This window comes from Nicotiana sylvestris, chromosome 10 (assembly GCF_000393655.2).
Source record: "Nicotiana sylvestris chromosome 10, ASM39365v2, whole genome shotgun sequence".
In the NCBI taxonomy this organism is placed as follows: domain Eukaryota; kingdom Viridiplantae; phylum Streptophyta; class Magnoliopsida; order Solanales; family Solanaceae; genus Nicotiana; species Nicotiana sylvestris.
Window position 1 is genome coordinate 131329821 of NC_091066.1, and position 72089 is coordinate 131401909.

The 72089-nt window shown below is 36.2% G+C and overlaps 4 protein-coding genes across 7 annotated transcripts in view; 2 read left to right on the forward strand and 2 right to left on the reverse strand.

Moving 5' to 3' along the window:
• Nucleotides 1–4872: 4872 nt before the first annotated feature.
• LOC138879961 (uncharacterized) lies at nt 4873–5880 on the reverse strand. The gene is made up of 3 exons (XM_070159611.1): nt 5818–5880; nt 5619–5741; nt 4873–5502 (listed from the first exon to the last, which is right to left on the reverse strand). The coding sequence occupies exons 1-3, from the start codon at nt 5878–5880 to the stop codon at nt 4873–4875; spliced, it is 816 nt and encodes a 271-aa protein (XP_070015712.1).
• An 8220-nt stretch (nt 5881–14100) lies between these two features.
• On the forward strand, nt 14101–17507 carry LOC104226330 (uncharacterized). 2 transcript variants are annotated; one of them, XM_009778300.2, is made up of 7 exons: nt 14101–14371; nt 14471–14551; nt 14680–14856; nt 15508–15678; nt 15913–16125; nt 16207–16295; nt 16603–17507. In XM_009778300.2, the coding sequence occupies exons 1-7, from the start codon at nt 14284–14286 to the stop codon at nt 17251–17253; spliced, it is 1470 nt and encodes a 489-aa protein (XP_009776602.1). In that variant the 5' UTR covers nt 14101–14283; the 3' UTR covers nt 17254–17507. The 2 variants fall into 2 exon arrangements, with proteins under 2 accessions (XP_009776602.1, XP_009776601.1); XM_009778299.2 differs by having other exon boundaries at nt 14106–14371; nt 16597–17507.
• Nucleotides 17508–19477: 1970 nt separating this feature from the next.
• LOC104226329 (uncharacterized) lies at nt 19478–26143 on the reverse strand. 3 transcript variants are annotated; one of them, XM_009778297.2, is made up of 6 exons: nt 25936–26143; nt 25672–25842; nt 24955–25122; nt 20615–20812; nt 20286–20352; nt 19478–20179 (listed from the first exon to the last, which is right to left on the reverse strand). In XM_009778297.2, exons 1-6 carry the CDS (start codon nt 26063–26065, stop codon nt 19675–19677), a joined length of 1239 nt encoding a protein of 412 aa, XP_009776599.1. In that variant the 5' UTR covers nt 26066–26143; the 3' UTR covers nt 19478–19674. The 3 variants fall into 3 exon arrangements, with proteins under 3 accessions (XP_009776599.1, XP_009776600.1, XP_009776598.1); XM_009778298.2 differs by having other exon boundaries at nt 20255–20352; XM_009778296.2 differs by having other exon boundaries at nt 19478–20175; nt 20255–20352; nt 25936–26142.
• Nucleotides 26144–53516: 27373 nt separating this feature from the next.
• Nucleotides 53517–72089, forward strand: part of LOC104226328 (AP-1 complex subunit gamma-2-like) — a 20081-nt gene continuing 1508 nt past the window's right edge. The window contains exons 1-16 of the mRNA XM_009778294.2: nt 53517–53848; nt 60092–60394; nt 60660–60801; nt 61220–61393; nt 61616–61795; nt 62752–62906; nt 63566–63656; nt 63953–64116; nt 64407–64461; nt 65982–66104; nt 66195–66290; nt 67101–67228; nt 67827–67931; nt 68026–68285; nt 71466–71714; nt 71794–71975. Of these exons, the coding sequence (XP_009776596.1) occupies nt 53817–53848; nt 60092–60394; nt 60660–60801; nt 61220–61393; nt 61616–61795; nt 62752–62906; nt 63566–63656; nt 63953–64116; nt 64407–64461; nt 65982–66104; nt 66195–66290; nt 67101–67228; nt 67827–67931; nt 68026–68285; nt 71466–71714; nt 71794–71975 (2439 nt within the window). The 5' untranslated portion in view covers nt 53517–53816. The remainder of the gene's footprint in view (nt 53849–60091; nt 60395–60659; nt 60802–61219; nt 61394–61615; nt 61796–62751; nt 62907–63565; nt 63657–63952; nt 64117–64406; nt 64462–65981; nt 66105–66194; nt 66291–67100; nt 67229–67826; nt 67932–68025; nt 68286–71465; nt 71715–71793; nt 71976–72089) is intronic.

Here is a 72089-nt window from a genome sequence, read left to right on the forward strand (position 1 = left end):
TCTTCTGGTCATCACATTGGAATCACCAACTTATTTCTCAAAAATGAGGATATGACATTTTGGCTTATACTTTTTTATTGTTTCAACGCATGTCTCCTCTTGTCTTTCCCTTCACCTGATTGTAGACTATGCTATCCTGTCATATTTTGATTTACCATTATCACCCATTTATCACATCTTACTCATACTACTTCATTTAATCTCTTCTTATTTTTCGGCTAATATTTCCGTCTATCACTTTATTCTGAAAACTTCAACAAAATATTCTTTCACTTTTAGATCCCTTTGCTTCATCTCACCGGCTCTTCGGGACGCCTAACTTTTTCTTCTCTCTTTTTTTTAACTAAGGGAGGGAGTCATACTAAGGTAAATATTTATCCCTTTAAGGATTCGACTGTCTATCTTCTGAATTTTCTGAACATTCTATTATACATATCTGGTTGTACTATTCTAGAGTGCACCATTTGGGTGTCTCACAAGGAGATCTATTACAATGTTTGCACTATCCTTCAGAAATGTTAGCTAATGATAACAATCCATCCACCATTTTGGGTTACTCTAACCCCATATGGATCCTGATATCCCATTTTTCTCTTAAGTTATATCTATTAGGTCCCTTAGGGCATCATTGAGATGGGTGTGGCTAATTGTATATATATATGTTACTGCTGAAAGTAACTTAGAATGCTTATATTTCTCTGCTTGAATTATAAATATTGTTAATCTTCTTTAACTGGGTACCTCGTACCCTTCTTCACCTTGCTTCTTTAATTGCTAAAACTTGTGTCTACCGTCCAATTCTCTTATTCCTTTTTACCATATGAGTGGATGATATTCTTGCCTTGGAGATCCTTATCAAAAATCTTATACATCTTAGTACACACATGATCAGCTAAATACCTCACATTTAGTCATCATAAACATTATGCAAAATCGATTTCCTTTAACTCAACTCTTACACAACCACATTCAATCTCTTACCAATTGTCTTTCTAGATATAGGTATCAATGTATTACGAATAAAATAGAATTTAGGAGTTCGAATTCTTACAACTGAGCTCTACCATACGATCTAGAGTAAGAAGAAAGAGTGACAATCCTAAATGTCCTATAGCCTCTTTCTTATAAGGGTGGTGCACAATACACCCATAAACAAGACTCTACTAGACACGACCTGTAGACTCCCTATGATAGAAGTGCTCTGATACCACTTTTATCACGACCCAAATCGAAGGGACGCGATGGGCACCCGGTGCCCTACCCAACCGAGTACCAACATAACGTATCTTTCTTAGTGTACCATCATAGGTAAATGGGCTGGAATGGCTGTCATGATATAACCAAAATAAAGCATAAGAGAATACTCGACATAGGATGACCCAACATGTAATGCAAACTTATACATGTGACATACGAGCCTATAAGACCAAAATAATTACTCGTACACTGAACATAGGCTGACAAGGCCATATAATCTTTTATATACATGAAATCTGTCTACAAGCCTCTAAGAGTACATAAACATCATAAAAGTTAGGACGGGCCCCGCCATACCAATCAATACATATCCAACTCATACCGATCAAATAGGCAACTCTGGAGCAAGTGGAGTGCACCAACACTTCCGCTGAGCTGATAGCCTACTAGGAGGACTATCAACCTGTCTATCGGGACCTGCGGGCATGAAACACAGTGTCCCCAGGCAAAAGAGGTGTCAGTACGAATAAAGTACTGAGTATGTAAGGTAGGAAAGCATAAATAACAATAGTAATGTAAAGTGAGATAGAGAATATAGAACATGTAGTATTTGATTGCCTCTGAGGGCTACTGACATGAAATGCATTATACATATATATACATAAACTTTTAAAAACATACGCCTCTATGGGCATCATCATCATCATATCATACTCGACCTCAAAGAGGACTCGATAAAAACATACCCGTCCATCATAAGACTCGGTAGAATAGTACCCAACCATGTGGAGCACGGTAAACCCAACTGATCAGTGGTTGCACAATAGGTGTCGTACCCGACCGACTATAGCACGACTTGGTAGACTAAAATAGATATTATATATAATGCATGCTAGACTCATAGAATCACGTTCTAAACCTTTAGGAGTGACTTAAAGATCGTTGCACCTTAGATTAACATTATGGACATCCATACCCTCAATATAAACCTCAGTAGGATTCAAGAATCATACATACTTCCTTAAATTAACTTTATAAGGGAGGAAAAACATGGACAACCTTAGTTTCTAGGAGTAGATCCTTTATGAATTAGCGCTTCGTTTATGTTCATTTCACTTTAGATCATGCCAAAAGAAAGTAGTAAGTGCTTTAACATACCTTAACCACATTGAGTCCTTAATATCTTCCAAGAAACTCTTCAAACAAGTCAACTCAATCTATCATAGCATACATAGATTCAAAATCAGTGTCTGTAACTTAAGCTAGTAGCTCGTTTATGTAAATTTGGGCAGCATCTCCCCTGTAACAAGGGCCTCCTCCAATACCATATACCAACAACAACAGCCAGGGAAGTCCAACAACTTATAAACATAAATAACAAGACACTATATAACAACAACAAGTCACAACTACTTCACGACGAGCGACAAGCTCCAATTGAAATCCGTATAACCCATATCACCCTTTATAGACATCTTACATTAACTTAACAATATAATTAACATGGTAATGAATTAATTCATCAATTATTCCGTCCTTATACCATACATTTATAACAAAGTAAACAATCCACAACTTCGACTATCTTCAATTAGCAACTTTATTCACTAGTTCATGTCTAGTCCAGCCATTTAACTTAATCAACATCAAGATAACCTTAAGCACCTGCAAGAACACAATGCACATACCTCCTACAGTAGCTTCAAGTCTAAATGCAAGTTGCATATATCTTACAACATCCCTTAATGGCAACACACCACCATAAAAGTGACTTAAGCTAATCAAAATATTGTCTTGTAGTTTATCATTCTAAATACCTAACCAACATACAAGTAAGCTTAAGCATAATTAGTAGGCTGTTATACTCACCTTATCCAGTAGCATCAACTTGAAATTTCAGCAAAACACATCCCATAACTATCCTCAATGACAACACAACCTCAAAGAGGTGTTATTCTTCACTAGAACTAATGTTTGATGGAAAAATATGGTGTAATCTATTTGCAAGACTTGAAATAACCTAGGTTTGATATGAAAACAATGGGAGAGTATTCAATAGAACAGAAACCACTTAAAACAACCTTTCACACGAGCTGGAACCACCCAAAAATCAGCAACAACAAGAAGAACAAGAAACTTACTAGCGCCACGGGATTCCCAACACTTGATTTGTGTTGTTTGCCCTTTGTTTGGATGTTGGATCATGCGAGAACCTTGAGAGAGTGTTTCTAGGGTTCTAAGGTCTGAATGTACTGAAAATAATTACTTAAAACGGGGTTGAGGCATCTTATATACATCCATATGTCTTAAAACCGTCTATGTGGGCCCCATAGAGAGATGTTTGGTGCAGTCTCGCAAAAACGTGAATATCTCTCTACTCCGATATCGTATAGACAAACGGTTTAATGGGTTGGAAACTAGACTCATAGATCTTCAATTTGGTAGGTATATAATCCAATAATTCCAAGCATATTAGGAGAAAAGCTCAGTTACATTTGACCTAATATTAAGCACATTATGAATGTAACTTGTGATGAACTTTGCCAACTTTTGTTCCACAATTTGCTTGCCTTCAAAAAGTAGCAAATGACTATCATACGACTAAAATAACTCATAGCATAACCTCCTTATCATATTAAGAACCATATTCTCACCCTAAATTACATGTTAAAACATTCCAAGTTTGTCGACATTCGACGAAACTTATCTTTTTCAATTCGTTTAGCTTCTAAGCCTTCCAACCCTCTTGGAACTTTTTGTTCATGATCTTAATTATTTGTAGCCTCCAAGGTAACATGATTAACTTACTTTATGTACTTTCAAAGATGATCTCATTTATGAGCTCACATCCATTGTCTTATAAGGTACTCTTACATACGAAAACATGAGGAGTAACAATATAAAGGGCTTCCACAAATTCAGCCCTTGAATAATTTAAAGGGATTCGATAAATTCAGCCCTCGAATAATTTAAAAGGCTTCAATAAATTCAGCCCTTGAATAATTTAAAGGCTTCGATAAATATCAACCTTCGAAAAAACTCAAGAGGTATTCGATTATTATTACACAAACAGTTACTAATAAGGTTCCGATACGCCGAACTCCCAAAAAACTCAACGGGTACAAAAAACCCATGCTAAGGCATAAAAAATTTTCACTAAGTCTTTTAGCCAAAAAGAGGGAAAAATTATAGCCATTTTAGAGGCCGAATCGGCCCAATTTAAAGAGCTTAAGGGCCGATGTATAAGAGCCTAAGGGACCACTTAAAGAGCCTAAGGGCCAATATATAAGAGCCTAAGCGCCAACTTAAAAAGGCCTAAGGGCCAAAACATATAGAGGTCGAGATCCCTTTCTCACTCAACTCAGACTCAAGAACTCTGACGTCCCAAGCTCACATCAAATAGATTTAAATTTAGCTCGAGGATTAACAAAACCCTAATAGGTATTATATTGATCAAATAAAAACCTAAGGGTTTATTACATTCTGAGTCCGAACCGACACTCGAGCTGATTATTCGAATTATCGAAATCTTTCACAAATGAGAACAAAAAAAAATTCAACACAAGTCGAGGATAGAACAAAAATATACTTTATATTCATAAGGGAAGTTTTACAAATCATATTTACAACGCCCACAAGGGGCCCTTGCACAAAAAAGAAAAAAGAGAACCTAATCTATTTTCGGGGCCACATCCCCGGGAGCGACGTCCTCAGGAACTGCGCCTTTGGCAGTTTATCTTTAGAAAGTCCCCCTTCCTCGGAGGCACCTTCTTCTCCTTCCCCGTCCCTGGAACCACTCACAGCGTCCTCATCATCGGAAGAGACGTGAAACCTGGCATCATTTTCCCGCGCCTTTGCTTCGGCTATCTCTTCAACAAGGTTGAACCCTCGGGCATGGATTTCTTCGAGAGTCTCCCTCCGGGCCTGGCACTTGGCCAAATCATTGCTCCATTTTTCCCGGTCGGAGGCCTCTCTCAGCTCAGCTTGAACGGCTGCAACATCCCTTAAGTATACAATAATGGATTTATCAGCCGCAACCTTCATCTTCTCAGTTGTAGCCTTGGCATGTACAACTTCGTCCCGAGATCTAGCAAGCTCTGCCTCTAACTCCTCAATTTTCCTGGCCTGAGCCAGGACTTTTTCTTTAAGGCCCTGGAGTTGGCTCTCAGTCGAGGTATGTTGGGCTGTGATAGCTTTCTTATCAGTAGCAAGCTGATCCATATTCTTTTTCCATTTATGGTAGTCAGCCCTAACTTGATCAACCTCGCCTCGAAGCTGCCCGATCATTTCCAACTTCTGCTGAAGCTGAGACATCGAAGTATAAGACTCCAAAGTAAGGCCAAGAAGTCCATATCTATTAAAATCATAGTTACCTACTCATCTAGCTCGGTCTCGTTTTCCCGAGCTTTGGCCAATTTAACCCGAAGGTCCTTAAGCTCTTCCAACTTTTGGTCACAGATGAGCCTCATGGCCTTCTCTTCACCTGAAACCTTCCTAAGCTCAGCCTCACATTGTCTCAGCTCGGCTCTAAACTTGACGATGGCCTATGCATGAAATGAAGATATGTCAGAAAAGGAAAAGAAAGAAAGAAAAATTGCAACACTGAAAGTTAGTATTTACCCGAGAAAGGAGATGTTGAGCCTCTTCAAAGAGGGTGGATGCATCGTTACGGGGCGGTATCATCGACCCTAGCAAAGCAACTCTGAAAGGGATCTTTGTCGAGGACTTTGCTCGGATCGGGCATGCGCAGAGCGTTAGCTTATTCGATTGCCTCCCCGGAATAAGTTGGCAAAGAAAGGGAGTGACCTGTTGTCATGGCCCCGAGCTCTTCACTCGGGGCATTCTCATTAGCTTCGAGGGCTTTTGCGCTCACCCCCTCTGGTATATTTGTTGAAGGCAGAGGAATTATCTCAACCTCCGGGGACGCGGGGGGCCTTGCCGGAGTCTTTCATTGGATTTCCCTCACCGCGGGATGAGGTCTCTAGTTCTGAGGGCTTGGAGGTCTCGATTGGTTTCCTGGTTTGAGGTACTAGAGCGGACTCTTCACCATCATTCCCTTCGTCATCCAGAGAATCGTGGTCCAGATCTACATTCACATGAGCAAATATCTTCTGCGGCCTTTGAGCTGGGGCTTTCTTATCTTGAGGTCGAGCTTCGAAACCCTCTTTCTTTTGTTGTCTTTCCCGGCTTTCGAGACCGGGGACTCGGTCTCTTCCCCGGACAGGGCTGGCCTCATTTCAGAAATATCTCCTATGCCTGCAAATAAGCCTGAGTTAGGTGGCATCACTAATAGGAGAAAATATATCGAAATCCGGAAGGAGAACATACCATGATGTTTGGCCTCTCATTTACCCATCAACAAGTCACGCCATTTGCACTCATCATACGAGGAGGTCGCGGCCAACTTCTTGACCCAGTCCTCGAGGTCAGGGATTGCATGCGGCATCCAAGCATCAACTGCATGAAAGGGTGAAGGCATCACACAATGCGAGAATAAAACATAAGGGAACACCGAAAAATGAATTTTTTGCTTACGTTGGAAGTTCCATCTCTCAGGAAACGACATTCTTTCCTCGGGGATGATGTATGAGGTCTTCACTCGGATGAATCGACTCATCCAGCCTCGGTCTTTGGTCTCATCATTATTGGCGAAGAAGGCTTTCTTGGATCGACATTGGAGCTTGATCAGTCCATGAAAAAGTTGAGGCCGATACAATCTGATAAGGTGATGAAAGGTAAACTCCAGTCCCTCGGCCTTGCTAGAAAAATAGTGCAGCATAATAACGATGCGCCAAAAGGAAGGGTGGATCTGCCCTAGGGTGACCTCGTACCTTTTACAAAAATCAATCACTACCGGATCGAGGGGACCCAGTGTGAAGGGGTAAGTGTAAACACTTAAAAAACCCTCCACATGAGTTGTGATGCTCTCCTCGGGAGCCGAGATCTATATAGTAACCTCGTCCCCCCACCCGCACTCCTTCCTTAGAACCTCGAGATGTTTCTCCTTTATCAAACAGATGTACCTCGATGCATGTTCACATTGGCTAGATATTGCAGGTGGGTTTTCGACATCGAAGTCCTTCTTTAAAATGCAGGTGGTTGGAACAATCTAATGGAGGGCCGGCGCTTTATCTCCGGCTGATTGGGAAGTAGAAGAAGACGATGCATTTTCCTTTTGAGGGACTGTTTTAGAAGTTTTCGCCATGATTTTGGGTTACGAAAGACGGCGAGGCCGGGTTGTTTCTGGTATTAAGAAGAGGGTAGTAGCAGAAAATAAAAGGGAACAAATTAAGAGAGAAAGAGGTATGGAGGAGGTTCAGAGATGTTTGAAAATTAAAGTAAAGCTTTCTCAAAGGTAGGAACTTATATCTATAGATGGGCTGCTATGGTTTAACAATGCTAGTGGCCGACCAACACTGTTGTGCATTTAATGTTTTGGGAAAGCGAACCAACGGGACATTTCAGTCACTTCGAGCGCCTACGTCACTAGAGTGGCATCATCGTTATAGACTCCAGAGGACCGAGGCTCAAGTTGTTTCTTATCATTTTATTCTAAGAAACGTGGGGATCATCTGTATACGACCAAAATCATATGCTTCCGATTTATAGGCTCGAGGGTCCGTCCTAGGCCCGAGTCCGGGCGAGGTCGAGTTCGAAACCGGCGGACCAGACTTGGGCTTGAAGACGGAGTGCAGTTCTCAGAGATAGGAGTTCGAGGAATACCAGGGCCAAGTGTGCTCGGCCCCGAAATAGTACCGTTGTGGATTTGTACCAGAATGAGCTGGATTCTTGCCACGCCCCTAAAGTCATGGCGTAAATCCCGGAATAGGGTTGTACGATTCTGTACTAGGCGGTTAGACAGTTGTACCAAGAATATTCCTTATTGTAAAAAGAAATATTCCTTATTTAGGGTTCCCCTATTATATAAAGAAGACCCCAATCATTTGTAATATCATCTAATCATTGAGCAAAGAATATACTCTCTACTTTTTGGCCTACTGTTCATCAGAATTGTCCTTATCTCTACTTTTCTTATTTTACTTTTCTTACTGTTCTAACACCACCTCAAGGTCACTAAGCTTGAGGTCACTGCTGTTGAAATAACATTGATTTGATTCACTTGTCTCTTTCATCTCTACTTCATATTTCTTGATTATTAATTGGTATTGAACTAAATCACATATTTTTAAAACCACAAATCACGTTTAATTGTTACTCGTATTTTCGAGGTAAACACTTTGTTAGCGACGGATTTTGAGGAATCGCTTACAAGTTCAAAGAGCTGAAGTTTTTAATGAAGCCAAAATATATTTGAAAAAGGTTGCAATATTTAGTGCAAAAATCTAATAATTAAAAAAGAAAAAATGAAATAAAATAATTAGTTTATTAGCTAAAGTTAGTAGACTTTTCTAAAGATTAGGATAAATAATTGGTATGACATCAGAATATCAGATGAAGAAGATGTGTACAAAAGAAATAACGCAAATAGATTTGAAAACGATGTGAATGGACATTGGCACACTAACCATTATACACTGGCAATTGGCCTAAGGGATTGTTTGGCGGGGAAACAAGCTATCCCAAAATTAATTATTCCGAGTTTGCTATTTCAATATCCCTTAGGGATAAAAGTAACATTATAATTACGGAATTAGTTATACCGCGATTTTATCCCAACTAAACATGAATAAACTCATTTCAAAAATTAATTATCTCATATTTCTCATCAAACGAGCCCTAGAGGTTGTCCTCCAACAAAAAAAACTATCACAATTTAAATAGTAGTATCACTAATTCCATATGCTATCTAATTTTACCTATCATATACCAAAAAAAAAAAAAAAGACCAATGCTTATTTAGTCTCATATCTTGATTGTCTTGTGTCACGCAAATATGATCAACATTTTGAGTGTTTGTTTCAACGGGAATTCTTTCGATGGAAACTCCATATTTGCTTAATATAAGTCTTATTTAATATTTATTGATAATTATTTTACACCCGACAATGTTCGACTCGAAGCTAGAAGCAAGTACGCCTTGGCGCATTTTTAACTTTTGTTTGCAGCCACACATTTGAATAATAAGATAGGATTTTCATGACGAATTTACATTTCGTCCTCTATAAATTATGTTCAAGAAGATTCACAACAAAATGTTTAATTAATTTTCTTATGTTATAGTGTAATAAGTAACAAGTAGTTATGCGGCCCAGTGGCGAATCCACCTTTCAATGTGGATGTGGCATGACACCCATTAAGTTGGCAAAATTTTTATATACACATGCTAAAAGTTTCTTAAATAAGGTTAAATATTTAATTTCGGTCACATGTAGTCTCAAACTAGACAAAAATGTCATGACTGAAAAGGCATTTTGCAAGCTTTTCTTGTATATACGGCTCATGTTCGAAGGTAAATATTTACTTACACAACACCAATTTAATAAATACATAACACTTGTATTTACAATTAACACTAAATCATAGTTAATATATATTTTCACATTAATTTATTATTTAACCATGATAAATTATTACGATTTGGTATGACACCGGGTGTAGTAAATAAAAGTATTGCTCTTAGTCTCAAATATGTGGGTTTTCCTTTTTTCAAAATTGAAAAACTAGAGTCTCGATGAAGATTTTGGGTTGAGATCAAATTCAATTTTTATAATTTCTTTATTTATCATATCGTAAATTTGTACGCTTTTTTATGGTTGTATTCAGTTTAGACCATTTTGCTTTTAAATTGTAATAAAAATTTCGCGCGCATAGCATAGAGAAACATGAAAATTATGGTTTAATTTTTGGAACTTTTAGTTTATCTAATTTTATATTTACTTGTGGGGTGTAATTTATTTATTGAAGATGTTTTTTCTTCTCTTCTTATTCTGTATTGGTGTAATCCCTTATCAAAGATGTTATTCTTCTTGTGCATTTTTTTAATAGAGAGGGTGTAATTCTCTAAATAAAATAAATTATTATTAATTTTACATAGTAAAAATTTATTTAATATATAAAAAAGGATATCATCCCCCTCGTGAAAATATGGTTTTTACTTCTATTTTTAATAATAGAGATGTGATTCCTTGTTGAAAATGTTGATTTTTTTTTTCCTTGATATAAAAGAAGTAATTTTCATATTTGCACATCAAAAACCAATTAAATTGACCTTAATAAATTCGGAAGAGACCGAACAGAACCAGATATACTTTTTTTAAACAAATTTTATAGTCAAAGTAAGGAGTCCATTTTCAGAACTTTACTGAACTAATGAAAATTATTTATAAAAGTTACTTTACTTTGTTTTGTAACTGAAAAGTTATTATACTTTGCACGTTTTAACTCAAAAGTCACTCAACACTTTTATTTTTTGTATTTTTTCAACTCAGCCATTTAAAGAATAAAGAATACCGATTTAAACTCTGACTCAATCTGTTCCATGCCACTATATTTGATATGCTATAAAAGTGTTGAGTGACTTTTTAGTTATAATATGCATGATAACTTTTCGGCTACAAAATAAAATAAAGTAACTTTTATAAACGATTTCCGTCGGTTTAGTGACTTTCGTTCGATGTACATTAAAAAAAATATGGCATCCGTCACCTTTAGTTCCTGGATCTGCCTCTCATATAAATTTTTCTATTTCACTTGGGAACACAATTGATTATGTACGACTATAGTAGTTGAATCTGCATGTGCCTACATAAGAGGAGTCCGGGACAAATATAGGCAAAGGCCAGTATCAAATTGAATAACAAAGGAAAATAGCACTACACAAGTTCTTCCACATTCCTTCTAAAAATACCATTCTCAATTATATTACAACATTGACAAAAAAGAGAAAATAATAATAATATAGCCTTAGCAAGTTGTATGCCAGTTCTAGAATAACTACTTTTATAGATACAATCAATGTTTAGATTGACAAAATTGGACCACGCATTTCCCAATAGCCCCACGAATCTTGCCCTTATCGTCAATAGCTAGCTATATAGTTGTGTAACAATTGAAAAATAAAACAAATTTTGAATTTGATGAAATTGTCGAATAAGATGTTAGCCCTTTTATCACAGGTTAATGTATAATTACGAATAATTCAAATGGCTATAAATTGTTCAAACATTTCATAAGCTGCATTAGCCAAATTATTTACCGGAATTAAACCTATATTCTTATGTGCATTGTCCCAAATTAACAATTTTTTTCTTTTTTATGTTTATGACATTCAATGACCACTAAATTGGCATATTCCTTTGCCTCTCTCTAAGCATATTTAATAGTGGTCTATTCTGAGTAAACTTAGAAAGTTTGATTCATTTAATAATCTTCAACTACATATCTAAACCAAAAATGCCTGACGTAGTCATAATATTTTATTTAAGAGTGTGGTTTAATTTGACGGTGTCCCGATACCATACATTTGGACGATTAAGGATATTTACGAGGGAACGAGACCCGAGTGAGGACCACGGAAGGAGAGCCGGATCATTTCCCAATGGAGATGGGGTTACATCAGGGATCAGCTTTTAGCCCGTTTTTATTTGCTTTAGCATTAGATGTGCTAACGCGTAACATACAAGGGGAGGTGTCATGGTGTATGCTATTTGCTAATGACATAGTTCTGATTGATGAGACGCGAGGCGAAGTTAATGCTAAGTTGGGAGTTTGGAGACAAACGCTGGAGTCTAAAGGTTTCAAGTTGAGTAGGTCAAAAACTGAGTACTTGGAGTGCAAGTTCAATGAGGGGATGCATGAATAAGAAGTGGAAGTGAGGATTGGTACTCATGTCAGCCCTAAAAGAGATAGTTTCAAGTATCTTGGGTCAATTATTCAAGGCAAGGGGGAGATTGACGAGGATGTTACTCATCGTATTGGAGCGGGGTGGATGAGATTGAGGCTCGCCTTGGGAGTATTGTGTGATAAGAATGTGCCACATGGACTTAAGAGCAAGTTCTATAGAGTGGTGGTTAGACCGACTATGTTGTATGGAACTGAGTGTTGGCCCGTCAAGAAATCTCATGTCCAAAAGATAAAAATAGTTGAAATGAAGAGGTTAAGATGGTTGTGGGCATACTAGGAAAGACAAGATTAGGAATAAAGTTATTAAGGAGAAGGTAGGAGTGATATCTGTGGAGGACAAGTTTCAAATTTTAGCAGAGACAAAAAATACTAAGCGATTTCTTCTCATTTATCAAAGTTTAATGGATAAAGTATTTGTATCGGTGGAACTTAGTAAATACCTCTCAGAATTAATTGATGTATGCACAAACTCTCATGCACGTCATGTATATCAACTAAATTCAAGCAACAAGAAAAAATCATCTTAGTGATTAAACTGACGTAATTCAAATTGCATAGTTAAGCATTTACAACAATAACAACAACAACAGTAAAAATTTAGTGAATTTTCATAAGTGGGGGTTAAGAAGGATAAAATGTACGCAATTTTATCCGGAAGGCTAGAGAGGTTGTTTTTAATAGACCTTCAATTAAAGAAAAGATGAAAGAAGCAATGATAACAAGTTAGTAACAACACAAAATATTTAAAAAAATCAAGCCAAGATAGCAATTGAACGATAGGTAGTAATAACAACTTAAGAATAACACGATATCATGCTAACACTAATGTTATCGAATCAAGCAAAGACAAAGGAAAATGTTCCACTATCTTATTAAGCACAAGGGCGGCTCGATGAATTTTGTGCCCTAAAGCCAAACATTACGAGGAATCTTAACTTTTTTTTCTTTTAAATTATTATTTTATATTTGAAGTTTATTTTTCTATTTCTTTTAGATGCAAAGTTATGAAAAAATTATAATCAATTTCTTCCATAAAGTCTTTCTCAATTGACAATGTAGTTAATTCATTTAACCTAACTTGAGACATTGTTGATCTTAGTTATGATTTTATCAATTTTAATTTTGAAAAACTTCCTTCCGCTGAAGTAACGGTAACATGAGTTATTGATATTATTCTATAAGCAATATAGGCATTTGAAAAAAATTAAATCTTTTTATTTGATCGAATATATCAATTAAACTGTTATCCTATACTCTTTTTCTTAACACTTTTAATTTAGAAAATAAATCTAAACCATCAATATCAGATTGATTATTATGCTTTAAGGAACATTCAAGATAGGCAATATTTTTCTAAATTTTCATCATCTCTCGATCTCAGTTTTTTTGACGCTAAATAGAAAACTAAAAATATTTTCATATGCTTCGAATTGTTAAAATATATTTTGAAGTGAAAAAATAGCCTTGTCTACTATGTATAAAAAGTAATCAACTCTGAAAGACCCTTCGAGAGATTTTGAGATTTTATTATCAACATTCTCATCAAATTGTTTCTTCCTATATATCACACGTTTCTTACGAAATTTGGGTTCGATATTTATTTCAAATACAATTTCCTTGGCAAAAATCATAACAGTCGCAAATCCTTCCTCTATATTTGTTAAGAAAAAAATCAAAATTTTTCACTTCACATAACTTTTTTTAGCTTATATATAATTTATTTGGTGTAACAAAAAATAAGTTCCCACGAATATGACGCCTAAAATAATTACTTTACGTGTTTTAGGAAAAGGCCGCCCGTGATTAAGCATTTACCAATCCTTATTAATTATTTGAATTAAAAAAAATCAATTGCCTAACCTTGGTATTTGTAGTAAAAAAAGGATATATGATGAAAGATTAGGAACACAAAGATTGTACAAATGTGATCATAGATAGATTCATCAAATATGATTCTCTCTTTGCTCCTCCTTTCTTCCAATGGTCATTTGTGGAGCCCACCCCTTTCTTTTTTGCTTTTGCCCCCCCCCCCCCCCAACCTCCGCCCCCACCCCTGTCTCTCTCATCTTTTTATTTTCATTCACAGCTTTCCCCTCACTCACACTCTCTCAAAAACCCCAACACTTTTTCTGCTAAAAGATCAAAAAAACCCACAAAGCCACTTCTTTTCCAACACCCTTTTATTCACTCAGCTCATTTCTTGAGCTAGGGTTTCTTTACTCTGGCTTGACAATGCAATAGTTTCACTCCCACCATTTTCTTGCATTTTTTTCACTACCAAAAATGGTTAAAAAAAATTCAGCTTTGATTCTCACACTTCTGCTTCTTTCTACTGTTTTCTGTTCAGTTTCGGCTACTTCTTCACCTTCAAGTAAGTGTATATACACATTCTTGAATTTTACTGCATGTGTTTCTAGAAGCTTCTGCCATTCTTGATCTGTATTTCTTACTTGCTGTTTTGTGTAAGCAGAAATCGTGAATGTGTTTGTTTCAAATGCTGTTACAAAGCTGATGAAATGGGTTTGGTCAATCAAATCCAGTACTAAAACTGGTATGTATAATGGATCTCTGTGATGTTATGCCTTTTTATTTTACAACCCCATTTTGATTTTTCTTTTTAATTTTAAATTTTTGGAGGTAAAAAATTTCATTTCTGGTGAGTAATGGTGTTTTTTGCAGTGATATCTGGGCGTCCAATGATGAAATTTGAGAGTGGGTACAATGTGGAGACAGTGTTTGATGGAAGCAAACTTGGGATTGAGCCTTATTCTGTAGAGATTATGTCTAGTGGAGAGCTCCTCATTTTGGATTCTGCTAATAGTAATCTTTACAAGATTTCTTCCTCTTTGTCTCAGTGTAAGTTCTTTCTTCTTTTTTTATTTTGGGTGTTTTTAAATATTCTAGGTGATTAGTGGCATCAATCTTGAGTTCTTTTTCTTTTTTTTTGTGTGCAACTTTGGTCTTAGTTTTTTGTTGCTTGTATAAATTTTTGTATGCCTATGTTGTCTGTGCCCGCGTGCATACATGACTATTTCACCGGTTACCTGCTACCTCCTACTCACCTAGGGTATACGTAGACTAGGTTTTCTCATTTGGGGAGTGTCAGAATTTTAACAAGGTTTGACATGAGTGTAAAAGAATCGTGATCTGAGCTAGACATTGTACTGAGTTTTAGCTCAGAGTTTGCACATTTTGGCTACATGTGCCTGGTGCATTGTGTTGTGTTCTTGTTAATAACACTACTCCTTGTGGCTTTCACTTTGTGAGTAGTCCACTGACTGTTTCTCCAGAGTACCTTATCTTTGCTTTTCATGTTGACTTGAAGATGCTTTGCTCTTACCATTTGATTCTTCATGTTTGCTGCAAATTCTTTTGCTCTGTTATATGTGCCGACATTTTTCTAGCAAATAATCTTTTGGTATTTTCTTTCTAATAGTTTTTTCTTGAAGCTTCTTTGTGGTACTTCTTTATTGTGGAAATTTTAGTCTAACTGGGGAGAATTGACAGATACCAGACCTAGGTTGGTGGCTGGATCAGCTGATGGATACTCTGGACATATTGATGGAAAATTACGGGACGCAAGGATGAATCATCCGAAGGGTCTTACTGTTGACGACAGAGGGAATATCTATATAGCAGATACTGATAACATGGCAATTAGGAAGATAAGTGATGCAGGTGAGTTACTAAACTTTGACACTGAAAATGATAGAGTAGCATTGCCCGGTTTGTTTGTGTTCATCGTACATGTCTTTCAAAGTCTCCAAATTTCTGGTCCCCTAACTTTTGATAAAATAGGGTGATTTCTGAAATCTCCCTTTGGTATCTTAGTTTTAAGAGTCAAATGTGGGGACTAATGTCTGCAAAGTTAGAATGCTCTTCAAATTTATGCTATGAAATTTCCTTGTCCAGGGATTACAACAATTGCCGGTGGTAAATGGAGCCGTGGAGGCGGGCATGTTGATGGACCAAGTGAAGATGCAAAATTCTCTAATGATTTTGATGTGGTCTATATGGGAAGCAGTTGTTCCCTGCTTGTCATAGACAGAGGAAATAAAGCAATTAGGGAGATTCAACTCCATTTTGAAGACTGTGCTTATCAGTATGGTAGTGGTTTTCCGCTAGGTTAGTAACCTTGCGTTGTTCTACTTTGTTCAAATCTATTGCAGTTGAACATGTTATGGAAGAAACGCGAATTTGCTACAGGAATAGCTGTACTTTTAGCAGCTGGCTTCTTTGGTTACATGCTAGCGTTGCTGCAGCGAAGGCTTAGTACCATTGTATCTCCTGAAGAAGTGAGTATCAAGTTCCTTACTCTTAGTCACATTACTTTGTAAGCATTGCAACGGGGACTTAGATTATCAAGGATATAGAGACCCTTCTTTTGCTTATAGGCTTGCCTATTTCTATGTTGCTTGGTTACAATCACTGAACTGAACAAGTTTTAGAGAAGAGTTCTAAGATATTCGTGTAACTATTGTTAATTAGTAAGTTAAAACTCTATTGTGCAGACAACTTCTAATTAAATGGTGTCTTGTGTCATAGACATCCCATACGCGATCTCATTTACTTTCTATCTCTTCTGTCTTCTTGAAGGATCAGAACACATCCATTTTCACCAATCAATATCAGAAGCCAGCTAAGTCATCATTTAGGCCTCCCCTAATTCCAACTGAAGGCGATGAGGAGAAGCTAGACGAAAGCATGTTTGGATCTCTAGGGAAGCTAATTATGCGTACGGGAGCATCAGTTTCTGATGTTTTAGGAAATGTATTTCCTGTGCTGAAACGTACACCATTGAACCATCATCAATATCAACAGCAGCAGCAGTATCAGCAACACACATGGCCAGTACAGGACAGCTTTGTAATACCAAAAGAAGATGAGCCCCCATCCATTGAAACCAGAACACCTACCCCACGAAAGACGTATGCATTCATGTCCAAAGATTCTGAAAAAATGCAACAGCTGAAGCAAAGCCGTGCTTTTTATGGTGGATGGAGTGCTGATGTTCAACTACAGCAACAGCAAACTCAGAAGCAGCTACATCATCATCGATATCATTCATCCGGACCTCAAACATTCTACGAGCAAAGCTCAGAGAACACAAAGGAAGTAGTTTTCGGAGCAGTTCAAGAACAAGGGCAGTGCAACACAGTGATAATAAAGCCTTTGGACCATGCAAATCCTGTTTATGATCGACAAAATATTCGTTCTCGGTTCAACTCTGCTGGATATTCTCAAGGCTATTAATCAAGCTACATACAGAAACTTCAGGAGTTCTTAAAATTGCTTCTTGATGGCTTAGAAATGAGAAATATATCATGCACTAACAGCCATCAAAGTACAAAAATTTTGGAGAAAGGAAGCCCCGTGTTAGAATAGCTTATAATGTTTATCTAGTAGTCTAAATTGCTGTAGTGAATGCTGTATAAGTGAGTTGAAAATTATTACTAGTACAAAAAAAATGTTCTATATATATCATGATCTGATCAATTCCCTAGGAATTCCATTGCTTCTATTGCTTTTTGAGTACCAACCTGGATATTAATGTGAAGACACGATCTATTTCCATTGCTTGTCCTTTGCACATACCCTGAACACTAAAGGGGTCCAAGTAAAAGAAAAGACAAAATGGTAAAAAACAAGAAAGCCAGCCAAAAAAGAAGTTTTCTCCTTACTATTTGTTCCACCATAGGTAGCTAGAAAAAATGAAAGCACAAGTTGTATTACTTAAACAACACCTGGTAGAACAATGAGGTATGGGCTGAGTAAGGAGTAAGGACATGAATATATACTATATAGGAAATATGCACTTGAAGCCATTAATGTTCATTGATTTTTATATTGCTCCTTTGTTAATGCAAGAATGTTTGTAGATCTTCCAAATAGTACAATATTATTGGAGTTTTTTTATTTGTTTCTTTTAATAATTAACTGTACTGATGTTACAGTGAGAGAACCCACTCACATGGGCACGTGATCAACGGTAAACTACAGTTAAAATTGGAGTAAGACAAATGAACTAAGCATTCTTTTCAACAGATCTATTATAATGCTCACAAAGTAAAAATAATTACAAAAAAAAACTCTTCATTTTTTTAGAAACTTAAAAATAATGAGTACCTTATCAAGCTTTTCTAGAACTTCTTCTGAAAACTTGAAATCCAAATTAAACATTTAAAAAAAAATGGAAGCCTAATTATTTGGTCTTTTTTTTCCTGTAAAAATAGCACGGGCTAGCCAGTTTTCGGACTGGTCATTCAAAAATAGCCAGCGTTTTCAAAGTCATTAAAAAATAGCCACTATTTTGCTGCAACACGGAAAGTTCCAGCATAATATATTGGAGATCGGTGCACATGTGTATGAACTTCCAGCATATTACGCTGGAACTCCAACAAGCGGAAAGTTCAAGTATAATACATCTCCTTTATATTATGCTGGACCGGTATATTATACTGGAATTCCAGAATATTATACTGGAGTATTTTTTCGGATTTTGAACAGTATTTTCGTTCAGATTTATCTTTACATGAAAAGTGGCTAAATTTCGATTATTTTGAAATTGTGACTATTTTTGAATGACCACTTGTAAATCTAGATATTTTTGAATTTCTCCTTTTTTTTCTCTCTATTTTAGTGGATTCCATTTTCCACACCCCACAAAGCCCAAGAATAAAAAAGATTACAACTTAATTTGAGAACTTGACATTGGATCACCCAAACCATTATCATTTGATTTAGTGCCATGGTTTATAAATCCCATACAACTTCCCACCCTGTCCCTTGCACCCCAATGGATAAAAGAAAAGGAGAGAAAAGTTTTCCCCAACATCACCCTTCAAAGATATTTTCTTTCTTTTTTTTGGACCATCCCTTTGAAGATATCTTAACAGATGGGAGGTCCTATATTTATCACTCTTGTTGCCATATCAGGTTATTTAGTTGGACCGTCCATTGGCTCTATTATACAAGATAGCAAGATTTCAACTGGTTCCAGACAATTGTACATCCCCAGCTATCCTGCTCACCTTAGAAAAGTCCATCAATAAGTCTTGTACTATCTATTTTCACTTTTACTTGTCCACTATAATAAAAATATATTTTCACTTTTACTTGTCCACTATACTAAATTAAGAGAAAGACAATTTTTTTTTTATGTTTTACCCTTATCATTAACTACTCATTCCTCAAATCATTTGTCAAGACTTTTGAAAATGCTATCATAATTGTAAGTAAAATTATAAAACATATATTTCATTTATTATTTTATAAGGGGCGTGAAAAGTTGGATAACATTGGAGCGACAAAAAATACGCTAGGGGTTCCATCACATTGCACATGGACGTGAGTGAGCATGAGCTAGGGTACCCACATCATGGACGGATGTGAGAAAAGTATAATCAACCCCAACTTATTTGGAATTGAGACGATACTATATTTGCACTTATATAGACTAAAGGGTCAAAATCAGATGGAAACAAAAACAAATAGTTTTTTCATACAAGACATCACTTCATTGAAACAAGAAAACACAGACTAGAAATATTAACTCAAAAGGGCCTTGAGTCATTTGCTTGTCCACTATGTACATGAAAGTGGTAGCAGATAGACCGACGAACTTTCAGAACAGTTGCAAAAGTTAATAGTAATACATACTACTACTAGACTTCACTAAGTTACGTTCTTTTTTCGGTTAACTAAGCTCGAAATGCTCGATGAAACTTCACGCCCTGAAGAAGCAATCCCCTGTTCTGCAAACCCTTTTAGATTAGCTAGTATCATGCTATCTACAACAGAAACATCGGTACTTTTGCTCACTGCATCATCTTGATTAGTAGTCAGCTCGGAGTTAACCAAACTTCCATCAAAAGTTATCAAATCCTCCAAAATGTTAGCTGCCACCGGTGATTTTGCTGATTCTTTGCTTTCAGAGTCGTCAAAACTTAAGAGAGGAGCCAGTTGTTTACGAGAAGTCTGGCATACTACTACTTTAGGACTAAACATTAGGCACAGATGGGAGAAAGTAAGTAACACGAGCTTCCTTAAAAGTGAATAGATCTTTGAGTCAACAACTACGCTTCTGATGCCGAAGCAGAACATCAGAACTTGTCTCTCCAGACTGATTAGGAAGTGCTTCCATGTCATGTTGCGCCGAAGACGACTGCCATGTTCCTGTCTAGAAAGTTCCATTAGAGAATATGTGAGCATTTGTCATCACCGGAACTCAAAACCGACCACTATTGATACTTACATTAGGGATAACATAAGGACGGATGACCAACCCGAGAATCAAGCAGACCAAGCAGGGAAGCCCCACGGTTAAGAACCATGTAGAAACTGCTCTTAGAGCTGAGAAAACGTTAAAAAATGTTAAACTATATTATTTCGAGTAAAAGGAAAGACTAGTATTCAGAAATACAAAGTGAAAAACATCCAAAATATGAGACTTCAAAAGGTTTATGGAGACTTAAATTCCATAGTCATGTTGTTTACTAACCAATCCACAAGCCATTAAACTGCAGAATCTGATGAGCAATTCCAACCTCAAAATCACAAAAAGGGAACAAATGCAAAAGGAGACGAGCAATGTATGCTTGGATTAATGTATTACCAGAATGAGAATCTCTTGAACAATCCTCGGCCTTAAGCTGTATTTGCCGCACTAACATAGTGCCACGGTCAGAGATCATTAAAGTGCATCTCTCAGGAACAAAAGAAAGTTCAAAATCAGCTGAGAATGACGCATTTAATCCAGGTCCATCAGCACGGCCTGGCTTTAGTGAATAACCCCCTGCTATTGTAGTAACACCTGGTATCATCAATGATTAAGGAGTTGTATTCAGAATCAAATGTGATAATATTAATAATTAAAAAAATATATTACTGATTACTGAAACAGCTTAAACTAGCCACCATGTAATATCACCACCATTTGACAGTTACAAACTCCCCGAGGAAAACTCTCTGTACTAAACTCCCCCTTAATAGAAAAAGGTTGTTGAAGAAGAGAAACACCAGGGAGTCACAAAAAGTTGCTAAATAGAACCCTTAAAAGCATGCTTCATAAACCATATTGTACAGCATATTTTCAACCAACATGAGAAGCATAAATTGGGGTTGATTACACATTACACCACTGGCAGCTAACATGGATTTAAATTATAGTCAATTATTGTCCCCATGCCCTTCTTCTTTGTCCAAACAGTTACATTTACCCAGCGTCCAGTGGCTGTCCTGGGGATCATCATCTCTTGACGGTTGAAATCAGCAATTCTAGGTGTATGCCTAGAAAGCTATGTTAGAGGGCGAAAAGCTGGTTCCAAGTAGTCTTAAAGTCAGAAAGTCTCCATTTCCTCTTACTCATCCATGAAGTTTGCTGTTCTCTTTTCAAAGTAGTGCTATTCTTGACCTTCAACAAACATGAACCAACGCCATCTGACAGCCACATCACTTTCTAAATACATACAAAAAATGTTCTAATGCTTTTTTATCAACATCCTCTTTTTCCATAAGCCTAAAATTTGGGCTCCCCTTAAGTCTCTCAACCTTATCGTGCCACTTGTGACCCAAAATACAAAGATCCTGTTTAGCATGACATATAATGTTTCCTAGCAGAAATGCTAAGTGCTCTGGTGTTGGCTTTATAAACAAGCGGTTACATGTTTGGATATAAGTGTTGAAACTGAAACTAAGTTGTTGATGTGTTTGGTAAAAGCATTATTTTCTATTAAATAACTTAAACATCCTTAAATTTGTTAACACTATAAAAAGAGCTATTACTACAGGATTTTAATTATACATACAAAATAATTTACGTTTCAATGCACTTTCAGTCATGAGATAATTTTAATACAGATAAGTTATTTATTTGAAGTGGTTGAATTAGAAAGATATTTGTTATTAAATTTCAGTAACATTTGATATTGCTATCGACTTATCTAAGTAGCTACGTTGTCCCATGCAAAGAAATAGCAAGGGAGTCATTTTTTAAGCCAACGTAGCAACCCAAATTGCAAACAAGATATTATTTAAGGAATTAGATAGTTTGCCCTTTTTGTGTATTACTATGAATATAAACAATTGAGTTATCTAGTACATATTATTTAGTTTTAAAATATATAATTCAAATACTATTTCAGAGAGCATGTGAGATTGATGATTAGCTGCAGCTATTAAAGCATGCATGTCTAATTCACTTACATGTTTGCTTATGCATGTAATGACCATTCTTGGAAACTGTTCAGATACCTTAAAACATTTGATATCAAATTTGTTTACATAAAAAAGGTGCACCTTAATAGAGTTACCTGATATATGTTGCTGGTGGGAGATATTAGGTATCTCATTGCAGAAGTCTTCATTTCTTTGTTAAATTTTGTACCAAGTCAAAGGTGCCGCATAAATTGGAACAGAGGGAATACCAAATTGATTTGAATACAAAGACCGAAAAAACATTCATATAATTACAAGCATCACAAATTTCATTAGGAATCATATCACGAAAAGTCATCGAATAGTTAACACTTTGTTCTTCCACATTTATGGAGTTGGCTCTTAAGATTTACCAATATCACGAACATATCTCTCAATCTTAGCGGCTCGGAATATATCATCTACATTGCATTACTTCCTAATATAATTGTGAATGGCCATCATAGCAAGAACGATATCTTAAAGTGCCAATGTAATAGTAATGCATATGTCGCAAGATAGACCGTCTTGCTTTCCTAATCCCAAATGTCAGCTCTACAATATTTCTACAAGAAGAATGCAAACAATTAATTTTTTCTTCACGTCCTCTTGGTACTCACAATTGTTGTGTGGCACCGATAGAATTTTACTAGGTTGTATCTCACATTATCTCCTTTATATGGAGACATATATCACGTCATGCGCGAATATCTTGCATCAATTTAATAGTACTTGTTTCCTAATTGATGTAAAAAGGTGAGCTCTAGTCTACGAAGGGCCTTACCAAATATACAAAAATCATGAGTTGCTCCTTCCCACCCAACCCATGCAAAATATAAAGCACATAGTTAAGTCTACAACAATAAGAATATTTTGAGTTGGATACCCTCTACGTCCAATATATGCTATCTCTTAACCTTATAGTTATCTAGCTTTCACATGTTCACCATCAAGTTCTCTTATGCAATCTTATAAACATATATAAATTTAACTTAAGTTTGTAGCAGTGAATGACAAAATTATCAAAATATAATAAAGTATGATTATCATAATCGTTACTTATTTTAAAGAAAGTGAGATGTCGTCGGTTACATGGCTTGAGATCTCTTGCACCATCATTGATATTTACGTGTGTTCTAATAATATCTCTTGCAAACTTACGAACTACCCTTAAAAAACTATGAAAATGTCTATATTGAGGTTTGATGTTATCTTATTCTAAACTTGTCACCCCTTTCTCAACTGCTTAAAAAGAGTCCATTCGGCTTTCATGTAATCCAAATGGATTCTTTTTAAGCAAACGGTGAAAAAGTGACAAGTTTACGATGTGATGATATCAACACTCAGAAGATACAATCCATAAACATTGTCATAGTGTTGTAAAGGTCGTTAGTAAGCTTGCAAGAGATATTATTAGACCACAAAAATTATAATGATGTGTAGGAGATCACAAGTTGTGTAACTTACAATATCTCCATTTCTCTAAAGTAATATCTTTTAAATAATTATAATTTATTATATTTTTTTTCAATTTTCACACTGCTACAAACTTAAGCAAAATTTATTACATTTGAGCACTTGATGGCACACATGTGAAAGCTAGATAATCGTAAGGTCGAGTGATGCCATATATAGGACGTAAGGGATGTCTAACTGAAAAATTCATATTGTTGTAGACTTTAATATGTGTTTTATATTTGCATGGACTGGGTAAAGAGCAGCTCATGATAGTCATATATGTGGTGAAGCCCTTCGTAGACCAGAGCTCAACTTTTCACATCCATTGAAAATAAATATTATCTAGTAGATACAGGATAATATCCACACAAGAGCAGGTATATGACTCCCATACAAAGAAGATAAGATATCACCTAGCACAATTTTATCACGGTACCACACAACAATTGTGACTACCAATAGAACAAAAAATAAGTATTTGCATTCTTGTAGAAATAGTTTGAAGCAGACATTTGGGTTCGGAGAGCAAGGTGGTCTATCTTGCAAATGATGTATTACTATCACATTAACACTCACGGGATATCGTACATTTGTACTTGCTACATGACGATTCACAATTATACTAGAAAAAATATGATATGGATAATGCATTCCGAGTAACTAAGAGTGAAAGATATGTTCGTAATGCTAGTACACCTTTAAGAACTAAGAATATAAATGTGGAAAATTTGGAAGAACAAGGTAATAACTATTGGATGGCTTTTCCCGATATTGCTAATAAGATTTGCAATGCTTGATGTTTGTAATTATATGAATATTTTTCGCTCTTTGTATTCAAATCAATTTGGAAATATATTTGAGGTGCACTTTTACATAAACAAATTTGATATTCTAATATCTTAAGGTGTTTGAATAGTCTCCCTAGAATGATCATTATCACCCCATTAGCATTGAATGCACAAGCAAATATGAAAGTGCACTAGACACTCATTTATAAAATCAGCTCCAGCATTTAAAAAGTATTTTCCGAAACTTGGTGCTTAAAAGCTACATAAATTCGCCAAATGGGATCTAAATGTGGCCGAAGTTATTGTTATGCATCACTAAACATCAGTCTAATGAATCCACCCTCAACCTCCATCACTATCATAGTCGTCCAACTTTTTACCCTAACCAAACACCAGATATGAATCTCTAGTATAACATTCTTTCAATAAAAACACTTTAAGCCAGATCAAACACGATCAGTAAGACTAGACAAAATACCCAAAATAAGAAATTATTGCAAGTATATCTAGATACCTGACTTGCTAATCTTTCTAATTGCATGCTTGTTCCAAATATCAGCAACATAAATATTCCCTTTTGAATCAACAGCAAAGCTTTTGGGTTTGTTGAACTTAGCCTTATCCAGAGAACCATCCACATAGCCAGCAGTCTCACTACCAGTTAACTTCGAAATAGAAAATTCTGCAAAATACCCAAAAAATTCTCAAGAAAATGAAATAACACAATTCTGCAATAATCCCACTCCGTAAAAATTAACCCTTCCCCCAAATAGAAAAAACAAAGTTACAATCTTTATCACGTATGAATGAGTCTTTGTTAAATGAAGTATACCAAAAAACTGTCCCAATGAAACGAACTAGCCGCAAAAATTGTTCCAATAAACTGAACTAACCCAACTTAGCAGCAATCCCACTTCATAAAAATCAACTCTTTCTCCAAATAGTTTAATAAAAATCTAATCTTTATCACAATTTACTATTTTTGGTACATGAAACATACCCATAAATTATCCAATAAACTGAACTAACTCAATACTGCAACAACCCCCACTTCATAAAAATAAAACCTTTCTCCAAATAGTTCAATTAAAATCCAATCTTTATCACATTTACCATTTATGGTTTATGAAACATACCCATAAATAATCCCAAGAAACTCAACAAAGCCACTTCAGAAAAATTAACCCTTTTCACCAAATAGGGGGGGGGGGTTAATCTTTATAAAATTTACCAGAGTTTTTGTTGAAAGATAAGGTGTAAAAAGTACTGGCAGCAGAATCAAGAATGATGAAATTGCCAGCACCCATTACAGAAATTATGGAGTGAGGGTTAATTTTGATCTTGTGGCCATCAATCAGTGTCTTAACTGAGTAACCATCCTCAAAGATCACTTGAGCATGAACTGTAAAAATAAAAAAGAAGTCAAAATTTAGCTTTTTTAGTTTTTATTTTTAGTCTGAAGTGTAAAGAGTAAAAAAAGGAAACAAAATTTTACCTGGGGTAAGAATTATATTGAAGAAGAAGAAGATGCAGAGGATTGAAACCAGTGAACCCATGAGATTACAGAGGATGAGGCAATGGATCTTTTCTTTCTTTTTTGGCTTAAGGGCTAAGGTAAATGTCATCTAGGTATAGGTTCAACAGAGGAATCCAAGGGAAAATTATTATAGTGTCAGACTAGTAAAAGTTATTCTTTGTCCCTTGAAGTAACGTTGTTGAAATATTTAACCCTATGATCTAGTATTTCGTTTGACACTTGAGGACCCCTTTGGATTTGGTTTAGGAGTTGATTTTGCAGTCAATTATGAGCCCGTTAGGATTAGCGGATTGGGCTTGAAGTGCTGAAAAATATTTTTAAGTGCTGAGATTAATCTTTTAAATAAATATTTATGTGTTTGAATAGTATTGCTAAAACTGATAATAAACAGTTGATGTGTTTGGTAAAAAAATGCTGATAAGTTATTCTTTTATTAAAAAGGCTAAAATACCCTTTAAAACTTTACAAAAGATTATAAATTAAAAAATTTCTTTGCAACGAAAATGGAATGAAGAGAAAGTTAGAAAATTTATTTTGGAAAAAGTATTTAGTGAATTACAAAATATTATTAAGGATAAACTAGTAAATATCTTAGTCAAACTAAAAGTGTTTGTAAGCTGAAAAGCTATAAAGCGGGGGTGACCAACTTATGACTTATGGCTGGTTTTAGCTTATAAGCACTTTGAGCATTTATCAAACTCGTAGTTAAGCCAAAAGATGCTCATAAGCTTGTTTTACTGGCTTATAAGCTTAGCCAAACACCCTCTATGTCTGTCCATAAGCAACTTATTACAAAAATTAGTTAATTCATAAAATATTGCTAATATTAGCCAAATGATACCAATATTAGCTAATTAGTTATTTGTAGTAAAAAAAAGGGGTTAATTTTTAGTTTTCTTTTGAGTGGGTATTGTTGGAATAGATTGGGTACAACTTAAAGCTTTTGAATCTTAATTTTGGGATGATTTGGTGGAGTTTTGAGGTAGTTTGAATTGAAAAATTGAAGTAGAAGATGAACATGGGAAAAAATTATATGTGTATTACATTGTGTACCACATATGTATCATATGTTTATCAAATATGTATCACATGCATATCCATGTATACTTGTGTGTGAGATACATGCATGATACAAGATTGATGCACATGTCGCACAAGAAATTTTTAAACTCAATTTTTAACTACGAAGTTTGATACCAAACCAGTCCAAATCACCTCCATTCTTGCTCAAACTTTGTATATTGCATTCAATTAATTCCAACCATAACCATTGGAAAAATCTTTTCTCATCGAATCTTTTTAATATATCATTGGTAATGAATTTTGATTTTAAACTAGTCTAACTCACCTTCAAACTTCGTCAAATTTTGTATATTGCCTCATTTATGTGTTTTCAATCAACCACAACAATATCCCCTGTATTTTTTGAATGTTGTATATCATTGGTAATTTTTTTTGGTTATTTTTGATAACATGACTAAGATGACAAGTTGTTAGTAAATTACATCTTTTTTGGTACATTCCCATAAGATTTCCTTGATATATGATGTTCATCGGGTGTTAAAAAAATATAAAATTCTTTTTCACGAAATTAATAACTTTGGAAAATAAGAAATTGTTCTCCCAAACAACATTAGCACAAACAAAACTTATAAGTTAATTTGTCTCAAGAATAACGGTCGTAGCAATGTATTAGTGATTAAGCATAATGATGACCGAATTAGACACATCAATGTTTCTCAAATTTTCATCAAATTTTAATCAAGTTATAATGAACTAAATCTTGGTTTCTAACATTTAATTTCATATTCGTAGTAATTTAGAAAACAAGAAGACATGAATGAAGCAAGAAGGTCACGTAATTCTACAAGGCACAATTTATAGTACAATTTACCTCCGAGCATGATTAACCCTGGCACATGCATATACGCTCGTCACCTCATATATGTATCACCCCCGCATGTAGGAAATAATGACAATTAGTAGGAAAATTCTCTCAACAAAGTTAGACAAGACACTTACCTCAAACAAGCCAAATCGATACACTAGAAGTGTCATCCCGCTCAAATCATCCTCCGAAAGGCTCGAAACTAATCAAAAGTAACTCAAAATCATCAAATAATGCCATAGGAATCAAATTCAATCGATAAAGGTCGAATCTTTACACATTTACTCAAAGTTAACTAAAAGTCAAACCCGGGCGCGCACCTCGGAACCCCTACAAAACTCACAAAATCGGACAACTCATTTAGTTACGAGTCCAACCATACTAGTTTCACTCAAATGCGACTCCGAATCGATGTTCAAAACTAAAAAATTCACTTTAATAAAAGTTTAGACAACCCCCCCCCCCATTTTCTCTTATGAAATCATGAATCAAATGCCAAAAACGAAGATGGAATCATGGAATATAATCAAAATCGAGTAGCAAACACTTACCTCAATACACGTGATGAAATTCGCCTCCAAAATTACCCAAATCCGAGCTCCATAACTCAAAATGTGATAAAATATCTAAAACCTTCGAAATAGAGTACTTTATAACATTCCTCCAGCAATACTCATCGCGAACGCGGGAAGACCATCGCGTTCGCGATGAACAAAATCATATCGGCACAAAAAGACAATAAGTGTTCACGGTAGAGTCCTCGCGAACGCGATGCACAGCAGAACCAACCCTTTGCGAACGTGGTTGCTACTTCGTGAACGCGCAGACATCTTCCCCAGCTCCTCAACCACGACTCTATGCGAACGTGGCACCTCATCGCGAACGCAGAACACAATCAGCTTACCTTTCGCGAACGCATTCCATAACTCGCGTCCGCAGAGGAAAAATTCGCAACAGACCAAAATACACTTCGCGATCACGGTTGGACCTTCGTGATCGTGAAGAATACCAGAAGCAACAGGTAACAACAGAAACCAGCAATAACAACATGGCCTAAAAAGGTTCGAAACTCACCTGAGCCCCTAGAGATCCCGTCCGAACATACCAACAAGTCTCATAATATAACACTAACTTTCTCGAGGCCTCAAATCACACATAACCATATCAAAACCATGAATCACGCCTCAAATCGAACTTAATGAACCTTTGAACTTTTAACTTCCAAATCCCGCACCGAAATATATCAAATCAACCCGGAATAACCTCAAATTTTGCTCACAAGTTTCAAATGACATAACGAAGCTACTCCAACTCCCGGGACCAAAATATGAACCCGATAACATCAACATCAACCCTCGGTCAACTTATGAACATTCCAAATCTTCAAATTGCTAACTTTCGCCAATTCGTGCCGAAACCTTTAAGAAATATCCAAATGCAAATTCCGGCATACGCCCAAGTCCAAAATCACCATCCGGACCTAATAGAACCATCAAAACTCTGATCCGAGGTAAAATACGCAAAAGTCAAATTTAGTCAACCTTTCTAACTCAAAGCTTCTAACATAAGAATCTTTCTTTCGAATCAATCCAGAATCTCATGAAAACCAAAACTAACGATTGACACAAGTCATAACACGTCATATGAAGCTACTCAAGACTTCAAACGGCTAAACAAAATGCAAATGCTGAAAATGACTGGTCGGGTCGCTACATCCTCCCTCACTTAAACATACATTCGTCCTCGAACGTGCCAAGAGTCATTCCAAGACCATCAAATCACGGGGTAACCTTACTACACACATACCCGGGGGTGATCCCACATCACCCCAACCCATATAAACCTGAAAACACCATATAATTGAAGATCATTACTTCAACCTTAGTCCGCAAACCTTAGAACCAAATTTCCAACATTTGGAATTCATTAAAAGACCCGAATATCGCATTTACTCATTGTATAAGTCTGAACAAGTTGTATTAAGTCACAACCATAACCCAAGATCTAATCACATGATATACCACATCACTTAGATACTAACGACAGTAACCACTGATCCCCATAGCTGCCCAAAAGCAAATAAGGTCCGGTAGTGAACCTCTTATCAAATGAAACCTCGTTCAAAACCTTAGTACATTGCCGATGATGAAAGAAACATGCAGAATCTCTTAACCACTCATTTGATCAATAAGCCAAGAAGCTCACTCGTCCAACCAGGGCCATTGCCCAAATTCTTACCAGAAATATGGTATTATTCTTCCAAATATTCCTTACCCAAATACGATAGTGCAAATCTCAGGTCTAGAAACCTCATCTCAGCCAATACAAGCAACCCAACTGACCAGCCCCACCAAAAACCATATGGAACCCCTCACAACGTAGTCTCGAATACCAACAAGTAATAATTCAGACATGACAGATAGTAGTAAGAAAGTTAAATAAGAAGGCTACTAAGCAAGTTAAGCAGGCAGAGTAATTTTAACATTTTTCTATGAACTATTTTCAACAATGTGAAAGCAAAATACATGAAATACGCATAAGGAGCTACATTTCATCACAATATTATTGTGGCGCGCAACCCGATCCCATTATATCAATCCACATAGTACCCATCAAGCCATAATACTCGAGCTCACTGATCACATGTGCGTCAACATCAAGCACGATAAAGTGCATAAAATATAATTGTAGGAAGATGATTAGGCATAACAATACTGAGAAAGAAAAGCACGACTATGGTGCCATGAGCAAATCAACATCACGAGGGTCATCTCACTCATAACGCCATAAGGCCACAATGGAATTACAATATGCGTGCAAAAAATTAAGTAACCTTCACCACCCACCATAGCATAAGAGAGAAACTTATAACATAGACCAAGCACGAATAACATCCATTCCGCCCGATGATATACTTGTGGTAATAGCTGCGCATGAGCAAGCAAATCCGATCCGATACAGAATGCACATTCTTATTAGGCTCACAAATAATCCCCAAACCAAATTTCGATCATTCCCAAAATAGGTAATTAACCTACCAAAATCCATAGTAACCTTTCCATAACACCTACCATCAGTCATCCAATCCCCAACATTTCTTCAAATTTGCAATCAAGGAATAGTCTGTCAACGAGAACATCCACTATCTGAACCTCATAAATATAAGAATCTTCATATCTGATCTCAACATCGCTACTCAAATGGCCGAGACGCCACTCACACTCCATCATTTTACAGAAAATACCCACAAGTCAAAAATACAATGCGCCTGCCAACGTGCACTCTCACCCTCCAAAAGGCTCGAAACTAACCAAAAGTAACTCAAAATCATCAAATAATGCCATAGGAATCAAACCCAATCGATAAAAGTAAAATCTTTACACATTTACCCAAAGTCAACCAAAAAGTCAAACTCAGGGCCACTGCTCGGAACCTGACAAAACTCAAAAAATCTGACAACCTATTCAATTACGAGTCAAACCATAGTAGTTTCACTCAAATCCGACTCTGAATCGATGTCCAAAACTCAAAATTCACTTTAGGAAAGTTTAGACAAAAAACCCCAATTTCTCTTTTGAAATCATGAATCAAATGCCAAAAATGAAGATGGAATCACAAAATATAATCAAAATCGAGTAAAAAACACTTACCCCAATCCACGTGGTAAGATTTGCCTCCAAAATCGCTCAAATCCTAGCTCCATAGCTCAAAATGTCCAAAACGTTTGAAATAAAGTACTTTATAATACTGGTCCAGCAATACCCTTTGCGAACGCGGGAAGACCATCGCGTTCGCGATGAACAAAATTACACCGGCACAAAAAGACTCTACGCATTTGCGGCATAGTCCTCGTGAACATGATGCACAACAGAACCAAGCCTTCGCGAACACGAAGACATCTTCTATGGCTCCTCAACCACGACTCTATGCGAATGTGATACCTCATTACGAACGCAAAATATAATCAGCTTACCTTTCGCGAATGCATTCCATAACTCGCGTCCGCGAAGGACAAATTCACAATAGACCAAAATATACTTCGTAATCGCGAAGAACACCAGAAGCAACATGTAACAACAGAAACCAACAATAACATGGCCCAAAATGGTCCGAAGCCCGTCCAAAACTTACCCGAGCCCCTCGGGATCTTGTCCGAACGTGCCAACAAGTCTCATAACGTAACACTGACTTTTTCGAGGTCTCAAATCACACATAACCATATCAAAACCATGGATCACGCCTCAAATCGAACTTAATGAACCTTTTAACTTTCAACTTCCAAAACTCGCGCTGAAATATATCAAATTAACTCGGAATAACCTCAATGTTTGCTCACAAGTTCCAAATGACATAACGAAGTTACTCCAACTCCCAAAATCAAAATTTGTACTCGATGTCATCAACGTCAATTCTCGGTTAACTTATAAATATTCCAAACCTTCAAATTGCCAATTGGCGAAACCTTCAAGAAATATCCAAATGCAAATCTGGGCATACGCTCAAGTCCAAAATCACCATCCAAACCTAATGAACCATCAAAACTTTGATCCGAGGTCAAATACGCAAAAGTCAAACTTGGTCAACCCTTCCAACTCAAAGCTTCTAACATGAGAATCCTTCTTCCGAATCAATCCCGAATCTCCTGAAAACCAAAACCAACAATTGACACAAATCATAATACGTCATATGAAGCTACTCAAAAGTCAAAACTTCAAATGGCTGAATGAAATGTAAATGCTGAAAATGACCGGTCGGGTCATTACATAATTAAATAATTAAGGTACTAACAACCAATAATAAGAATAATTTAGAATTCAAAGAAGAAGAAAACCCAAATTTAATACTGGTTCAGTTCACCAATGTAGTATTTAATGTAATTTCTTTTCAATTTGAAGGGATGGTATTATGATTAACTTTTTTTTGGTGAAGTAATTAATTTTATTGCTGACATCAAGAAGATGCATAATAATTGCAAAAGAGTTATAGAAAAGAAAAAATAATGCCATCTCCATTACAAATGTTCAAACTAATACTAAGGAGCTAATAAAATTCAAATAATTATCAGGGGAATTTATAGGGAATAAATAAACCCAAGTGAATAAAAATATAATACAATTAGCTTTGAGAGATTGGAAAGTAGTTGATAATCCATTAAAACATCTGATATTCCTTTCCTTCCAAATACTCCAAAAGATAGCAGCAGTAACCATCTTCCAGACTTTCTTGATGATGCAATCAACTTTCCAAAAGGTCTAACTCTCAAAAGCCTCTCTGATGTTATGTGGCATGACCCATCCAAGTCCAAAAAGAGAAATAAATATATTACGTAGATCTGCTCTAATTGGGCAGTGTAAGAAGAGGTGGCTATGTGATTTTGCCTCCCTCTGACACATGTAACATCTATTGACAATCTGAAAATTTCTTCTGACTAAGTTTTCTTGTGTTAAACATGATCCATGAAGTGCAGTCCTATTAAAACACGCAACTTTAGGTAGCAATTTAACTTTCCATATTAACTTCCAAGGCCAGTGGTCGGTGATTGCATTTTGAGATTCTGATAACTTGTAGGATGCTTTCACGGAGTACCTTCCCGCATGTGTATTCCCCCATCTGAACTGGTCTAATACTAGGTTGTTACTGGAGTAGCCATTCAGTATGGCTAGTAACCTGACTAGCTCTTCATATTCCCAGTCTTGCAAGTTCCTTCTCTATAGTATGTTCTAGGTGTCGCCCTCCCTATACTGCAAAATTATTGTATATGGATCTTTGGATATCTAAAATATTGCAGGGTAATCATTCTTCAAAGAAGTGCTTCCTAACCACTTGTCCTTCCAAAACTTGATATGTTTACAAAGTGTTTGTTCATTGAGAATTATTCCCATATCTTACAAATGTTCTTCTAGACTCCAACTCCATGGGGTGCTCTTGATGATTTAGTGCACCAATGATTCAGGACTCCATTTTTGGCGTTAGAAACTTCCTTCCAAAGACATTGTTCCTCCTATGTATATCTTTATATCCATTTCATTAACAAGCATTTTGTTATGAAGTGCTGAGTTTTTTATGCCTAATCCGCCTTGGTGCTTTGGTAATTGAACCTTAAACCACTTGACCAGATGAAATTTGTGATGCTTGTTGTTCCCTTCCCACATAAACTTTCTTCTAATCTTGTCGAGTTGTTTTAGGAACCTACTATTGAATGGATATAGAGACATATAGTAAGTGGGGATGCTATCAAGGATACTATTAATCAGGGTCAATCTTTCACCCATTAATATATACTGCAACTGCCATGAGGCTAGCCTTTTTTCAAACTTTTTAATTACCCCATTCCATATAGTTTCTGATTTAAATTTGGCCCCTAGTGGAAGCCCCAGATAGGTAGTTAGGAAAGTCCCCATGCTACAACCCAATATTCCTGCCAATTACTCCAGGGTATGCACCTCATTTACGAGGTAAATCACACTATTGAGCATGTTGATATGCAAACTTGAAAGAGCTTAAAAAATAAGGAGAGTTGGATTTAAATAGAGCACCTAATTTCTGTCTGCCACACAGAAAATTAGTGTGTCATCTGCATAGAGAGAACGTGAGATGTTTACTGAATTGTTTCTCTCCACATCAAATCCACTAAGCTACTGCATCTGCTTAGCTTTGTCCAACATTTTACTTAATCCTTCCATTGCTAGGATGAATAAGAATGGAGATAAGGGGTCTCCCCTGCCTCAAGCCCCTTTGTGGAGAGAAGAAACCAATTGGACTTCTGTTGATCAAGATAGAGTATTTCACAGTGGACATGTTAAATTTAATCCATTTGATCCACCTTTCTCCAAATCCCATCTGCCCGAGAATGGATATGAGATAAGACCAATTTAGTTGGTCAAAAGCTTTCTCTATGTACAGCTTGCATAAGATGCAAGTTCCCCTTGCTTTAGTTACCAGTTAAGAACCTCATTTGCTATCAGTGAAGCATCTGTAATATGTCTTCCCTTAATGAAGACATTATATTGATTTTAGACCAATTTTCCCAACTCTTTCTTCAATCTTTCTACCAATACCTTAGCTATGATATTGTATACACTACCAATGAGGCTAATTGGTCTATAATCTCTAAGCTCCTATTTCTTAGGGATCAATGCAATGAAGGAAGCATTGCATGATCTATCCATCCAACATTGTTGACGGTAATGACTCATAGCTGCAAGGATGTCATGCTTGATGAACTCTCATAACTGTTGGTAGAAGGTCATTGTATATCCATCAGTTCTAGGTGCTTTGTCTGGTACTTGACTGTATAGCTGTTAACACCTCGTCTTCAGCAAATGGAACTTCTAGATCACTCCTCTTTTCACCTGTGATGGATGTTATGTCTTCAAAATTGACAGAATGTCTCCAACTTTCTTGCTCAGTGTATATCTTTTCATAGAATTCTAGTGTTTCCTTTTTATCAGCTCTTTGTCCTCTATGATTTCATCACCAACCAAAAGTTTGTCTATATGATTCCTTATTCTCTATGAATTGACAATCTTTTGAAAATATTTCGTGTTCATGTCTCCTTCTCTTAACATTATTTCAATTTTAAGTACCTGGACTTCTACCTCCATGATATCCTTTCTGCTTTGGCTATCTACTGTATTTCAATTCTCATACTCAACATTCGAGTGGATTCGGATAAAGTAAGTTGCCTTCTTTTTGCAGCCTGCCCAATTCCATGAGTTCATCTAGTGCCTTGGTTTTTCTGGTTTCTATCTTCCCAAACTATTCCTTGTTACAAGTAGTGATGTCATTCTTCAAGCTTTTCAGCTTTTGTAGGAGAATGAAGTCTGCGCTACCTGTGAAAGTGTAACTTTGCCACCAGTTCTTCAGCTTGTCTAGGAATCCTTCTTCTTATAGCCACATGTTTTCAAATGTAAAATAGGAAGGAGTTGCATCCCAGTCCCTACTTTCCAAAAGTATTGGTCTGTGATCTGATATCACTTTCGGAAGTCCAATTTGTGACATTGCTCTAAATGAGTTGTTCCATTCAGGACAAATGAGAAATCCGTCAAGATGCCTGTAAATAATTTTCACCATTAGACCAGGTATAGTGAGCCCTATGCATGGGTAAATCGATGACATCAAGGTCTTGGATAACCTCTAAGAAAATTTTCATAGCCCTGGATCTTCTGATGCAATTTAACCTTTTACTCTCAAATCTGCACACATTGAAGTCAACCCCCAAGACCCAATATCCATCCTACAATCCTCTCACCCCTATAATTTCTCTCCATATAACCTCCCTATCTGGCTTAGAATGTGGTCAATAAATACCTGTAAACCACCATTTAAATTTTTCTTGAGTGCTTTCCAGCATACAAAACATATAGTATAATCCATGATGAGTGTCTAATTTCTTCTATAGACTTTTGTCCCATATCATTATAATACCTCCCCTAGTACCACTTGCTTTTATCTTACCCCAATCAGCCCACATGCTACCCCATAAGTGCTGAATCATTCTGATATTTCGGTCCTCAATCTTAGTTTCACGCAAGCATAAGATATCCACCTTCCATTTCTGAATGAAAGAATTAATTGTAGTCTTTTTCCCCTCCTCATTCAACCAATGCACATTCTAACTCAAGATTTTTAGCTTCATCCAGAGAATAATTTGTAGTACCTACCCCTGGCTCCCTTGTTATGTTGCCCTTTCCTATCATAATTGAGCCCACAAACTAACATTTTTCTTTCCCCTTCCCCTTTATTCTTCTTCCCTTTCACATAATTTTCCTTTTGACTCCTGCTGCTGAATTTGGACTTGTCTCCTTTGCTCGATTCATAGAATTATATTCAGGAGATCATGTTCAAACCCATTAGCATTGACCCTAAATGTCTTGCATGCCTTTGACATAGTAATTTTGGTCCACTTCAAAGTCTCGATGAGAGAGGGTGTGTCAATTGGCTGACAATTCGAGAGGCCCTCGTACCATGTTAGTGGAAGAGCTTCGCAGATTGCATGAGAGGAGAACTATGTATCTGAGTTACTTATCAAAACCAAATCCAACCTTTGATGGGTGATACGCAATGGTCTTTAGATTCTCAATTGAAGGGTGGCCTCATCATTTGCATCTAATTGGCTAACTTTTTAGAGTTAGCTTTTGATCTCTGCTATGCCTGGTGAGAAGTGGAGATTTCTTGTGTTGGGAAGATTTTAGATCCCAGAGAGTCGATGTTTGTTATATTAAAAAGATTTGTGTATGAGTTGGGCTTGTGCCCTACTGCTCTACAGATAGTCTTTTCTTTTAATAAGTTTTTATCCTTCGAATGGGCTTTCTTGTTTGGGCCTTTTTTGTAAGCATCTAGGCCCACTTTTTTAATTGTATTTGTAGGTCCATTACCCCCTAACCCTAGTAACCCTTTATTCTTTGGGTTAATAGGTGGTCTAACATTCAAATTAAAGTTGTCCAATTGCCCACTCACGTGCGTGATTGCTGCCCTTGATGCATGTCTTAAGATACCTACTTCTTGTGACATACCTTTCCCTTCACCGATGACTGGTTTACCGGTAGGTCTGATTTTGGTGTGGAAATCTTCTAGTATTGAAATTTCAAAGCCCCAATCATCCTTTATCAGCTCCAAATTTCTCGGCAAATCTCCACTGCTAATTTTAACACAGACGCGAGCCCAGAATAGATGCACGTTGTGCTTAGTGTCTTCGTCAATTCCAATGAAACCACCACACTTGTCGCCTATGAATTTGAAATTTTTTGAGGTCCATGCGTGGATAGGAATTTCGAATTCACCCATTTGTGATTTGATTTTGCTTTTGTCATCTCTAAACTAGCCACCAGAGACCACCATTTTAGAGTCAATCTTCTTCCATTCCAAAATCAATCGCCGGCTATGACTCTATTTGCTAACAACCTAGAAAGAAGCTCAAACAAGAATTGATTATGGCTGATTAGTGTGACTCTGAGACCAGTTGTGACCTGCCATCTAACTGTGAGCCATTTTTGAATTATCTTTGCATTCAAACTGGTGCTGAAAGGGTCATTGGACTGTCCTATAAGGCATTTTGACAGGAATTGCTTATTTCCAGATTCTTCCTTCCTTCAGAGGATCTAGACTTTGGCCTCTTGTGGCCGGCCATTGTGAAATCCTTGTTGCTTCCATATAAGGCATGGACTAATTTGTATTAAGATAAAACCTTGGATTTGCATATGACCCTAAATATCATTGTATTTTTTCCCTTGCTACCTCCACCCATCCTTTGTTGTAATTGCTCTCTGGAATAATGACAATAGCTTTTTTCTCTCCAAAAATAGATTCGACTCTAACAAAACTTCCCGTAGGAATTAAAATTCTGTACCACCCTGAAGGTGTAAGTTTGCACCTTCCTACCCCATCTTCTACATTTATTACCAGTTCTGAAGTGAGGCCTAAATTAATGCTTCACATATCCAAAGAAGATTGCTTTCATTAATCTTAATACTATTTGTAAATCTTCTAATGTGCTCAGTAATAATAAACCATATGTCAATTTCTTTATTAATGCTAACTAATTCAAAGGTTTTCCGCTTGAAATAAAAGGTATTCCCCGATCCATAACTAGGTAAAGATAGGTTTTCCATCAAAAGGAACTATGCTAGAGTGTGAAGTGGAGGAAATGAGAGATATAGAGAGAGAGAGAGAGAGAAACTGACACGTTCACCTAGAGAGGGCAACAAGTAACTTTTGTACACATACATGTTTACCGCAAACAGGTGCAATTGAATTTGTAACATGATTTATAGACACGTGCATTAAATTAATTAATAAAATAATATAGCACAAAGAAAAGAAAATAAAGACAATTAAAAAAAGAACAAGCATGAGCCGTAATAACTAGGAGGAATCTCTCTACGGGGATGACTCTGGTTGAATACTCAGCGTTTAAGACCAATTCGAATCCGAAATAAAAGAATATAGAGAAAAAAGTAAGTACGATATTTTACTATATAATTTCCTCCCCCTTACAATAGAATGAAAGTCTATATTAATGCTGCAATAAAAGGTAATTAAAAGGTGATAAAGAATAATATATGGGGCCTAATAAAGTCTGAAGGGACCTTGAGGTGTTCTGTAATATTTCTGGGATGATCATATCTTGAATTGCTTGTTATTCGGCCATAGATTTGTATCCGTTGTCACCATGGGTTAATTACCACCAATTGGCCATCCTTGACACGTGTCACTTCCAATTATCCCAACTTTTGAGATCGATTTTTACCGTATACAGATAGTCGTCCCACTTTTCGATTACTTAATGTGATGTGATGGGAAAATGGAAGATTTTATCCTTTCCACCCTCGTCATTACCTTTAAAAATCTTGCCAAAAAATCCAATAGGGACAAAAACGGGGAAAAGAGAAAAATAGAGCAAAACTTAGGGATTCAAATGACAACTCTGCCACTTAGTTTTCTTTCGTCAATTATCGGTTAGTGCTAATAAAGTACTACCACGACAGAAAGCTTGATCTCGGATTTTTAATGTTCACCCGTAACTTTTAATCTTTGAGTTTTAGCTCTTGGATTTTTAGTTGTACCCGAAACTTCTTTTTTGAGGTTAACTCTTGAGTTTTTAATTCTACGAAATTTTTATAACCTCACAGCTTTAGAGATCTAGGATGTTAATGACCATAAAATTTTGTCCTTTTGGTTTTGATAAAGTTCGAGAATTTAATGCATCCAGTTAACTTTACGACCAGAAAATAAGGCATCCGACCTTATAGTGCTTATGAAGAAGACGTCTCATGTTCATCTGGGTATAATTGTTCGGATTTAAAATCCTTTTTTGCTTTTAAGTGTGAGCAAATTTTAAGAATGATTTTGTTCCGTTAGACATATACGAGAATGTTTTAGAAGGTACAAGTTTTGATTGAGATATGCCTTATCAGTGTTATGGTTTAATAGAATAATACTATACTGGTCCAGTCATTAGTCATTAAGCATGGAAGGGATTTTTATTATTTAATATACATATGGATAATTAACGGATTATCAGTTAAGAAAATTGAATAATCCTCCCCCAAACCAATAAGCCAATAACAAAAAAAATTTAATATGTTCCCCATCCGTAAAATCGATAATCTGATACAATAAGCCATTAAGCCACTTTTGCGATTCGGTTTTTGGTTTTGATTAGGCTTTGAACACCCATAAGCATGAGCTTTGATGAAAGAATCTGCAAGCATTTCAAAAGAATCAATTGATTGTTCAGGTAAAAGTGAATATTATGTTAAATCCATTGGGTTCGCCTAAATTTTTTTATCAAGACAGATTCGATCTCATGTGGACCAAATCATTTCCCTTCACAACTGTAGTAGAAGTTGTAATATATTCCTGTGAATACGATGTTCCATCATATTTTGAAATATCCGATATTTAGAATGTCTTAGGGATCAACTCCAGAGCCGCACTAGATTTGAATGGCTATTGAATATACTTCTTCGAGTCCGGGCCCTTCAGGACCGGAGGTGCGCCCGAGATCTGATCCATCTGAGCATGAAAAACTCTTTGGTATTCTGATCCATTCGAGCATTTATTTCCCTCATATACCTCAAGAGCTCGGTCTTGAAAAGGTCGTCTGCATTGTTTTCATTTCCAGATCTGTTGCCTGCACCGCCTGCTTGGTTGTTATTCGATCTAAACTCCTCTCTTGAAGCGATATTACTGGTTCTTCTGATTTATAGGCATGACAGGAGAGGCTCGAACTCCACCATTTGAATTTTTTGATGTTACCGATAACGCATATTGAAGCTCAGTCATTATCTGGCCCTGTCTTCAGAGATGATTCATAATTTTCTATTATTGTGCTCTCAAAACTTTTACGGTAACAGCCACAGGCTCGTCATCCTAATCATCAAGAGTTGGACTCCTCGCACGTCAAGTATTTCATTCACCCGGATCGAATTTGATTCGTTCCCATCAATATGGGTTTCACTCGTTGAATTGTCTTGTTGAGCCCTCTCATGTAAATTGTCTATAATTTCGTGATTATTGTTAACACCAACGTTGAGCAAGTTGTTGACATTGTTATGTGCCATAATTGAAGTATGTTTAAAATAGAAAAACCTTTAAAGCACGTTAATATAAGATGAACAGAATCAAAATAACACCACAATTATCTATGCTTCATGCTATACGCCAAATTGTTTACACGCTAATAGGTACAATTGAATTTGTGACGTGGTTTATAAACACATGGACTAAATTGATCTAATTAATAAAATAACACAATGCAAAGGAATAAAATAAATAAAATTAACGAAAGAACAAGTATGGGCCGTAAAAACACGGAGGAATCTCTCTATGGGGATGACTCTGCTTGTATACTCAGCCTTTAAGAACACTTTGAATTCGGAACAAAATAATATAGAGAACAAAGTAAGTATGATATTTTGCTATATGATTTCCTCCCCCTTACAATAGAATGAAAAATTAGAGTTATGGTGTGCATGATCCACAAATCATGAACCCTTAATTACCAATATTAATGTTATAATAAAAGATAATTAAAATGTGATGAAAAATAATACAGTCAATCCTCTCTATAATAGCCTCGTTTGTTCTGATATTTTTTGGCTTTTGTAATGAATGGCTGTTATAGACCTATAACAACATTTGACGTTTAAATATTTTTTGGTTGTTATAGAAAAAAGTTATCCAAAATCAATTATTTTTCCTTTTTTTAATATTACATATAAAAGATAAGAAAATTATTTAAATTTAAAATCTCAAAAGATATGCATATTTCACTAGTTAAATATGAAGAAAGCTAATATATTATTAATAAATTTATAACTAAATGTATAAAGATTTAAACTCTAAGGCAGACATTTTAAAGCCACCGAGAAAAATAAATTCTCTCAAGATTGATGGAAGAACTTTATAATTGTAGTTTGTTTCGTAGATTTTATTCTCTTACTAGCGTTATAACGCTTGAATTGGCGAAGGTTCGTGTCCAAATTTTCAGCAAAAAGGAATCCAATAGCTTTTCTTTGAAGACAATCTAAAGGCTTATCAGTTAAATTTTATATCTAAATATCATTTGGAATTTGTCCAATGAAAAGTATATCATCTGTAAATCTACAAATCTTATATTTTATGCAAGATAGAAACTTTGTTTTATAAAAAAATTTGTGTGCATTTTACAAATATTATAGTAATCGTAAAGATTTTATATGGTTATTATAAAGGGGTAATTTTAGAAAGAACGTTCTACTATAAATATGGTTGCAACTGTTATTGATAAAAAGCTATTATAGAGAGGTAAAATATAACTTAAAAAATCGATTATGAGGAAAACTTGGTTTTTATAATGAATGTCTGTTATATAAGGATGTTGTTATAGAAAAGTATAACTGTATAGGGGGCCTAATAAAGGCCGGAGGAATCTTGGTGTTTTCTATAACATTAATAAAATGGTCATATCTTGAATTGCTTCTTACACATGTTTGTATCCGGTGTCATCATGGTTGAGTCACCACTGACTGGCCATCCTCAACATGTGTCACTTCTTAATTCACCCAACTTTGAGACCATTTTTTATTGTATATAGTACTATAAATCTATAGTTTTAGTTCCTCGATTACCGCGAATGAATATGCATCAAGTGTGGTTTAATATTTTCTCACCACCAACAAACTCTTGCCCAACTCTTTTCAACGGTTGAGAGACTAAAACTTTAAATTTTTCTAATTACACTCAAGGGGTTTTACTATCTTCTAGAAGTTGAGATAGTCTTCTAAAAATGTTCGGAAGTGATTGCAATAGTGAAAGAATTGTGAGCTTTGGAGTGAAGAAGTACATTAGAATTTCTATGCCTCAATGCTTCAGTTGTTGCTTTCTTTATTCTTCAGTATCTCCTTTTATATTTGAGTCTTCAAGCTTTGATCCATCTTTTAGCAGTTGAAACTTTCATGCAAGTCCAATTTCAGTTGTGATCTTTGTCATTCTTGTATAACTTTTAACTTTTATTGGACTTGCTAGACGAGCATTTGTCTTCTTTTCATATATACTTAGTTGCTTAAGTTGACTTGCAATTGATATGTGTCTTGATGAGCAATATTGATCATAGTGAATTTTGTTTTTTGAATAATCAATTATGAAACTATTAAAAATTTAGAGTTGAATTATAAATATAATTTTAAAACTCAATTTTTTTGAACTTTGAACATCTGATAAGTTATGTAATCAGAGAGAATAACTTGTTGTATTTCTATTCATGAATACAAGAGATTTATACACTTACACAAGACTCTATCAAAGAAAGCTAAATCAAACAAAATAAAGGAAAATATCATAAGGATCAACTCCTATAATTGAATCACCTATCTATGGAAAGTAATCTATTTACATCTCACTAATTATTTTATAACACCCCCTCAAGCTGGTGCATAGATATTGATCATGCTCAACTTGTTACAAAGGTAATTAACTCGAGTTACATGCAACGCCTTTGTGAAAAAATCATCTAGTTGCTCTCATGTCTTTACGTAGCCAGTGAAAATTAAGTTTTCCTGAATCTTCTCACGAATAAAATGACAGTCAACTTCAATATGTTTAATTCTTTTATGATACACCGGATTTGAGGCAATATGAAGAGCAATTTGATTATCACACCAGAGTTTTGCTAGTGTATGATGCTTCAACCCGATCTCAGTTAAAAGATAATGTATCCACATAATCTCACACGTAGACTGTGACATAGCTCTTTACTAGAATTTTGCACTAGATCGAGATACAACACTTTGTTTCTTACTCCTCCACGATACCAGGTTCCCTTCAACAAAGAGACAATAGGTTGTGGTAGATCTTCTATCAATTTTGGATCCAGCCTAATCAGCATCTGCTAACACTCAACACGAGTATGGCCGTGATTGTTATACAATATGCCAAGTCCAGGAGCTCCTTTCAAGTAACATAAAATTTGTTCTAAAACTACCTAGTGTTTGGCCGTAGGCGCGGACATGAACTGGCTAACAACACTTACCGCAAAAATAATATCTGGACGAGTCACAGTGAGGTAGTTTAACTTTCCAACTAACCTCCTATATCTCTCTAGATCATCAAAATGATCGCCATCATCTTTCATAAGATGCACATTATGAATTATTGGAGTACTACAGGGTTTGGCTGCCAACTTTCCAGTTTCAGCAAGTAGATCAAGAATATACTTTCTCTGAGACAGAAGAATTCCCTACTTTCTTCTATTTACTTCTACTCCCAAAAAGTATTTCAACTGACCCAAGTCCTTCGTATGAAACCTAGTGTTCAAGAAAGACTTGAGGGAAGAGATCCCTACATAATCATTTCCTGTTATGGCAATGCCATCAACATATACAACACGAAGGATAATGCCAGCTACTGATTGCCGATAGAAGACTAAGTGATCACATTTGCTCATTTTCAGCCAAAATTTCTGAACTACCTCACTAAACTTTCTAAACCAAGCCCCGGGACTCTGTTTTAAGGCATACAATGACTTCTTTAAATGACAGACTTTCCCATATTCCCCGTGAGCAACAAAATCAGGTGGTTACTCCATATACACTTTCTCTTGAAAATTACCATGAAGGAACATATTCTTGATATCCAGTTAATGTAAAGGCCAATTTTCAGAAGTGGATAGAGAGATGAACAAACAAACAGAAGTGAGCTTGGCAACTGGAGAGAACCTGTCCGAATAATTCACCCCATAAATCTGAGCATACCCTTTAGCCATAAGTCTGGCCTTAAGTCTCGCCACATAATCATTTGGATTAACTTTAACAGTGAAGACCCGCTTACATCCCACTGGCTTCATTCCTTTTGGTAAATCCACCAAATCCCACATGTGGTTTTCCTCTAAGGTGTATATTTTCCCAATCATCGCGTTAGACCATCCAGGATGATTCAAAGCCTCGTTCACTGTTTGGGGTACAGAGATGGAGTCTAGAGAGGCAATCAAAGATCTAGACGCAGAGGATAAGAGGTCGCAGGATACAAAATTAGCAATGAAATATGTGGATTTGCAAGTACGTGTACCTTTACAAAGAGCAATAGGGAGGTCAAAGTTGTCAGAAAGATAAGGTGACGGAGGATCTGATGACAAAGAAACTGGTGCAGGACATATGTCATTGGTCTCTTTACTCCTCGAGTAAACTTGAACAATTGGTGGTATTTCTAGCATAGATGGAGCAGGTTCGGAGGACAGAATAATCAATTGGTTCTTAATAGAAGAACTGGGAGATGGAGGAACAATAACGTTATTTGATTATTCTGTCAAAGTACGGGTAACTTGATAGACTAACCACTCATAATCATCATCCCCCTGACCCGTAGAAATAGGAGGTGCATAGAAGAATTGTATAGTCTCTAAAAATACCACATCAGTTGACACCAGATATTTGCCAAGTTCAGTAGAATAACACTGATACCCCTTCTGAAGACGAGAATAGCCCAGAAAAAAACACTTCAATGCCTTGGGATCCAACTTAGTAACATATGGTAGAACATCGCGAACATAACACGTGCTTCCAAATATCTTAGTTCCACCGGAAATAGTGACTTGTTAGGAAAAAGAATACTATAAGGCGCATCATCAACGAGCACAGTAGATGGCATCCGATTAGTTAGAAAACAAGCCGTTGAGACCACATTAACCCAAAAATGTTTAGGAACCTTCATTTGGAACAAAAATACCCTAGTTGTCTCAAGTAGATGCCTATTCTTTCTCTCAACAACTCCATTTTGGGAAAGTGTATCAACACATGAAGATTGATAGAGAATACCGTGTTGTCTCATATAAGACCGAAACAATTCTGATATGTATTCTTTAGTGTTATCACTCCTTAGAATAAACACTGAAGTATTGAATTGAGTTTTGACTTCAGCACAAAAGGCACAAAAGTGAGTAAACACTTCAGAGCGACTCTTCATAAAATAAATCCAAGTCATTCGATAAAAATCATCTACAAAAGTGATAAAATACTTATGCCTAGTTTTGGAAACAATAGGGCATGGTCCCCAAACATCAGAATGAACTAACTCAAAAGCTGACTCAACCCGCTTATTAACCCTTGGAGCTATTGAGCTGCAGTGGTGTTTTACAAACCGACATGACTTACAGTCCAATGAAGAAATATTCTGAAACTGAGGACAGAGCTTCTTGAATAAAGGTAGAGAGGGATGTCCCAATCGACAATGAGCTTTAAAAAGAAACACAACACTAGAGCATGCAACAGACAGTGACTCCTATTCATCAAGGATGTAGAGATCACTAGATAAATATCCTTTAACAATAACCTCCTTCATTGTAAGATCTAGAAACAAACAATGATCGGAAAATAATGCGACACAATAATTAAGGTCTCTAGTGATTTTACTAACAAAAATCAAATTAAAGGCCAAATTTGGTAGACTTAAGACAGATGACAGGGCAATAGAGGAAGTTGGTTTAACAGTCCCAGATCCAACGCTGCTACAAGTTGATCCATCAGCTACAATAACTGGAGAGGGTTCTTTGTGTGACCGAAAGCTAGAAAAAATATTCACATTACCTGTCATGTGATTTGTAGCACCTGAATCAATCACCCATTTATTTGAAGAGGTGATAAGACATGTTTTATCTAACCCATCAAAAGAAGTAACTGAAGAAGATTCTGTAACTTATTTATGATATTGAAGAAATTTCAAAAACTCATCTAAAACCAAGATTATTGGACTAGAAGTTGTAGCATTATTTCCTCCTTGCTTACCTTTTATAGCCATTTTTTTCAACTAAAACTCACGATCAAAGAAACTAATAAAGCTTTGTAGTAAATTAACTCCTCAACAGGGACAAAAGAGAGCCAAAGAGAGAGTCGAAGCCAAAGTCTCAACCAACTTTTAGAGAAACCAGGATATAATAATTGTTTTTCTTAATTCCAACAAAGCTTCATTGGAATAAGACCAGTTATCAGCAAATCAGAGAATAATAGTCTGACCCACAAAGAAAAACTCCAAACAACACTCAAAAATCTAAGAAACGGTAACAAAAATGAAGCAAAAGGATCTAACCAGATCTGCTCGAGTAAAAACAGGGATAATTTGAATTTTCCGAAAAAAGTAAACTAACCCCTTAGTAATATATGTTACTGAAGCAATTCTTGAATTTAGATTAGAAATCCAAAAAATTACTCAACAAATAGAGTATCAGATAGATAGCTTGACCAAAGAAACAATATTGAAGGAACCTGGCAGATAGCGAACACCAAAAAATAGAACTACCCAAACTAAACTCTCTCAACCCATAGTCCTTTTGAACAGAAACCACCAGATACCTGTCGGAGATAGCAAAGTGATGTCGTCAAAGTAAAACAGGTCATAGTTTGAATCTCGACGCACCCTCATGCGCTCGCCGGAGAATCTTGGTCCGAATGAGTTTACCGACGCGTGAACTTCACGTGTTTATCTTCCGGCCACCTGATTCTGGATACTTAAAGATCTAAGTGTTGCGATTCTTCCCGAGTCAGTGGTTGCTGGTTGATTTTAACATCACAACCACCAAACATAGTTGCTGCTTAACTTTCAACGAAGTAACCCAGCTGCCGACGACGGAGACGGCTCAACCTCGGCGAATAGGCAACCTTTGCTCTTATACCATGTAATCAGAGAGAGTAACTTGTTGTATTTCTATTTATGAATAGAAGAGATTTATACACTTACAAAAGACTCTATCAAAAGAAACTAAATCAAACAAAATAAAAGAAAATATCCTAAGCATCAGCTCCTGTAATTGAGTCACCTATCTATGAAAGTAATCTATTTACATCTTACTAATTATTATGTAACAAGTTAAAACAAAAGTATAGTAAAAGTGCGGGAACTTAAATGAAAAAAATTCATTGGAGAGTAAGTAAAAAAGAAATATAAGCATCATACAGATTATCAATGATCAAACCATATATAACGATAGTTACCTAAAGAGATAACACCATTGTTATAAGAAGAAAATAAATGATAAAGTTAATAGATGCATTAAACAAAGAACTAAGAAGAATAAAAAAGGAATTTTGTAGCTATGCACTCAAAATGCTATTTGACAACATTGGTACACATAGCTTCAAACTGGTTTGTTTTTAAGTTATGTTATTAACTCAACACTGATCATGATAAACAAAGTTGATTAATTCTTTCTAGCATAATAATCATAGCTGGTTAAATATGATAGTAATGAAAATCCAATTCATTCAAAAGAAACATAAAATATTTAATAAAGAAATATGTGTATACAAAGTAAAAACTGAGGCATTCAAGCTTCTATAGTTATTTTTCTTTTTCTTTTTTATTCGACATCTTATATTTATTTAGAGATCTGATTAATCCAAATTATAAAGTTTATTAAAAGGTTTTAAGACCCGATCAATTTAGATTTGATTCGCATAAAGTTTATCATGTTTGATTAAAAATGCATGAATCTCTCCATCCCGCTATCCTAATTTTATAATCACGTATCATATTTCTTTGTGGTCACTTATGTTTTTCTTTTTAGGATTTTTTTTTGGAAAATATATCCATAAAAGAAAATTGTTTGAATAGTAGTTACTTGAAAGTAGAGATTCTTGCTTCAAAACATAAAAAGTGCCCCAAAATGACTCAAAAAAAACCGGTTAAGAGCACATAAGTGGCTCTCTCTCTCAGTGCATGTTAAGCAAGGTCTGCTAACTTGCCTGGTAGAAATGGCGAGACAGAGGAAGAAGAACTCTATAGTTAAGGAAACAAATGCAGATGAGAAAGATAAGGTAGATGATGAAGATACAAGATTAGTTACACCAAAAACGGGGATTCTCCAAGCTTTAGACTCGGTGCAACTGTTCCATTTAATGAAAGGCATGGGTAGTGCACCAACTGTTCTGAATGGACAAGAGAGAAAGAAATCGGAAGAGTTGGTGGCAATTCAAGCACAGGCAGCTCCGATAACTAAGACTCCTGCAGATCCAGCACTAAATGAGACGGATATGGCGACGACAACAAGGAAATTGACTTTCTCGTCTGGCATAGGGATTTCAAGACCAAATCTAGCTGTTGTGGTTCGAGGTAATAGATCTATACAACAGGGTTTGAAATTGAACTATTACCCCCTATTGTTAAAGATGGAAGGAAAATTGTTAGATTAAACCTTATAGAAGTGGAAGAGCGGAATAGGAGATGGAGGACTAGCTTAATTGGCTATGTCATAGGTAGATCTCCTCAATTCAAAGAGATGCTGAAGTTTGTGCATGGAGTTTGGCAATTTGTTTCAACTCCGCAGGTACTAATGCATGATGAAGGCTACTTTATTTTCAAATTTGAGTCTGATGAGGACAAAGATTTGGTCCTTCAAAATGGACCATACACTTTCAATAACAGACCTATGATTTTGAAAGTATGGGAACCGGACTTCCAAATGTGTAAGGAATCCACAAAAAATATTTCAGTGTGGGTTAACTTCCCTGGGCTACCTATACAGTACTGGACAGTGGAGAACTTAGGGAGAATTGCAAGCTCGATTGGGAACCCAATTTGCATTGATAAACTAACAACACAGGAGGCTAGATTATCCTATGTTCGTATGTTGATTGAGATGGATGTGTCCCAAGCACTACCTAAGACAGTGCTGATAGAAAGTGCTGAAGGAAAGATAAGGGAGCAAAAATTGAGCTATGATTGGCATCCTTCCTTCTATCAAGACTGTCTCACAATAGGTCATGACACATGGAAATGTAATGACCAAACAGAGATAGAAAATTACCCAGTACCTGATGCCAAAGGACAGATAAGTGTACAAAAAAAGAGGGAAAAAGAGTAACCACTAAATGGATTGTGAAACAAAAGACAATTGAGGAAGCACAGGTTCAAGAGGTTAGAGATGAGACCAGCAAAGAAGAACCAACTGCACCACCAGTTATCAGTACAGAAATAGAGCAGCAGGACAATGATTTTCAGATAGCTAAGTCAAAAGGAAAATAGGTGTAAAGTCCCAAGGATAAAAGCTCAATGAGAAAGGGTATGACTGATGAGACTATTGAAGCTATACTACATAAAAACAGATTTAATGCCCTAAGAATTCAAGAAAGGGAAGATGCTAGTTTGGCATCAAAAGAAGAAATAGTACCTTTGGTTCACCCCCCATGATTATTAGTTCATGGAATATTAGAGGGCTTAATAAGCCCTATAAGCAGAAAGAACTCAAGGCTTTTCTACTTAAGAATAAAATCACAGTGTTATGGTGCCTTGAGACTAGAAAAAATGGAATGAAAAAAAGTTAGAAAGAAGATTGAGACTGAATGGGAAGTGTTCTCAAACTATTCATATGCTCCCAATGGGAGAATATGGGTACTGTGGAAGGCTCAGCAAATAGATATTAATATAATTCAAGCTGGAACTCAATTGGTGCACTGTGAGATCAAGGACAGGAATTTAATTTTTAAGTGCTGGCTTACTTTTGTATATGGTTATAATACTGTTGCAGAGCGACAAAAAATATGGAATCAAATAAGATAGATAATAGCACTATGATGGAGGCCTGACTGATCCTGGGAGACTTCAATACTATGCTATCTGTTAATGACAAAATTAATGGTAATCCAGTTCATTAGAGTGAAGTGGTTGATTTTCAAACTTGTGTTGATGATACTAGTTTGGGATTGTTGAACAGAAAAGGATGTCAGTGGTCTGGGAGCAACAAAAGAGAGGGTACTGATAGAATATACAGTAATATTGACTGGTCATTGGGAAACTCTTACTGGTTCATACAATATGGTTATACAGAGGCAATATATGAGAACTATGGGGTCTCTGATCATTCACCCATAGTATTATGTACTGAGATTATTAGAAACCACTTACTAAAGCCATTTAGGCTTCTTAATGTGCTTTTGCAGGAAGAGGAATTCAACAAGCTAGTACAAGAGGTGTGGGATCAAAATATAACTGGATACACTATGTATTCAGTTTGGCAAAAACTACAGAGACTGGGAAACAAGGCAAAAGGAATGAATAGAGTCTATAATTCAATAGACAAAAAGGTTGAAATGCTAAAAGATCAGCTGCAGGAAATTCAGAAGAGGATAAATAATGATCTATTCAACAATACCTTGATTTTGGAGGAGAAAGAACTACTGATGCAAGTAGAAAATTGGCAAGTTATACAAGAGAAAGTATACAGGCTATACAAGAGAAAGTATACAGGCAGAAACATAATTTCTACTATCTGTAATGAGCTTGGACAAAAACTGACTGATCCTTTATTAGTTGAATAAGAGTTCACAACTTTCTTTGAAGGTCTTCTAGGAACAAGGGTTTCAGAATTGCCCTGCCTTGATGTAAACATAGCTAGGAATGGTCCTTACTTGAATAGAGAGCAGAATTTGAACAAGATCAAGAGTGTATCTGATACTAAGATCCTACAAGGGCTTAAGGAATTACCAAGTGACAAAGCACCTGGCATTGGTGGATTTCCAATAGAATTCTTTAAGAAATACTGGAATATAGTTGGAGAAGAGATGATAAAGGTAGTCAAGGAGTTCTTTGAATCGGGAAAGCTATTGAAGAGTGTATGCAGTGCAACTATTACATTAGTGTCAGAAATGGCTAGTCCTTATTTTGTCAAAGAATTTCGGCCTATAGCATGATGTACCACCGTCTTATAAACTCATTGCCAGAATTCTCACTTCAAGACTAAAAACAGTGGTGGACTTCATTGTTGGACTAGCTCAGTCAGCATTCATAGAAGGAAGAAATATTCTAGATAATGTTATCCTTGCTCATGAATTGGTGAAAGGGTATAACAAAAAAGGGATTTCACCTAGATGCATTATCAAAGTGGATATAAGAAAGGCCTATGATTTTGTTGAATGGTCCTTCTTACAAATGGTACTGTTGGAGTATGGGATACCTACTAAGATAATGCAGTGTATTATGGAATGTCTAACTAATGCAAACTATTCTATATTGATCAATGGTGGACTCACAAAAAGAATTCAAGCAAAAGGGGTTGAGACAAGGGGATCCTATGCCCCCGTACTTATTTGTTCTAGTGATGGAGTATTTGAGCAAAACTTTGAAGACTCTCAAAGATATTCCTGATTTCAATTTCCATCCAAGATGTGCCAAAATGAATCTCACTCATATCTGTTTTGCAGATGATCTGATCATGTGTTGTAGAGCTGACAAGATCTCTATTCAACTACTACTAGACAATTTTAACCATTTTTCAAAGGTGACATGGCTCATGGCTAATTTAGATAAAAGCTCTATCTATGTAGCTGGAGTTAACCCGGGGTTTAAAGAAATGATATGCTCTGACTATCAATTCAAGCTGGAATCATTGCCATTCAAGTACTTGGGAGTTCCTTTATCCTTAAGGAAACTATCTATTCAGCAATGTATGCCATTAGTGGAGAAGATTACAAACAGAATAAAGTGCTGGACATCAAAACTCCTATCATACAGTGGCAGACTACAACTTGTAAGAAGTGTTTTATTTGAAATGCAGACCTACTGGGGGGAGGTGTTTTTGATACCAAAGAAGATTATACAACTAGTAAACTCTGTCTGTAGAATTTTCCTATGGACAGGAAGCTATAGTCCTTCAAAGAGAGCTTTGATCTTTTGGGACAGAATATACATGCCTGTATCAGCTGGAGGTTTAAATGTTATAAACTTTGAATGGTGGAACAAAACAGCACTGTGTAAGCTAGTGTGGGCAGTACATTCAAAGAAGGATGCTCTCTGGATCAAATGGATACACTCAGTGTATATAAAGAAGAATGATTTCAATATTATGCAGACTCCTAATCAAGCTTGCTGGCTGGTAAGGAAGGTATTTGATATTAGAGACTGGTACAAAAATATTGAATCCTTTGCAAATATTAACAAGTTTTGCAGAAGGGGACAATTCAGTATTCAGAAGATGTACACTCTATCAAGACCTCGGTATCCAAAGGTTGGGTGGAAAGCCTTACTACTGGGTACAAGTGTCCCTAGACACAACTTTATACTATGGCTAGCTCTAAATCGCAGATTTACTACTATGGATAGACTAGTGGCATAGGGCATACAAGTTGATCTTGGATGTGTTCTATGTAAGAATGGGAAAAATGAAACTACGACTCACTTGTACTTTGAATGTTAATACTCAAGGAACATATGAGACACTCTGCTTAACTGGATAGGAGAGAAGCATCAGATTGGTTCATGGGAAGAGCAAGTTAAATGGCTGAGTGCAAGAACAAAAAATAGTCGAGCTTATGGTAGTATTCTGGCATTTCTGTTTGCAACACTAATATACCATACTTGGATAGAAAGGAACATGCGCACATTATAGGGAAAGGAGACGATATGAAGAAGAAGACACGTGACATTGTCCTAATTACACATCAAAAGACAACATAAAGCAAAATGGAAGAAGTACTTAGAAAGAGTGAATATATTACTGGTTAAATAAAATTTGATATTTGACAAAAAAAAAATGACTCAAAATTTATTTTTTCCTAAAAAGAAAAACATAATACTAAACTTAATTAATTTGTATATACTATATATATATATATATATATATATATATATATATATATATATATATATATATATATATATATATATATATATATGTATTTCCACTCTGTAATACGTTCTTTCTGTCTCCCTCCCTCCCGTTCTTGTTCTTATTTTTCCATTTCCAGATCCAAACCTCTGCCAAGAACCCCACTGAATTCCTTCTCAGATCCTTCAATTTTCATCTCCAATCCAAAAATTTTCCTTTCATCTCACTGAATTTTTTTCAATTTTATTGAGCTGTAATGGCGGGAGCCTAAAAACTCCATTTATTATTGCGGGGTTGATCAAGTTGGAGAGAAAACAAAACAGTTAAAAGAATCTATACACTTTCTGGATCTGATCCATATATTTCTCTGCAATTTCACCAATCATGAATCCCTTTTCCTCCGGCACGCGTCTTAGGTACCAACACCCCCCCCCCCCGAACACCCCACATTCAAACTCCCTATTCTTGTATTTGTTATTGGATTAAGTTTGCACATTTTTATCTGGTTCATTGTTATTTTGATGAATTAAGATGATTTAAATAGAGTAACATGGTCAGTGAGGATTCATATAGCTGACCCAAACTTGTTTTAGACTAATATTTAATTGTTGTTGTTGTTATTATAATAGTGTTGATATTTGTCTGTTTTTATTTTTGTTTTTGAGTTTCGTCGAAAGTTGCTTTTGAGTATTGGAATGAAAGGGGTTCAAATGGAGGGAAATGGGTATTGAGGATTCATATTGTATAATTCTAGCTAGTGTGGGATTGCAGGATGGTTGCTGTGTAAAAGTATTGGTTTGTTAGTAATGGTTGATAGATATTTTCGGGTTTGATGGTCTCACCTAGCTATAGATATTGGTGAGAATATGTTTTAGACTTTGCACTTTTATGGTCTTATGCTTTCTAGGAGTGCTTTAACCTTTTCCGAGATATTTACGATTAGAAAATATACATAACTTCGAGTACTTAATATTTGTATGTGCTTATTATTGGCATGAGATGATTTAAATGGAGTAACATGGTCAGTGAGGATTCAAATAGCCGAACCGAACTTGTTTGGGACTGCAACAATTGCTCATCAGGAAAGGTCTCATTGATCACACCTCCCTCAGTCACATGATTCTGAGTTTCCGACCTAGACATTGGATCAACCACTTGATTCTCTGTTCCTTTACGGTCTCAGATCTCCAAGTCAATTTCATGCAGGAGTAAAACCAACAAATTAGCCTCGGTTTAGCATCTTTTTTTTTCTCCAAATAAATACACGATGGCTAAATAGTATGTGTAGACGATGACTTTGGTGCCAACCAAGTAAGCTCGAAATTTATCAAATGCCTAAACTACAACAAGCAACTCCTTTTCGGTCACAGTATAATTGATTTGAGCAGAAGTAAGAGTTTTGCTTGCGTAGTAAATGGAGTGAAACACTTCGTTCCTCATTTGGCCCAACACGATTCCAATTGCACCACCGTTGGCATCACACATTAGCTCAAATGACTCATTCCAGTCCGGAGCCACTATAATTGGTGCACTCACTAACTTCTGTTTCAGCTCCTCGAATGCCTTCAGACAAGCATCATCGAATTTGAGAGACTCATCCTTTTCTAACAACTTGCACAATGGGGATGAAATTTTTGAGAAATCCTTAATGAATTGACGATAGAAACCTGCATGTCCTAGAAAATTTCGGACTCCTTTCATGGAAATTGGTGGTGGCAACTTTTCAATTGCTTCCACCTTAGCCTTGTCAACTTCCAACCCGTCTTTGGACACCTTGTGCCCCAACACTATGCCTTTGCACCATAAAATGACACTTCTCCCAGTTCAACACAAGATTAGTCTCCTCACACCTAGCAAACACTTTAACAAGATTGGTTAAACATTCATAAAAAAAAGGGACCAAACATAGAAAAATCATCGATAGAGACCTCAATAAATCGTTCCACAATATCGGTGAAAATTGCCATCATACACCTTTGAAAAGTCCGAGGTGCATTGCATAACGCGACTGGGTATTCTCTTAAATGCACAAGTGCCATGCAAGCATGTAAAAGTGGTGTTCTCTTGATTCTCCGGGGCAATAGCAATTTGATTATACTCCGAGTAGCCATCGAGGAAACAGTAGTATTCCTGTCAGGCTAACCTGTCAAGCATTTGATTAAAAAAGGGAAGGGGGAAGTGATCTTTACATGTAGCATTATTCAACTTTTTGTAGTCTATGCATATTTGCTCACCAATTGCTGTTCTAGTTGGGATTAATTCATTTTGTCCTTTCATTACAACAGTCATACCTCTCTTTTTAAGTACACATTGGACAAAGCTTACCCACTTATGTTGGAGATAAGAAATACAACACCTGCGTCGAGCCACTAATCACATATTTTCTTACCACCTGTTTCATGATCGAACTTAGGCGGCGCTGATGTTCCACGCTAGGCTTATGTCCTTCTTCCATGAGTATTTTGTGCATGCGGGGCTAATACCCTTTATGTCAAACATTGTCCATCCAATGGGGTGTTTGTGCTCCCTTAGCACCCTCAACAACATCTCTTCCTGCAAGTTAGACAACAACAACAACAACAAACCTAGCTTAATCTCATATGTGAGATCTGGGGAGGATAGAGTGTACGCAGCCTTACCCCTACCCTATAAAGGCTGAAAGGCTGTTTCCGATATACCCTCGGGTTAAGGAACAAAAATAAAGCAACAAGCAATATCAGCAGTAATGTAATAAGGTAATGGAAGCGAGTGATATAACAAGTAATAAAGAACTAAGAATAAAAGAATACAAGAATAGTACTAGTACTACTGGTAAGCCTAGGAGAAACTCACAACTACCTGTCAACCTATCACCGTAATCCTCGACCTCCACACCTTCCTATTGTGACTTGCGAGTCATGTCCTCGATTAGGTGAAGCAATAACATGTCCTGCCTAATCACCTTTCCCCAATACTTCTTTGGCCTACCCCTGCCCTTCCTCAAGCCCGCCATAGTCAACCTCTCTCACCTCCTGAAAGGGACATCTATGTCTCTCTTTTTCACATGTCCAAACCATCGCAACCTCGATTCCCATAGCTTGTCTTCCACAGAGGCCACTCCTACCTTATCCCTAATAACTTCATTCCTAATCTTGTCTTTCCTGGTATGTCCGCTCATCCATCTCAACATTCTCATTTCAACTACTTTCATCTTCTGGACATGGGACTTCTTGACGGGCCAACACTCAGCTCTATACAACATAGTTGGTCTAGTAGAAGTAAAATGCAGTAACATATATACATTTATTGGACTTTGCAAAACTATCCTGTTTAAAGAGTGATGAATTAAGAAAATATGAAAGATGGCCAGAGTATAGATTTATTAACTATTCTACAACAACTTAAAAGAAACTAAGTAGAGACAAAGAAAATATAAATCACACGAGTGAAAAGATATTAACCAAGTTGGGACTGAAGAATAAAGTCTATAGAAGATTAAATATTCAAAATGATAAATCTAAATCATACGAAAGGAAACATATTCAATACATTATAGTTTGCTACTCATAATCGTTAGAGTACTTTGTGTCTTTCTAGTGAATATGCTAAAAATAATTTAGTTTCAGTAGGAGCAGCATAATAGGTATGAGAATTAGGATTTTGAGTTTAATTACTTGTTGGCTTGTAACCGTTTTCATAATTCTAAAGGCCAAAAGAAAAATTTAATGCTTTATTATTTTTAAACTTATATATATATATATATATATATATTTTCCACATGTAAATTTATTCAGTACGGTTTGGTATTTTTTCGATTTATTTTAATAAAATAAAAAACCAACTCTAATTATTGGTACAGTTATAAATTTATATAATACACCCTTAGATCTAACCACCATCCTTTAGAATTTGCCTTTTAAGTCTAGGCGGCGCATTCTTATCGCATAACACCCCCGAACCTAGCCTCCATCTCATCCACCCCACTTTAATGCGGTGAGTAACATCCTCATCAATGTCCCTGTCGCCTTGGATTATAGACCCAAGATACTTGATACTATCTCTTTTGGGAATGACTTGAGTATCACTCTTCACTTCCCAAATATGCATAATGAGATGAGAGGGTAAGGGTTTAAGATCCAATTTCGGAGCCTCCTCAACGGAAGGCTTGGGTGGGGCACCACTCAACCTATCTAGAGGCTCAAATTTTGGTTCATCTCTAATGTACTCACATAATGCATCCAGAATGTGTATCATCTCCTCAACCTGTTCTTTTCCATGTGATTGAACAATATCAGTATTTTTTCTAGTGCATCATCTTTAAATGCACTCATCTAGGGCTGTGCATAATTTGGTAAATACCGAATTACTGTACTGAAACAAAATATTTTGGTATTTGGCATTCGATATTTTGATATTCGGTATGGTATTTGGTTTAAGTTTTAAAAAAAAATGGTATTAGGTATGATATTTGGTATTTTAAAATGAAATACCGAAATACCGATATCATACCGAAATATATATTATATTATACAAAAACACATATTATTAATTATAACATAAATATAAAAAATCTAAAATTTTACTTTCCTTTATTCTCTAAGTTCATCAGTTAACTCTAAGCAAGTAACAAGACATTTCTAATGATCAAATTTATTCCTTTATGTGCAATTTTCTCTCTCTAGGTTGATATTTGCTGATTTTGGACAAAACTTTTATCAACAAACATTTTTAGTTTTGTACTTTTGAGTACTTTAATTAAGAATATTACCGTCTATGACTCGATGCACTAGTTAGTATTCAAACCGAATAAACCGAAGTTACCGAACCGAATAAACTGAAACCGAAAGGAGAAAAATCGAACCATACCGAATTTAATTAGGTACGGTATTGGTATAGCATTTTAAGAAACCGAATACCGAACCGAAATGTCTAAATACCGTACCGTACCGACCGACGAACACCCCTAACTCATCCCCAGGGCTGGCTCGTCTACTTTCACTACAGAAATTATAGCAAGAAAAGCCATTGACTTCAATTGCTTACTACTCCAAGCCTCCATTAACTACTTCAATTGCTTACTACTCCAAGCCTCCATTAACTTTGCCTCTTTAGCAGATGCATCTCTCTGTAAGGCATTGAGTTGATCTCTGTGTTCCCTCTCCATCCTTTGAAGAAAAGCCATTTCCTTTTCACGTAAACACCTCATCGTTTCTTCTATTTACTTCATTTCCCTCCTTTTTCTGCCCTTCTCTGACTCTAGTTGTTGCTCCAGCCGGTTCAGCCTCCATGCTTTGCCTCCTTCTTATGCTGTACCCAGTTTTGTTTTCCTTCTTACAGCTCTTTGCAATACTGGATTAAGGTACCCAGTTGCTGAATCGAATAGAATCAATCTTGTCAAACCCAAATCCGAGTGAACCACCTCATCCAAATGTAACACCGATTCAAAGTGTGCAAGGGCGAGAGTAACAGAAGGGGATAAATCAGAAGATGATGAAGTTAAAGATGATATCCACAGTGGAGAACAGATGAAGGTGGTGAAGTAGTGGTGGAATTCACCGGTTCATTCACAGCCACTGGACTTGAAGATAGAGCTGGTGGCAGTTCAAGATTTGGCATGATATATGGATGGCAAAAGCAAGGGGGGTTGAAATTTGAAAAGCAAAGATCTCTGGCTGCACGTATTTCTCTGCAAAAGTCTCCAATATGTGATTGTACTTCCCTCAGATTCCTCCTTGCAGTGACCCACCACCGAAGACAGCAGGAACAGAAGGCGGGTCAGTGTATTCTTGAGTCTTGACGTTGCGGGGATTTCTGAAGCTGTTTAATCAGTTTTTCTTTGAGAACTTCAATCACTTGCCTAATTTTTAGCAGTATGACAAGGGACTTCAGTGGAAATTTTCTTACTTGTTGTCCTACTTTGCTTGAAGGCAGATGACAAGATTTTGTTCTTCGGGATTTAAAGATCCCTTCTTGATCCCAGGTTTCAAGTAGTTTTTCCAGTGTTCAAGGCAAGATTTTGGCTCCCTGTCAGGAGTTTTTCTCATATTTAGAAATGATATTCCGTTCTTTGGGTTAATATTGCTTCATGTAGGCACGAAGTAGTGCAGCTTCTTCTGGCCGCCACCTTTGACTCTCCTTCATCTCCAAGCCGTAACAATGTCTGCTAGTGCTACAGTCTTCCACAACCCCAAATGGCTTAATACATAATTTATTGTTTATGCATTTACTTCTAAAGCTAAGGTTCATGTATAGGTTCAGTTAAAGAGTGGCACTTGTGACACTTTTATACCCCTGAAGCAGCATTGGTGCTTTGCAAATTATCTGTACCAGAATATTTTTTTTTTCTTTTGCATAAGATAAAAAATTTTAAAGGGCGAGGTGGTTCAACCATATAAAACATCTTAAGCTCTTCCAGAGGGAGCATTCACAGGTTGTGAACTGCCTCAATTACTCTATTTGTCTGCTTTGAGAAGTTTGATATTTTTCGTTTCTGACAATCCCATTTGAATCCCTTTTAAACTCACTAGCACAGAAAGAAATGTGGTGTGGTTAACAAGTTTCCCTGTCAGACTTTAATTATGTCAACTTATGATGTCATGAGATAATAAGAGCTTAATAATAGAAGATTCCTGATAAAAGCCTGCAATAGAAGATTATATGCGCTTATTGGTCTAATGCAGGGACATGATTCGGGCTATCCGTGCTTGCAAAACTGCAGCAGAGGAGCGTGGTGTAGTAAGAAAAGAGTGTGCTGCTATTAGAGCTGCAATCAGTGAAAATGATCAAGATTATAGACATCGTAATATTGCGAAGCTAATGTTCATTCACATGCTGGGTTACCCCACACACTTTGGTCAAATGGAATGCTTGAAGCTGATTGCTTCTCCAGGATTTCCAGAGAAAAGAATAGGATATCTTGGCCTAATGTTGTTGCTTGACGAAAGACAAGAAGTTCTAATGTTGGTTACCAATTCTATAAAGCAGTATCCTTTTCTTGTGTTTCACTATTTCCTCTTCAAAAGATGTCTCTTTATATGTGCACTCGAACCAGATTAAAGGGCATAATTAAGAAAGAGATACTGGTGAAGGTCTTTTTCTTTTACCTTTTCTTTTTCTTTTTTCCCCAAAGCACTTTCAGTTGATTAGGCTATTGCTCTTTGATTTGTACAACTTTTAAAGGTAATAGCTATTGTCGCTCAGTTTATTCCAAATTCTCAGTTACATTCAGATACCTTAACTTTTGAATAGAGATCTTAACCACACTAACCAATATATTGTTGGACTTGCTCTTTGTGCCCTGGGGAATATTGGTTCTGCAGAAATGGCTCGTGACCTTGCACCAGAAGTTGAAAGGTTGTTAAAGTTTAGAGATCCTAATATCCGAAAGAAGGTAAGTCTCTTAAGAAAAGGAGCTGCTTATTAGCATTTCTTCTCCTTATATCATTGTGCATTTATGTATTTCTTTCCACAATCAACTTATTTAATTTTTTCATGTGAACTCTATACTTGGACCCTCATTGTTGTTGTTGGCTCTGTCATTTTCTCTATGGGTATTCACTTAATCATGTATTTGTTGTTTACACCAAACGCACTTCCAAATACCCTTTTTCAACTTTAGCTTCCGATACTCTTTCAGTCTTTCTTTTCTACTTCAACCAACCAAATATTGCCCAAATGCCTCTTTAAAGTCTTTTAATTTTTCTCATGACATGAGTATTTGACTCAGTAGAAATTTGATGTTTCTTTTGTGCTCTCTCGCAAATGGTTGCTTTTTATCAGTGTATTCACTCTACTTTGCTCTACTGTAGGCAGCGCTTTGCTCTATAAGAATTATAAGGAAGGTCCCCGATCTCGCTGAAAATTTTATAAACCCTGCAGCAGCCTTGTTAAGTGAGAAACACCACGGAGTTCTCATTACAGGCGTCCAGCTTTGTATAGATCTATGTAAAATTAGTACGGAGGCTCTTGAATATTTCAGAAAGGTAAGTCGACCGTTCATTTAAAGGATGTAATCAAAGAGCTTCATTCCTATTGTACTTCTTCCAGCCTCCTTTTAACTAAAACAGGATTAGTGTAAGCTGCACCTACACATGCTGGAGTAGATATTTGAAATTTGATAAAGTCAAGAATCAAAAACTTTACCTTCTATTTGATGTGGCATTCATATTGTTTTTAATTTTTCTTTTTTCCATGTGTGGTTCTAGAAATGCACAGATGGTTTAGTCAAAATTCTGAAGGATCTCACAAACAGTCCATATGCGCCTGAGTATGACGTTTCTGGCATTACAGATCCTTTCCTCCATATAAGATTGCTTAGGCTCTTGTGTGCTTTGGGACAAGATGATGCCAATGCCAGTGATGCTATGAATGATATTCTCGCTCAGGTTGTGCCTCTTTGCGTCTTGATGTGTATCATATCATGGAGTTGTTAGATCTTGAAGTTTTCTAAATGCTTTCCTGCTAGTGATTTTTGTCAATGCTTTGGCAGTGCATCACTCAACTCTTGCCCTTAGCATAGATGAAATTTAATTAACAGTTTACTCTATGATTACAGAAGCAAGAGTATGGTTAGTTTGTGCACTGTGTAGTTTAGGTTTGGAATTGTCTTTTTTGGTAAATAAATCTAGTCTTTTTTGTTTATCTTTTCGTATTCTTCTACGTGCAATATTGACTGGCAGAATTATACTCCTCTCAGTTTGGGCTTAGCTTCACTTCTTTTGAAACTTTGCCACGGCAAAGGCTTCATGTGGTCCTTGGCCCGGAAATATCTGAATACATTTAGGTGCCGTTTGCTTCAAAATTTTGAAAAACTTGTTTTGAATCCCCTGCCCCCCCCTCCCCCCCGCCAAAAAAAAAAAAAAAAAATTGTTAAAACTTAAAACTGTGTTTCAACCAAACACCAAGAAGGCAAAAAATTGTAATTTATGCAAAAACTGTAAAACTTTTCTTTTTGGTCTTTGGTTGAAAAACAACTTTTGCAAAAAAATGTTTTGGTTGAAACGCTTCTTCAAATTTTTGAAGCAAACGCCTTACTTGCTTGTTGTGGAGATCTAATGAAGTTTTCTCAAAGAGGCTTGTATTTAAAACATGCAACAAAGTGAGAATATTCACAACAATAAGTGTGTGCCTGAATGGGTCTACGAGCTTATGCAACACAGTAAGGAGAATCTTTTTTTTTTTCCACTTCAAGTGCTTGTTCTCTGCTTACTATCACGGTACAATCATATCAATTGTATTTTATGAGTAAGTAGCAGTTTCTCTGGTCGTATTTCAACCCTTAAGAAGGTTATACTGTATGATGAAATATAGATTTTCCTAACAAGTCTGAAATCTTCTCTAGGTGGCAACAAAAACTGAATCAAACAAAAATGCAGGCAATGCTATTCTTTATGAATGTGTTGCAACCATTATGAGCGTTGAAGATAATGGCGGTTTGAGGGTACTTGCTATTAATATTCTGGGAAGATTTTTGTCCAACCGTGATAACAATATCAGGTTATTCTCAATCTTCTATTTTTGCATATTTCACCGGCAATATGTTGGGGTTATCTTATCTGGTGACTTTGTCTTTTGGGTCCTGGTGTGATGACCAGTGGTGTCATACACTTGAGAAATTGCTTAACCAAAGAAAAATTCAGTTATAAACAGCCTCTACATTCAATATGCACTTCTGTGTCCAAACTCTATTAATCTCGTATGTATTTAGCAATTAAGTGGTTTATACTATGCTTCTACTTGTTGTGTGCCTTCAATCTATTGGGTATTCTTATACTATAGTTGTCCAGGTGTTAATGGTTATTAGAAATTCTATTGTCTCTTTGAACCCCTTGTTTATTGTGATTGTGATATACAGGTTTTTCTTTTGGGTGAGAAAATACATGTGGCTGTTCACTGCTTATATTTGCAGAATTTGGTGCCGTGACAGATCTTTGGCATGCCCCTAAGTCTGCACCACATGCTAAATACAGTCGCCTGTTTATTTCTTTGCTTTTGCCCTTTTCTTTTGAGGCTATAGAAAGGAGGGGATTCTTTCCTAGTCACTTCTCTGTATGATTCTTGTACTGTTAGATATATCTGTGTGATAGTCTGTTGCTATTTGTCTTGTTAGCATGGGTTCTTTTTTAATCTTAGTGAGTGAGGTCCAATTATTTCAGATATGTTGCACTGAACATGTTGATGAAAGCTCTGGCTGTAGATAGTCAAGCAGTGCAGAGGCATCGGGCAACAATTTTGGAATGTGTGAAGGTATTTGACCTTTACCATCTATTCTTTCTAATAGTTTTTCCACTTCGTCGTACTCATTGTTCTTTCCCTTTGACATGTGAACTACCTCTGTTCAAATATTTCTAGAGCATAAGCTGTAAATGATACCCCGACTAGCCGGATCATGTAATAGCTTGTGCTTCCACAGATTGATAATGGCATTTCTACTTGTCAGATTATGTGGCTTCTTCAGTTAAACTAGCATATTAGGAAATACTATTCGCTGATGTTCCACTTATATCAAACATACAGCAACTTGTGCCTTGTTCAATTTTCAGGATACCGATCCATCGATTCGTAAAAGAGCCGTTGAACTTGTGTATCTCTTAGTAAACGAGAGCAATGTGAAGCCTATGACGAAGGAGTTAATTGAATATCTAGAAGCAAGTGATCCGGAGTTTAGGGGAGATCTCACTGCCAAAATCTGTTCGATTGTGGAAAAGTAAGTGAACACTGAAAATGTTTGTGGGAACTATGATTTTGATTCTGAGAATTCACAGAGTGCATCTGCTTTTACTGTTAGTGAGGGAGGATAGATGTGTTTTTTTGTCCCTTCATTTGTTATTTTCATGTTTTTGTTTCTCTTGATTGTTCTGGTTGCGTCCCCAGGAGAAGCGGGGATTCATGTGTTGTAATATTATTAGATAACTTTCCCAAACAACTGCATTGTTTGTTCTCTTCCAAGGCATCTTCAAATGCATCTCCAACTTACAACTGCTTATGGTACTCCAGGTTCTCACCAGAGAAAATTTGGTACATCGATCAGATGCTTAAGGTTCTCCCTGAGGTATGCATACTTTGATAGATTTCATTGTATTATGATCTTTCTGTTTGAGTTTAAGACTATTAGTAGGCCATATGGTCTTTCTGTTAATTAGGAAACATAAGTTTTATTTAAAACTCTACAACTCCCACTCACATGAGGGCCTAATCTTTTCTTGGGGCAAGCACTGGAAATACCTTTTACATGGGTGGCATCAACTAGACTTGAATTCAGATATATACTTACTTGAATCACATGTTGAATAGTCACTGCCTCGTCTAAAAGCTTGAGTTGTTATTTGTGGGTTTGGGGGGGGGGGGGGGGGTTTTTTGGGTTCTCTGCAACATCCTCTAGATCATGATTCTATGTAATCAAATATCATGTAATGTTACTTGAAATGCTTATTAGCTGTATCCTCACACCTAGATCCAACATTTTATGTTTATCCCTATACCTTAATTTTAAAGGATTTGAGAAATACAATAACAATAACAAGCCTAGTATAATCCCACATAGTGGGGTCTGAAAATCTGACTAACAATTCAAAGAAGAAAAAAAGGAAGAAGTTTTCAGAAAATATGACTAACCATTCAATTCAATTTAAGAAACATCGGAAAATCTGACTGACCATCCCAAGAAAAAGGCTTTGGAAAATCTGACCTTATACACACCCATGCCTTACACTATGTCCTGGTAGCGTAGGAGAAGCTTACACTTCTAGAAATGTTTATAGTTGTACTAGTATTCATTCCAAGTGTAGACGATTATGTGCAAGGTGATCTATTCTTTTCCTTTTTATTTATGAAATTTTCAATCTTTTCTGCACAAATCTGCAATCTTTGCACAGAGGTATGTCGAAATTATGTTACTGTAAAGTGAAAAGGTTGCGTGTTGTCTTGGTGCTTGGTAGTTATCCAGGTAATCTGTTTGGTTGGTAGACTGTCTTCATTTAAAATGTGTGAGTAATCTTTTTGGTTGGTAAACCGTATTCACATAAAATGCATCAGTATCCTTTTGGTTGGTAGACTGCCTTCACATAAAATGCCTCAATATGTAGGAATAGTAATTCATCAGTATATAGGTTATGTTGCATTACAGTTAGGATATTTCTCATGGAAGGGTAATGTTTAAGATACTCTTTATAAATGCATATCTTTATTGTGGAGGAACCATAGTAGTTACAATTGTTAATCAGTTACAGCCTAAATCAAATACCCACATATGGCCAAGGTGTTTCTTTCACTTAAATTAGTACTTGAAGAGAAATATCATCTTGGTCCTAATGGCTATAATCATTCTGCATTAAGCTTTTATAGAACCAAACTCAAAATCAAAGGGATGTAAATATGATTGCTCATTTATGTGTTTATACTCCTAGCTGTAGTTTGGTCACAACATGTTTGGAGATTTCTCATTGTAAAAGTTTGTGATGTATCAGACTATGCGTGTCAAAGAGCCACATTTGATCCCTGTTCCTGTTTTGATGGATGTATTCTTTCTTTTGTTTTTTCTTAAAGAGTACTAATATGTCTTCTATCCAATAGGCTGGAAATTATGTGAAGGATGAGGTGTGGCATTCTCTGATTGTGGTGATAACAAATGCTTCTAACCTCCATGGTTATGCAGTACGGTCGTTATACAGAGCAGTGCAAGCAGCAGGGGAACAGGTACTTCAAGAATTGCCTAGATCTCCTATTTCCTTTTTTCCCCTTTTGTTCCTTATTGTTTCTTACAATTTGATGATCTTTTCTTGTTAGGAAACTCTCGTTCGAGTTGCGGTTTGGTGCATTGGAGAATATGGTGACATGTTAGTAAATAACGCTGGAAGGCTTGATATTGAAGAACCACTGACAGTGAGTTCATGCTTTCGAAGAATTACTCTTTTAAGTACTAATTTTGATCTCTGTATTTCCATTACATTTTTGTCCTTAATAATTCTGCATCATATTCCTTGGGTTGCCAGCCTCTGATTTATTTTCTTGCATAATCTAAATGAAGTGTCTCACATTATGAGATGTGTGGTAGGCACGCGTTACGAGTTCAATTCTTGACGGATGAGCCAAATTTGGTTTATCTACCAAGTATTGAAGTCGGAACAACAAACTTCTTGGTTATGGAAAGAAAAAAAGTATTATGCGAAGCTTCCTTCTCCTACAAACCCTCAAACCTAACATTTGTTCATTTGCTTAAGGTGTTTCTTCGGGATTCTACAACTTCCACAAATTCCAGTATTGTTTCATTCTCTTAATGAACTATAACACATAAATTCTTATCGTATATCTATATAATGTGGTGCTATTAATGCAATTATAAATCTTGGAAAAACTCGACTCCACGCATGTTGACGCGAAGCTAAGGTTGATTAACTATGAAGAATAATTTTTGTTATGTGCAGATTCAGATGCACTCAACAAAGTAAAGAAGTGATACTAGTTTATAGTTTGATTTGAACTGTAAACAACAATATTATCACCTCAATCCCATAGCAGTTGGGGTCAGCTACATGAATCCTCATGGTCCATTTTGCTCCTGACTTGAACTATGTTTCATTAAAAGAAAACCATGAAGATTATTGGAGTTTGCCACATGCCATCATCAGTTTTAATCATTTCTGCATAGAAATTGTTTACTTCTAGGTTCTCTGATATAGTTCTTTGGAGCAGGTAACAGAATCTGATGCAGTGGATGTTGTGGAGACTTCCATTAAGAGCCATTCATTTGATCTCACTACTCGGGCGATGTGTTTGATTGCTTTGTTAAAGCTGTCGAGTCGCTTTCCATCTTGTTCACAGTATGTGTTCTTAGGCGCTTGGTTACTCCGTCCATGCATTCACAGTTACTTATACGTAGCTGACAAACTACTGTCGAATTAATACTACACATATTCAGTTATTCAGTTGAATATCGTTTTGCATGTTGACTCTATTGTATTTTCTGTCATGTTACACTTTATGAAATTCTCTTTCCATTACGGGACATAACACCAAGTTTGACACACTTCTAATAATAGAAAAAACTGCTAGCGTAGCTAAAGGAAAAGGCTATGGTGATAGATCCCGAAGAAGATACCCTTGCTCACACCTTAGCTGAACTCAAAACGAAAAGTCATTGCACCTTTAGCCATTTGGAAGGACTCCCTAGTCATTCCTTGTTTAGAGAAAGCTGTACAATCATTAAAAACATCGGGAAATACGATTACTAAAAGTGAGCAGTCTAACATATGCAGTCCACAAGATCACAACTTGCTCTACCATTATCCCACATGTCTCCATTTTTACCTGTTTAATCTGTTTTTAAGATGATGCATTAAGCCTCTCAAAGAGTAAGAAACTGATAAAATGAGTTCTTCAGGATAAGTGAGTAATCTGTAAATATCTGATTTGGTGTAGGCGGATAAATGACATCATTGTTCAGTACAAAGGCAGCTTTGTGCTTGAACTGCAGCAGAGAGCTATTGAATTTAACTCAGTAATTGAGAGGCATCAGAATATCAGGTTTGTTTGATTCCATTTAAAAGGTTGCTCGATGCCTCTACTTTTGTTATAGCTCTCTCATAGGGGTTTCTGGATCATGGATGTATTTTTTCAGGCCTTCACTTGTTGAAAGAATGCCAGTTCTTGATGAAGCAACCTACAGTGGAAGGAAGGCTGGCTCTTTGCCAGCAGCTGGATCAACATCTCAAGGAGTATCAGTTAATCTTCCAAATGGAGTTGCCAAGCCTAGTGCTGCCCCTCTTGTTGACTTACTTGATCTTAGTTCAGATGATGTCCCTGCACCTAGTTCTTCTGGTGGAGACTTTCTTCAGGATCTTCTTGGTGTTGATCTGGCGCCAGTGTCTTCACAATCAGGTTAGTGTTGCTATGTTCCATTGCATGAATATGTTTGCCTGATTTGTTATTCTGATTTTCCTCATATTCTCATCTTTCCCCTGTATAGCATTTAAATGTGTATCCTTTGACCATTCTTACCACAAAAAGAACCATTGTTTAAGGAAGCTGTTCCGACACCACCGTCACTTTTTTTTTTTTAAAAAAAAAAAGAAGAACCATTGTTTAGCCACTTGAATCAGCATGTCTATGAAGACAAATATTGAAAATAAAGTTATTTAATACTCTCTCCGTTTCAATTTAGATGAGTTAGTTTGACTTGGCACAAAGTTTATGAAAAAAGAAGAAGAAGACTTTTGAAACATGTGGTCCTAAAAGCTTAAGGGGCAAAAGCTTGATGGGGCCATAGCATTTGTGTGGCTATAAAAGCTTCTCATTAAGGGTAAAGTGGGTAAATGAAAAGTTTAAAGTTAAATTATTTCCAAATATAAAAATGTATCATTTTTTGGAACGTACTAATAAGGAAAGTGTGTCATTTAAATTGAAACGGAGGGAGTATTTTTTATTTGAGCAGGCGGAGATCTTGGAACCACAATCCATTGCTAAAAAGAATTTCCACGTGTTTGGTCCTATAAAAAGAGTTGGGTCTACATGTGAGAGGGCGTGTTGAAGACCTAGTATAAATAAATAGAAGTGTTCCCCCTCACACAATTTAAGATTTCGGATGAGGTGGTCAAACAATTCAAAAGGAACATGTGAGGGTTACAAATCGGCTTTTTTTGGAGAACAGAATAAAGAAAAAGTTGGGTGAAGAAAAAGAGGGCCTAACCTGAATATTTACTTATTATAATTAACATAAAATTTACTAAAAGTTGCTTTCAAGGGAAGTGGACAATATTTGGGATTGACCGAAAAGGAAAGTCGGAGTTCTTTCAGGAACAAGGGACTAACTAGCTTTTCTCAGATAGATCCTGTTGTTATCTTTTAGTTGACTCAAGTTCTAGCAAGTCAAGCCCGCTAGTTTTATGTGTGAAATTTGCAATTGGCATGAACTTATCCATTTTACTTTCCCTTTTTCATTTACTTTGTTGTGCTCTGGTAAGTGGCTGCCAACCGCTAGCTTTTTGGTCCACTTGGGCTGGCTTAGTAGTGGTTTAACATCCAAATGCTATCTCTCCTTGGCTTCTTTTGCAAATACTTGGCGCCTCATTAAGTAGGCAAGTTAGAGTTGGAAACTGCACATGATTCGTGATAGATTCACCATTTACTTAGGGTTGTTGGTTGACATGTTTGTTATGTGGGAATTATACAGGCGGCATTGTTTATGCGTGAATAATGAAAGAATTATTATTATCTTTTTTTTAATAACCGAGAAATTACTTAGGGTTGCTGGGTTCACATGTTAGTTATGCGGGGATTATAGTGCAGGCATTGTTTATGCGTGAGTAATGAAGGAATTATTATTATTATCTTTCTTTAATGACCGAGAAATCTGTAGCCTTCGAAACTCGGGGATGATGGGCATGCGCCTCTATCTTTCTCCATTTAAATACCTTAGTTAGTTCACTTGGAGCTAGGGGTTGTTCTAGCAGTTCAGATTGGATATGAAAATTTATGTTTGGATTTTCAGTTTTCCGGTCCAAGAAATTACAATCCAAGTTCTATCCAAATAAGTTCGGATTGGATCGGTTTTTTTATGTTCGATTTTGGATTAATCGGTTTAGTTATTTCAGATTTTCGGTTTTGAGCCTATAAGTTGAGCTTCTTCTTGTTACAAAAATGAACATTCAAATAAAGTATTCATTTTAAGTTGCCTTAACAATTCCTCATTTCCACCACAATCATACATATTAAATATTTATGCAAGCAATAATACAATTATCAAGGAAATTCCTGGTAATACAATTATCAAGCAATAATACTAATTCTCAAGCTTTAATGCTTCTATTTTGAGAATGAAAATAGAAGCATTAAGGTTTGAGAATTAGTAGGATATTGAACTTAGCATTGGGTAGGGGCTAAATATTCGGATTTTTGGATCCCAAATCCAAAATCCGAAGTTTTCAAAAATTAAATCCGAATTCCAATCGTAATCCAAAAATCCAAAATATTCGGATTTCAGTTATGCCCAAACTTCCTACCCCTACTTGGCGCAATGCTCAAACACGTGACCGAAGACACAAGTCCCTCAATCTTTGCCAACCCCCAGGGGCTATAATGAAGGGATTATTGTGCGGTGATTAATATTATGGGGGTTGTTATTTGGTAATTAATAATGAAGTGATTGTTATGCAAGGATTACTTACTTTAAGGACATTTTTGTCTTTAATGAATTTAATCCCCACTTTGCTAATAAACGTATTCTTATTCCACATTCTATTCCATATTAAATTATACATAGATTCGCACCTGCATAACTTAATGCAGTATTATTTAATACAAAAACTGCATATAATTATGCAGGAACTATTTTTTCTTATACAACCAACCAAACGCTGCATAAGTTATGTGGAGATTATTCTTATCCTTTTAACCAAACCTACTATTATCTTATGGAGGATTTTATGTTGGTATTATTTTTTTATTTCCTTCCAAACAAGCAACCTCTTAATGTTTCTTATAAATTTATATCTTGGACTTGTGGGAACTAGAAAAATATTTCTGTCCTTGGGAACTAGAAAAAAGATTTTTGGTCCTTCCTCATGTACTAGTGATTTTCATGTAAGATCTGAAGGGCATAGATGTAAATGTTTAATGAACATATAAGAATAACAAGCACTTGGAATTATTGTTTACGAAGTCAAATTGTGTCGTGGAAAAGCTTTGCTAGTAACTTGTAGGACAGAGCACAATAATTTGGATCACTGAATGTTAATGTTTAGCAAGTTGATTTGTGTGAGAAAAAATTTTGCTAGTAAATTGTGGAAACAGGAGCACAATTCCTGAGTTTAGATTCCAGATTTGGGATGCTTTGTGTTTCAGACTGTACTTCCTACGCGATATCTTTGATCAAAAGTTAGGGTAGTATTAAAGTTCTACTTTAAAATTTTTATTCTACCCTAAAACTAGATTTAGGCAATCCCACCAACTTGTTTTGCCCAAGAACATCACCAGTAAAAAAGGAAAGAGAAGGGGAGAACGGAAAGGTGAATGGATTTGCACGAGCTTGAAATTATTCTCATTCTGCTCTTTGAATTTCAGGTACAAATCAGGCTCAAAAGAGTGGCACCGATGTTTTACTGGATCTTCTGTCAATTGGAACACCACCTGCTAATAGCAGACCATCTACAACTCAGGTGTCGCCCTCCAATGTTGACATTAGAAGTCCGTTGGATCTATTAGATAGATTGTCTTCACCTTCGGCTCCTTCAGTGCAAGTCTCGCCTACAGCTGGAAGTTCTCCTATGTTGGATTTATTGAATGGGTTCCCTTCCAGTCCATCAATTCCTGGTATGGTCTCTATTCTATGCTTTAAACTTGGGTACAGTCTAAAGCTTCTTCAAAGTTGACACTTTTTTACTTTTCTCAGTTACAGAAGGCAATGGTCCAGCGTATCCATCAATAGTTGCATTTGATAGTAGCTCGTTAAAATTAACGTTCAACTTCTCAAAGCAGCCTGGAAACCCTCAGACAACACTTATTGAAGCTAGTTTTACAAACAAGTCACAAGAAGTTCTCACAAACTTTATTTTCCAAGCAGCAGTACCAAAGGTAATTGTATTTTTTTTATTTAAAAAATTCTTTCTTTTACTCGGAAAGGGGAGTTGGCATAGAAGGATTGGTTTGTGATTAGCCCATTAATTTCCCCTCTTGAGCCTTGCATCT

What these genes read in the sequence shown, in the direction of transcription:
- LOC138879961 (XM_070159611.1), bottom strand. Translation starts at nt 5,880, where the DNA reads ATGATACCGCCCCGTAACGATGCATCCACCCTCTTTGAAGAGGCTCAA. An exon ending in CTCAACATCTCCTTTCTCGG is followed by an intron (nt 5,742 to 5,817) that starts GTAAATACTAAC and finishes TTTCATGCATAG; the next exon opens with GCCATCGTCAAGTTTAGAGC. An exon ending in AAGAGCTTAAGGACCTTCGG is followed by an intron (nt 5,503 to 5,618) that starts GTTAAATTGGCC and finishes TCGATGTCTCAG; the next exon opens with CTTCAGCAGAAGTTGGAAAT.
- LOC104226330 (XM_009778299.2), top strand. Translation starts at nt 14,284, where the DNA reads ATGGTTAAAAAAAATTCAGCTTTGATTCTCACACTTCTGCTTCTTTCT. An exon ending in TTCTTCCTCTTTGTCTCAGT is followed by an intron (nt 14,857 to 15,507) that starts GTAAGTTCTTTC and finishes GAGAATTGACAG; the next exon opens with ATACCAGACCTAGGTTGGTG. An exon ending in TGGTAGTGGTTTTCCGCTAG is followed by an intron (nt 16,126 to 16,206) that starts GTTAGTAACCTT and finishes AATTTGCTACAG; the next exon opens with GAATAGCTGTACTTTTAGCA.
- LOC104226329 (XM_009778296.2), bottom strand. Translation starts at nt 26,065, where the DNA reads ATGACATTTACCTTAGCCCTTAAGCCAAAAAAGAAAGAAAAGATCCAT. An exon ending in TTCAAGAGATTCTCATTCTG is followed by an intron (nt 20,353 to 20,614) that starts GTAATACATTAA and finishes ACGTTTTCTCAG; the next exon opens with CTCTAAGAGCAGTTTCTACA. An exon ending in GTCCTTATGTTATCCCTAAT is followed by an intron (nt 20,176 to 20,254) that starts GTAAGTATCAAT and finishes CTTTCTAGACAG; the next exon opens with GAACATGGCAGTCGTCTTCG.